This window comes from Haemaphysalis longicornis, unplaced genomic scaffold (assembly GCF_048455015.1).
Source record: "Haemaphysalis longicornis isolate Haplotype H1 unplaced genomic scaffold, Haemaphysalis longicornis Haplotype H1 scaffold_6, whole genome shotgun sequence".
In the NCBI taxonomy this organism is placed as follows: Eukaryota; Metazoa; Arthropoda; class Arachnida; order Ixodida; family Ixodidae; genus Haemaphysalis; species Haemaphysalis longicornis.
The window spans coordinates 44,491,432-44,547,528 of NW_027526407.1; the positions used below are offsets into that span (position 1 = coordinate 44,491,432).

Below are 56,097 nucleotides of genomic sequence, written 5' to 3' on the forward strand. Positions count from 1 at the left end.
CCAATTTTTACGTGCACAACTTCAACAGTTTGTTCTGAAACCTTCAGTATTGTCGAAGGTATGGGGGTTTTTGGATGATTTCACGAAGGATAATAATTAGGAAACTCCGAAGGTATGGTACTCAGGACTAATACGGTACAGACGACCATTCGGTTTTGTGTAATCGTCCGTTCTGAGTCCTCTTTGCAGTAGTTTAGTTTAATTGCATGTCTGAAGCATGTGAGAAAGAAGACGACTTTCAAAACTGTATGTAATGACGCACACATATCACCCGAAATCCTGCGTAAACGAATGTTTTCGATATGTGCGGTTTTTCTTACTGAACTCTCGCACAAAATTGAGGTTTTTAACAATTGCTCTGTGCGTCTCTTTTATGCAAGATTAGTTCCCTGGCGAGAAACGAGTAGTACCTTACCAAGAAATTTCACAATGAAACGCGAACCGCAGAAAACCTCTTCGTATTTTCCTAATCCATCAATTAATTAACGTCTTCGTCCTTTCTAGCACCTCTGAGAGCACCTCAAGTGAGACCATCAGCACGAAATTATGGAGGCGGATATTGGTGGGCACAGCCATGGTGGAGAGGTAAATAAAATTCACATTCTCAATTGTAGTACGTGTTATATATAAAAGCCTAATTTTAAAGAGTTGCCTTTTTTCTCAAAAATAAAAATACCACCAATTTTATTTTTTGCCCCCGCAAACGTCTCGAGGTTTTCTTTAAAATCCGAGGCATTGTAAAGCTTTCCTTGTAAAAAAGTCATGAAATATTCCAGATATCTGTGGTGCTTACTCTAGTAGTTTTTATTACCGTCTACTCTGAAAGGAAGACTTTGCTCCCCGAAAGCAGTCATTTTCAAGAGCAACCACTTTATATCTTATTGGCCATTTAAAACAGGCAGAACTTTGTTTCTTCTTTTAGCTACCACAACTGCCCGGCCAAATGTTCAAGAATTCGTGGTTGAAGTTCACGTTGTGTCTTGCAAGGAACACCAGGCGAAATTCCCTACAAACGCGGAACTCATTGCTTATATGGCAGTAATGGTTAATGCAGTAAGTATTGCCTTTTATGTATGATAAAGCAAACCGCTTGCGGTGAGTGGTAACACCGTGTCTCTTAGTCTACACAAGAGGGAATAATGATGGTTTAAAATAGAGATCCCAAATTTCGCCGACGAATAAAAGTCGAAAGAGGGCTTTTGTCTCTTTGATTTCCTTATACGTTTTCGTGTATTAAGTTGTAAATTTTTATACATTGTTTCAGGTGAATATGAGGTACCTGGATATGAGCAATCCTCGAATAAGGTATAAACTTGTGGGAGTAACTCGAAGCAAGGTAAGCATCACTGCGAAGTAAAAAAATGGTTTACACGAAATGCACCCGTAATATGAAGTGGGGCAAGCCAATTTAAAAAAAAATCGGAGGCGTTACTTGTTCGTCTTGCTTCTTTAGCACCGTTAAGACGTAGCACCGTTAAAATATACACGCCATGTAAATGTTGAGGCGTCTCGACTAACTCATATGGGGTCACAAAATCTTTGAAGCAGCTTTTCTATCAAGCAAAAGCGGCCTTGTATAGGGTTGACAGTTTTACCGAAGGGCAAGCACTGTTCTCAGTATTGGTTATTCTTAGACTATGACCCGAGTTTTAAAGAATCCGTTCTCGCAGAATGGAGACAATAGGTAAAAAGGGACAAGTTAAAGCCTATCTGGCAGAAATCGAAAAGTGCGACATTTTAAATGCAAACATACACAGCTTGAGGGCGTCCACTTAAAAACTGCGTTCAAAGTTTCTAGCTAGAATACATTTATTTCTAACCGCCTTTTTTTGGAGAGAGCGCTTGGTGATGCTCGCTCATTTCTTTCTTGTTAATTTCTTTCTCGTAAATTTTTTTTGCTGTGAAGCCTTGAATTCTACTTATTGTTTTCTGAAATCTGAGAGCTAATGGTCTTTTTTTGTGAATTTTTTATTGTAATTATTGTTTTGTTCTGAAAACTGGAAGCTCATTTTCTATGTGTATAATTGCATGCATTCTTCTGTTATTTTGTATAGTCCCAAAGTACGTGCCATTTCCCGCAGAGTCGTGCCGAAACGGGAGGGGAGGGGGACGTCACCTTGTCAGGCTTTTTTTGTAGCCTTTTTGAGCGTTCTTTAGACAACTGTATAGTCACTTCTGTTCATATTGTCGCAATAAACTTTCAACTTCAACTTCAAAAAAATATAATCAGTTACCGCAATATGACATTATGCCTGATGTCAATCCAACATGGCTTGCTGGTATTCAGAGAGCACAGCCTGACTTTGGTGAAGCGCTACTTCTGCAGTAGATACGATGCAGCCTGCGACCCAGTTGACACGCTCACGCGTGGCATCCCGACGTCACGTAACAGAAAATGCTGGCATCTATCGGTGAACACCACGGATTTATCAAACAGACTGGCAGCCATTGGCACCGTGTGATTGTAGCACCGTCAAAATTCCTCGCGCTGCATCACGAGGGGGCGGGCCCAGATGCGTGACAGTCGGTCCCTGGCGAGTGGGAGTCTGTCCAAACGCTCAGTCAGGGCAATGCAACTCGAACATGCAATGCATTTACTACAAGCCGGCCAACTTTTGTACTAACTTGTAATGAAATTGCGGTCAAGGACCCCGGCTGCCATTGCAATGAACGTGCACTGATGGCGCTACAAGGAAACACAAAATCCTGTGAAAAAAATTTAGACGAGTGCAATTAGGCAAAGTCAGCTTTAGAAATTAGGCTGCATGAATTCGGCATGAATGTATATAAACGTACACGAAAGAAAACTTCCCTAATGGAATCTGTGCCGAGAAATTTGTCTGGTGTTCTATGCTAACACAAACCTTAATTCGCAATTACTCCACCTGAGTGTAGCTGGATGTAATGTCAAAGTGTTCGATTGACTCCTTATAAATAGTATGAATTGTTGAAATAACGAATGTTATGGGCAGGGAACACCTGTCTGTCATAACCAGGGGTCAGAATAAGAGGACTTTTACTTAATCATTGTGGCCCCTCAATAAATAGGGTGTCTGCCCCAAAAGGCCATTAAATATAGGTCGCATAAATACAGCAATAGTACATGTAGTGAATGTTTATGTGGGTAAATACTTGTTTTAGGGCGTATTGCTTATGTAAAACGCGAGGCAGCAAATAATAAATAAAAATTCCCCCGCATTTCCCCGAGGGGGAGAATGTGAAAGTGCGAATGCACGGTTGTCGGCCCGCTTGCGGCGCTTGCGCTCGGCCCCCGCAGCCCACCGCCTCGCCGCCTTCTCTTCCATCTCTTCCATCGGGTTTGTAGTATCACGTGTACACCACGCAGTTATCAAGCCGCTATAACGCCGCTGAGTCGCCAACGCACGCCGCTGACGACGTAGTTTGAATGCGTTAAAGATATAAGGCGCGTTACTCACACTGATATCAGCATGGCGTCCGTGGCTTAGTCGGTAGCGCGTCGCGCTGCGGCCGCAGGGTCCTCGGATCGAAACCTGGCGCCGGATGCTGTTTCTTTTTTAAATATAGAGGAGCACTGCGGACGCCGACGCCGCCGCCGCCGGCGGTGGATGGTTTGGGGTCGCTTATAAAGTGCATTCGCACTTAAAATGCCTTTATTTGAAGAATTCCGATTCGACAAGAAGCCATTCCGTGAAATCTGTCCATGAGCTATGTTAGCTTTCCACGTCCTTTTACTGGCGTGGTTTAACTGTTGACAAGGAACGCAAATGAGTTAAAGGGGAAGTTTTGAAAAAGGAAGGTTTGAAGTATTTATAATCTTCAGGTATCTAGTATTGCTTAATATCTCTACATTTTCGGAATACAAATGTGCGGGCTTAACTAAATATTTAGGGTTCAGAAACTTCAATGACACCTGTAATAGTTGCTACTAAGTTGACACTTCCTTGTTGCTTGTAGTACCGGACTGGAGATGCAAAAAACGCTATGAGAGAGAGAGAGAGAGAGAGAGAGAGAGAGAGAGAGAGAGAGAGAGAGAGAGAGAGAGAGAGAGAGAGAGAGAGAGAGAGAGAGACGTGCACAAATACATGCCCAACCGTTTATCGAGAGCAATGTCGGTAGCGCACAGCTGCAGGCCTCTTGGAGCCAATGCACGACGAGACCGCGTGGCTTATAGCTCTTCACCAGTGAATGTCAATTAGCTAGAAAAACTTGACATTCGTATTTTTAACCAGCACCAGGAAACTGCTGTATAAAAGATTTTCCGTCAATACCAACTGAAACAATTTGTGTAGAGAGACAACACAGCCAATATATAGTAATGAAATTATTATTATACTTTTAGATCCCTGCAATCAAAACAGAAAACAAAATATTGCTTGTAGTAAGCAAGAACTTACTGGCAATGTGTAGACACTGCATTATTTTGTGCTCGAGAAACTATTTTGTTTGTTTTAATGTACTGGACTGACGTACTTGTACTTCCCAGGACGATGTTTTTGCGACGGGGTTGTCCGGACATCTTGATGCAGAAAAAACATTGAGAGGACTATCGACATACTACAGCCAGGGTTACGTTCCAGGAAATCCCGACGTTGTGTATTTTATCACAAAGTAAGGAACTCAATCTTTATATTGGATTGCAGTTTGTCCAACTCAAAAATATTCGTTGAAAAATTGTGGAAAGTGGAAAATATTCAGGTAAAAATGCATTCTGACGACTACTAAGAATTTTATATTTCCCCGTTTTGCAGCCAGGACCTTGCAAAAATTGAGTATGGAACGATTACAGAGAAGAATGTTGCAGGTGAGACAATGGTGATTTATGCGTTGCTTATAGTATATAATTGTAATTTTGACTGCACTGTTATAGTTTCGTTTAACGCAGTATTCAGAAACATGAGTGCCGGGGACTGACGAAAAATATTTTTTGCAAAAGAAGAAACGGTCAGTAAACTGACCAAGAATGACATTTGCTTGTTTGAACGCTGTCCACTGAACTGAAGATGAAAAGGGTTGTTTTACGTAGGTCTGTGTAGCTGTATGTTGTTAAAGCGCGCTTTTATGAAAAAATGGCAACATTCCAAAAGCAAGCAACTGCACTTACAAGATTTATAGTCCACCATCGCCAAGAATTAGGAACACAAAATCTTTCCAATATGACAAGTGCTGCTTACGAAGATGGTTGTATTGCTACTGGCTTCTGGTCGAGAATTCCCCAACCGTGTTATATGTCTCTCGCATAAGTGTGAAGATCAATTTTCATTTCATGCGGAATGAATTGTTTTATACTAGTGCAAGTAGAAAAATCATCAATTCAAATATTCGCATTTTTGCCCAGGGCTGGCCTTCGTCGGCACAGTCTGCACTAAAAAAGGCGTTGCCGAAGGCGAAGACATCGCCAAGTCCTACATGGGGGTGTACTGCATGGCCCATGAACTGGCACACTCGTAAGTAGTCGCGAAACGAGAGGAGTAAATCACTCTTGAAAAAGGTGGTGTATTCACTAGCAAAACAATAGCCAGTTACTTGTCACAGCATCCACTAGGTACTTAATGCTTTTACTGAGTGGCCATGCATAACCAAGTAAAAAGCTTCGCGTGACAATGGGGATCGGCTCAGCGCGAAGCACGACATAGCACATTCAACACGCACATATCGCACTTAGACAGCAAATTGAGCAAGAAAACCAACGGGGTGCACATCTGCTCTTCTTGCTTTTCTAGCCAACAGCTGAAAGTCCGCTGATGGAGTCGGTGGGCTTGACGCAAAAATCAAATATTTTAGCGAAATTTTTTGAATTATTCATTTTAATGTGAGGATATACAAAACAGCGTGTGAATTTCCAAAAGCTTTTTGATCATGAGGTTAAGTGGGAAAAGTGCTGCAGCTATTATGTTAAATAACTCATATAATTTTGTTGCTATTGTTACGTGGCGACAGGACAATGATGAGGCGAACCATGGGCGACGATGAAGTGATGTATTTACAAGATGTTGCCGCAAAGCGATGCGATCTATTTACAAACGGCCATGATCGCTCGGGCCAGCCGCATCCTCTTCGTCGTCTTCGGTGACGGGTTATGGCACTATGGGGCATTGATAGGTGTTCCGTGACGCTATCAATGAATGTTGGTATCAAACGAGCAGCAGTTACTAAGTGCACTGTCTAGACTGGTAAAAATGGAATCTAGGGTACATATTTAGTGGAGGACCTACGTACCGTCCTACAGGGTAGCAAAGTTCGTACGGGGTTTGTAAATCAACCCGTTACTGTCATTTCACTAGCCTTTTTGTAAAGAGTGTTGATTAAAATTTCAAATCGAGCTGGAAGTAACTATTGTGGTTTTATGCAGATTGGGAGCGGAGCATGACACCACGCCGGAGTGCCCATGGTCGCATGGTTATCTAATGAGCTACGTGGACGGTGGGACTAACAAATACAAGCTCTCTCGTTGCAGTGAAAGGCAGATAAGACATTTGATACCGTAAGTAATGTCTTTTGAACAAGCGAGAATTCAAATGGACCGTTATTTCGCCACTCTTGTGGACTACTTGCCACTTTGTAGAACTACTCCTAGGAAAGAAAAGCTAGAAGAACTAGAAGTCGAGTGTCGGTCGGGGAAATTGGATTTATGAAGTGCCGGTTTATCTGTAAAGTTGTTTTCGGCATGGCAACTTGAGATAACATGTAGCCTAAGGGGTAGTGGGCGAGTGAGGTGGGCTTAAATATCTACGGAATGGGGTGTAACAGCCGCAGCTTAGCGGGAACAACTGGTGAAATAAATAAACTTTGGGCTGAGGAGGCTCAAGGTATTGATTCGCGTCCTATTTTTGCCTTTTCGCCCTTGTCAACTGGAAAAATTGTTTTTCCCAGTGTATCTACAGTTTGTATTTGCTGCCAGCAAATCTTGATACAGCTGAACGTGTGCTAAGGGCTGCACCCAAAGCAACTGCTCACCATTTTCATAAAAAAAGGCAAATTTATTTCCACCAGACAGGGGAAGAAGTGAAGTAAACTCCTTTCAACATCGAAGCAAGGCTGACGCGGTTGGTTGTTCCAAATTAGTGCCTATTTAGGCTAAGCGAAAAGGAAATGTGTCGTGAAAATAAGAAAAGCGTGATATTTGTTGAACGCGTGATTTTAGCAATTTATGTGGTCACCGTTGGGAATTTTGAATAGTGGCTATAACGTATTTCTTATACTGCATACTTTCAGAACACTTCCACACAACTGTATAAAGGAGACCTACAACAAACAGTACATGAATGATCACCGAAGGGTACCCGGACAATTGTTAAAAGAAGTTGAATACTGCAGAATGATGCTAAAGAAATACGGCCATTATAATCCAATAACTGCAGACAAGGTGAGGTGGCGAAACTTCTAAAGTTCGAATAGGCGGCATTCCTAAGTCACTATGTTGGTATTGTATTTAAAGTATTAGTATTTAATCCTCTTTTAGCAGCATAGCTGGTTAGCAAATCGTTATTTTTTGTGTCGGCAGTAAAAAAAAAACAAGAAAATTTCGAGCGCTCATGCGTGTGTGCCTCGCAGCTAACACCCGGCAGGTAAAAAAACCGAAAAAATTCCGAGCCCTCGTGTGTGTGTCTCGCGGCTACCGCTCGGCAGTAAAAACAAACCGAAAAAAATTACGAGCGCTCATGTGTGTGTGCCTCGCGGCTACCGCCCGGCAGTTAAAAAAAAAGAAAAAAGTCCTAGCGCTCATGTGTGTGTGCCTCGCGGCTAGCACCCGGCAGTTAAAAAGACCAAAAAATTCCGAGCGCTCAGGTGTGTATGTGCCTCACTGCGACTGCCCAGCTTCCCGGTGGACGTTTGTCAAGCCAAGCATAGCCACTTATTAAGATTGGCCAATATTCGCAAAAAAAAACAAACAAAAAAACACAGCAGCGTTTACCGTAATCGGGGCAACACTTGCTTCGAACGAGAAAGACACGTCATAGCGTACGCCCCTCCAACGTAATGTTCAGTGATTATCACTTACAAAAAATGAAGGAAGCTCAAATTTATAGCAACAGTGATGGAATAAAGGTCGTTACGGCAGCGAAGAAGGATCAAATCTGCTGCAATCAGGGATTTAAACCGTTGTAATGGTCGATGCTTGCGTGAAGCTTCACTTCCTTGAGGTATTACGCGTTAGTGTCAGCTTCCTTCATTTTTGGTGTATTCGTGCTGCTCGCGGGCCTTGATCTGCCGACAAGATTGGACAGGGGAACAGAGGCAGGGTTTGCAAAACAACAACCACACAAACCAAGCAAAACTGCTAACTGGAGAGCAATGATCAACCCTAAACTCTTTAAAATTCTGTGCTCCTCTCTCCCAGTATAAAAAAAAAAATGAAAAAAAAAAAATGTGGGGGACAAAACCCACTCTAGAAAAGCCATGACAGGCTTGAAGGCAATCAAACATAAACAAATGGGTATAAAAGAAAAGAAAAAAAAAACATTTTTGAAGAAAAGGCAATTTGCAGACAAAAAATCCCTTGTCCTGGAGAGCACCAGGAGGAGGAAATAAACTAATGGAAGTAGAGGTAGCATAAATGAGCAGGAAATGAACAAAGCAGGTAAGCGTTTATGAGTCTGTTGGACACCAAAGTTCGCCACAAAGCAGCAGTTCCACTTCGGGAAACTCTTAACTGAAGAGTGACGATCAACCCCAAGACAACCGGAAGGATCTTCAACTAAAGTTATTAGCACTAAGCCCCATAGTAAGAGTCCATAACAAATGAAACCCGATGTCGTAGGTCCTGTCATAGAGTAGTTGCGGCGTGGTAGTCACGTGGTCTGTTCCGCAAATTTTGTCCGCAGGCGTAGTTGTTGAAGTCGCGGAAGTCAGCCCTGGATATCTATACGCTCCTGGCAGCAGGGAAGCGGAGGACCACAAGCACTGTCATGGGGGCCGTCAAAGCGTATGTCGATGCGTGAATTCGCCCGTCGCCTCTGGGGTCGCCACAGAGTGTGTTGACGGTGCCTGAAAACGACTGGGCCCGACAAGCCGTCGGCCAGCCCGTGCTGGCTCGAGTCGCGATGTTTACGTCCTGGCGGGGGCATCTTTGGATTGTTTCTTCTCGACGTTTTCGTGTATGAGCACGGAGCATAGGTGATCTTTCCCGTCCTTTAGCGGCATTTTTCCATTGTTTTTTTTTTCAATCAGCACCACTTGTGTTTTTTATGGACTGCAGCTCCTGATTATTTTGTGTCGCGTTGGGCAAATATTTATCCAATTGGTGTGAAGTTTAGTTTTCCACGATCTTCTTTGGCGTCCTTTTCTTTGTGTAGGGGTTGTATTATTTGTTGTCGTCCGGGGCGCCTGCCCTTGACTAACGAAAATTGTACTGTTTCGCATTTGTTCTGCTTTTTTGAGGCGAGAAAGCTCCGATTGTAATAAAAATACTAAAAGCGGGATGAAGAGGCCCAGTTCGAATGGTCGGGGCGACGTACTTTGCAATCATGCCCCCGAGCGTACGGATGAATCTCTGTCAGTTCATTAGTTTGTGGATGGTATGCGGATCTGGCGCGATGCAAAATTTTGCATTCAGCGAGGAGCGCTTGAACAGCATCAGAGAAGAATGTGCGCCCCCTATCACTGAGTAGTGGCTGTGGTGCACATCAAACATATTTAAGCTACAAAAAAAGAGTACTATGGTAATGTTGAACTTGTTCAGAATAACGCCGCCTGTTTCATCCTTTGAAACTACAACAGAATTGCTAGCGCAGCACAAATGAAGTTAACTCTGAAACTACCGTTGTTATCATAACGAAGAAAAGTTTTCCGTCTATGCTTATTCAATTAAGTTTATCACCACCAGTTTTTAGCCAGTGAAATGATTGCTGGGCCATCTTTTCGCTCTTCACGTGTCGACCACGCCTACAAAGTCGCCAACATTTTTTGCCACAAAAACTCAATTTTTTCATTTTTTCTTGCCGCAAACCTCGACAGAAAAGAACCCACCTTCCTGGTGATATGGCACCAATAGTCGATTCAAATCTTTTTCGCCGATCGTTGTTCGCCTTTTTCGGGCGTAGTGATTCCACGTGAATTTCTTTCTGTTCGTGTTGTTGCTCTCGTTTGTTGCTTATGTTCATTTCTATTGAATAACTGTCGTTGAGCGCATGTTTTGCACATTTCTTGTGTAGTACTGTGTAAAATTCGTGTAGTTTGCTTTGTAGTTGCAAACGCTTTCCGCTTGTTGTTTCGAACGCGAATATTGCTACAGATGGCTAGCGTATTTTCCTATGTACTTTTGTTGCCTGTACTACTAGCATATCTGTCTATGTTACATTCTTGCCGCGTTGTTACTTGTTACCACTCCCCTCTTCAATGCTTGGGCGATTACGAGTACTTGAAATAAATAAATAAATAAATAAATAAATAAATAAATAAATAAATAAATAAATAAATTACACCGAAACGACCGGTTTAGTTGGCTCACCTCTAGCAGAGTAAAAGCCCAAAAATGAAACAAGAAATTCAATATAAGAATTCCACCGAAGCAATGTCATATCTGTACTTCCTCTTTGTTGGTTATTTATATCAGCTAAATAAGGTTACCACCATAAATTACATGCGTATACAAACAGAATCGTTCAAAATGTTTTTTTTTGCTCATTGAATATTCAATAGATTTATATAGGCCTTTACGGCTGGCAGTAAACCAAAATATCTGAAGGGTTTGCGGGTAGCATGTTTACTCAAATCATTTGCGGTTGGTATGCTCTCCATAACTGGTGAATCGACGAGACGTTAGTTTTTGAGTTAACTTTTGTCTTATATCCTTGGTGATTGTTTGATTTCAGCCATTCAATCTGATCAATAAATGCAAAATGAATTGTTGCTTTCGAGCTGGCTACAGAAAATACTGCCAACAAACTGACGTTCTTGAAGGCATGTCATGCCTCTACGGGAAGGTGAGTTCCGTTGCGTTTTTTGTGTGGTAAAAAAACTATTTTTCCAACGGTCATTCTCCCAATTACTGTTACCATATCGATACCTCTAATATCGTTTGTGTGCGTAGTAAAGGCTGAATTGCATGTTTAGAAATAGACGCCAGAAAAGTTCCTAAAGGTTAGTATGCACTTGAAATTTATAATTTTTCTCCCCGAACGAGCGAGTTGGGAATACAGAATCGTATTCGTATTCCATTGCCAAGCAATGGGAATATTAAAATCGTGGTTAAATGGGGAAAGAACATCACTGGCGGTTCGTCTTACATGTCCAAGCATTATACACAAGAAAAACAGGAGGCCTGTTATCCTAATCTTACAGGCCCCATACTTCAATTATCTACGGGCAGTTAAAACTTTTATAATCTCAAAGTTTTACCACACCTGGGAAGCTCAAAAAGCTGCAGAGGCATTATTTATTTTCTCCTTGTAATGACTTTGTTTTGTATTCAGAAGTTCGTTCTTTGGATTACCGATTACCGGTATAATACATTATGCGGATGCGAAATTTACGCTGGTGTTTTCAAGCACTTCGGAAAATCAGTAATAACAGACATTTATGCTCATACGTTTAAATTATGTTGTGGGACACGTTACAAAAAAAAGGTGCCAGCTTACCGCATCTGCCCGATTATAAGGCGCCCGATAGTAATGCGCAGGTACGTTTAGGGCGGAGAATACGAAAAAAAAACTGGTTGATTCCTCTGTCATAGGAGTCAGTAAAACAGGAAAGTGAAATGTGTAGCGAAATCTGCAGCTGAGCATGATTTGCAGGTCGGCGGTTGTATTGTGGGTGTGCTTGGCGAGCGACGTCCTGCTGGCGGGTAGCTCCGGCAAAGGTGTACTGGCGTCATTTCCGCGACGGATATGACGTTAGCGAAACCTTGGTTGATCCCGGCATAAAACTCTTTCGTGTTAAAATATAAAACCCGAAAACGAACAACCCTAAGTATAACATACTCCTTAGTACTAAGGGTTGCTTCCCCGCAAGAAGACCCTGCGTGCAGGGGTGTTTCCTTTACAGGCCGCTTGCTTCGTTGTACTTTCGTCACTTCCGTGACGGATATGACGTAAGTGAAGTCTTCGTGAATCCCGGAATAAAACACGTTCGTGTTAACATAATTTGACGCCGATTCTACCGCGCATACGTAAAAAACGTGCTGCGGCTCAGCTCAGCTAACCCTAGATATGGAAAGCGAAAGCCTGGCTTAGCCTGGTTACATGTGGGTTTCACTTGGTTAAGCTTTGATTTAGATGCAATTATTGTATCATTCATCCAAACACTGCCTTTGTCTACGGATGTGGTCCCACTTCCGGTATAATTTGAGCCGGAGGGCTCGCTCTTCTCAGCCTCCGGCGCTAGCTTCGCGCGTGTGGCATACCGGGCCTTCTCCAGTGAAGCAGCTCGCTGGGCGACATTCGCCGGGTGGTCAGACGCCACCTGCCGACGACGGCGCAAAGCCTCCAGCTCCCGCGCAACGCTCAGAGAAGACGGCCATGGCTCGCTCTCATTCATAGCCAAGTTCTCATGCGGGTGGCAAGTTGCGTAGTCAAGAAGTGACCAGGCGCAGGAGAGCGCACGCGCAAGACGACAGCGGCGGTAGAGGCGGCTAGCGAACGCGACCGCTGATGGAGCTCGACCCCGGCGAGTCACGTGATGCTTTTTGCAAGGGTACGGCGCACCTGAGGTCAAATGAAGGTCCATTTCCCGTGGCAGCGAACCGCTCGACGAGAATAATGCAGCTTCGCTTTAAAACATGGCACCAGTTACAAGGCAGGCAATATTTAATTTGACGCATGCAACTGTGGCAGCGAAAATTGCTTGTGCTTTGTAGACTTGCTTGTCTAGCTCCTACTGGAATTAAAACTGGAGTAGGGAACATTGAAAGTGTTTGCTATTTCAAGCGCCTTGACCTTCGTAATTTTACACGCGATAGTTTAATCGCTGTTATTTTGCAAATTTGGCCAGGGCATCGCCAAGTTCTCGAAAACGTTCGTACTACGGCCGGAGAAGCCTCACGGCGAGCTCACGTCTCGGATGAGTAGCCACCAGGACGACGCCGAGGCCCGCGTCGCGGCGCGTAAAAACGTCGTTCTGCCGGCCTAAATAAAGTTTAATCAATCCACTCAATCTCATTACAATATGGCTAGGCTTCGTTTGCGCCAGTTGCGAACTCTTTCTTGTCTACGGGACACCCAGCATGCGGGGTACCATTCGGTTCCTCTAGCTGTCGCGAGTAAAATTTAGCTGCCCTTCAAGGGCGCTTAATAGTGTGATTAGAGCAGCAGCAATATGGGCAAGAGCTAGCTAAGGTACATTGAGCTTCTAGAGCACTGTCGCTAAGGTATGCTAATTGAGGAATGGGTATGCCCAAATTTATTCTCGTGATGCTGGCTGTTTTCTTTCGATTGGATTGAGTTGGATTTCGGGAGGAGTTAGCGTTCATAGCGGTGCTTCTGGCTACTTTGAAGCAGATTTCGGTTTTGAGCTCGATTGCAGCGCGCACGCAATTCTGAAGGGTATTTTTAGCAAAAGAAATGAAAGGAGCTCGCACTAACGCGTAAGATTTGAAGGTAGCGAAGCTGTACGCAATCTTTATAATAGACACGATGGTTCAAGTCCACGGTTGCAGACAATTTGATTCTTCTTCTCTGCCGCAACGGCCTTTACTCCATCATTGTTGCTATAACGACGGAGAAGAAGCAAATCGAAGAGAAGGGCGAACGAACGGAATGAGCCCACTTAAACTAGGTGCCCGCAGGTGGTACGTGTACTCTATTAGGTGTTCTGTGTCGAGCAGGTGACGTGATTCTTTTCCCCACAGCCACAGCCGAGTGAGTCAGCCATTGGACTACCGGGTGGTAATTCATCATCATTATCAACCAGACACTGTTTGTGGGGGTTTATGTACTAAGTGTACACTTCTATACGGTTTTTATCGGTTCGTGTTTCCGCAGAATATATGTTCACTGTGTCTCCTGTACTCTCAAAAAGTACCTAATTTGCATGTTTTTCGCAGTACTACTGTATAGAAGTGTTTATTCTAACTTGTCTGGACAGGATGTGCTCTTACGTGTCCGTAAAATGCCACTTGCTCCATCTACCAAAACGTTCTTCAAACTTCCCAGCGTAACTTTGCCTGTTAAGACGTGGCTGCTCGAACGGAAGATTTCTCTGTGTTCTGTGAACTGTCGCCTGTGCGATGTAGCGGAAACTATTGAGCACTCCTTCATAAACTGTAAGGATACCATACTATTTTAGCATGTCCTCCAAAAACCTCTTAGGAAGGACTTTGCATTGACTCCACATGGTCTACGGTATCTCGTATAACCGGCAGACGGTGATGTACCTAATAATTTTTTTTTTCGAATCGCACCGCATAGTTTTTGAAAGACGCCAATGCTGGACAGGCACGCTGAGCATGTGGTTTTCGACCAGATCAGACTTCTGCCATGATTATGAATCTTAAAGACGTTTATGACCTGAATGATTTCTCGCCCTGACTGGCACCCCTTCCTTATTAGTTGTTCACTGTTGCCTCCGTTTTAAACCAAGTGTGCATAATTGTTCATTGTGTTTAGTTTTGTTTTCTTCTTGTAATCAACTCATTTGTATGTGCACATAGTTGTAAGTATCATTTACTACATTGACATTTAGTGCAATAAACACCATGCATAAAAAAACAGTCGTGAACGAGTGGGTAAGACGACTGACTTCAACTCCATTGATCTACCAGGCACATGTTCGAATTCTGCCGGTGCCGTTATTTCTTTTCTTTATACTGTTATACTGAGTTTTGTGAAGCTCGGGAATCAAGAAATTGCTAAACAGCTTCGATGTTAAAAGGCGCGCGTTAGAGTCGTACAAATATGGTATACCAGTTACACAAAGTGCAAGAAAAACGCATGGTATTAAAATAAAAATCTCTTAAGATGAAGCAGACAACTAGGCTTTTTTGGCTCAACAGCATTATAATTATCTTACCGCATTTCGCAAATTGGTTTTTGCTTTAGACGTTCCTTTCAACGACATCCCGTTTTAACTAAACTTACTGCATGCTGTTTATTTGGGTGCGATTATTGAGCAAGCTTGTTTAGCAGGAATTGTAAAAACTTTGATAGAAAACACGCCAATTGCAAAGCACCAGTTTCAGTAGATTAGCCATAGCTTCTGCTGATTTTGAGTGTCCCGTGACGAAGACGGTAAAATGGGGCTCGAATATAAATGGTGGCTTTGTACAGTCGTATTATAACGATGCTTTTGCGGATAACAATATCCAAAAAATTTAAGAAATCGTTCAAGATGTTCGATGCGAAATTTTTATTGGGTTGGTCATCAGGGAAGAACGAGGGTCTTTAAACTTCATTAGCTGATGTATTCACGAATTTCTCGTTTCTCAGTTTAAGGGAAAAGTATTAAGCTGAATCTGAGAACAAAACAGTTTGAAGCCAGTTCCGCCAATTAGTCGTTTCGCTCATCTCCTCGCTTTTTTTCAGAGTTGTCGACGAGGACTTTGCGGAAATCATCGGTGGCAAAACAAATGATGCGGGTAAAAAGGACAGGCATTGATTTGAAAACACGACGGATCTAAACCCAATACAATATGCACAAAATAAAATCTTGTGGCCGAAATATTCTCGCTTAGTTCACTTTTTCCACAATACTGTTTGTTTTCCAAGAAACCGCTAGTTCTCAACGACACCAATATTTTAGTGGGTACGCTTAGCTGAATGAATTACCCCCCTTAAGGACACAGTGGCCCGTGTACCATTCTCAATATATTTATGCACATTACCCTGCATTTATGTACATTATTTGAACATATTTTAAGCACAAAAATTACATTTCATTTGGTTAGCAAGCGTGTATTCTATGTGGAAATACCTGGAGTGACCGAATGATGGCTTGATGGCTTACTGATTGGAATGATGGCTTACTGATCCGACACCGACTTACAGAAAGAAATGTTGCAAGGAATTTCTTGCCCTTTAAGGTGTTATTATTGCGTATTTATTATGTCGGTAATATGGGAACAGCGAAACTCGTATGTGTTTGTAGAAAACGTATAAACATGACGTACTAAAAAATTTGAGGGCTAAACGTGCAACGTCATAGGTTGTCGCACTGAGGTATCAGAGAAACTTTGCTGTGTGCCTGGCATGGAAATGCGGTACGCATCCATGACACGTGTGTGAGGAGCTAGGACGCACTACAGTGCGTAAAAGTTTCCTCCTGATCGCACGTCTTGTGTGTGAGCAGCAGTTTACAATCCCGGAGTTTTTGTGAGAAGAGATATAAACGAGTTCAAAGATTCGGGTGAAATAATCTTAGTTGGATAATTGAATGTCCACATAGAAGGTTTGGATGGATACACAGACCTTAACGGTGCTCAAGTGATAGATTTATGTCAGGAAAACCAGCTTCTAATAGTAAACACGGAAAACAAGTGTGACGGAAAAATAACGCGGGAACACGTTATTTGTAACAGACAGTCCAACGTAGACTATAATCTAGTCTCCGAGACAGTATACGAAAGGTTGCGGGAAATGAAAATAGATGAAAACGGATTGGATTGGATTGGGAAAACTTCTTTGGGGCCTGCGAATGAAGTCCTATTGCTAGGTCTTCATGACTTGGCCAGAGTCGTCACCGCAGATGTAGCCAACCCGGCTAGGGGTCCTCCGCTCCCCGTCACCGGGTAGCCGGGGTTCTCCTGCCTGGCCAGCGCCACGATGACTCGCTGGACAGCCTGGAGTTGAAGATTTTGGTCTTCAGTCCGCACCGCCTCCTCGAAGGCAGGTGGCATCGTTCTTGTGTTTGATTCGTCCGGGTACGCGAGGCAATCCCAGACGATGTGCTCGAGCCTTGCTGGAGCTTTGCGGCACACCCGACAGGTTGCATCAGGGTATGTCTCCGGGTACATCTTGTGCTTTAGGTAGGGGCTCGGGACCGTCTTTGTTTGGAGTTGCCTATAGATGACCGCCTGCTCCCTGCTCAATCCTTTGCAAGGCGGCGGGAGCTTGCGTCTGGCAAGTCGATAGGCCTGAGTAATTTCTTTGTAGGTAGTCATTCGGTCTCGTGTGCTGTGCCACAAATGCTCTCCGCCACTTTGCTCGGCGCGGTTAGTGAGTTCGCGCGCACGAGCGTGTGCGGTTTCATTGTGGTTCTGAGCACGTGCCGACACCGTACCTGCGTGTACCGGGAACCACTTGATTCTCGTCTTCCCCGTGAGGCTTGGTTGTCTTCGCAGTAGTTTCTCCGTTACGGGGGAAACCCTGCCTTTGGAGAAGTTTTTGACAGCTTGCCTGGAATCACTCAGGACCGTTGTGCAGCCTGGATCTTTGAGGGACGGAACAGACAGCTTAGGGAGCGACCACAAGCGGCTTACCTTGCACTTTGGAGGCGCAACCCGGACTAATTTAGAAATAGGTACGACCGGAGGAACCATGAGCAGTTAAAGATCATCGCTGATAGGATGAAATATGAAATCAATAAATACCCCGACAAAAATTGGGATTACAACGAAATGATTGCGTTCATAAAGGGTAGGATGAATGAAGCGAAGCAGCGAAACCAATGGAAAGGGAACAGAAAACCGAGAATCTCGTGGAATAAGGAAATAAAGGAGGCTATTGACCAGCGAAAAAAGGCACCGATAGAACATAGAGAGGCAAAACGAACTGGTATGGAACTGGAGGTAGTGAAGGAAAAATGGGATATCTACCGGGGAAAAACTAGAAGTGCAGAAAATGGCGCAAGCAAAGATCAAGCAGAAAAGCGAACAATGGATGGCAGAAATACGGAAGAAGGACAAAAGCGCATCCAAGAAGTTTTAGGACAACGTAAAATTAGTAATCTCAAAAAACGACATCCATCAAATATTCTTGATTGATGTGGAGGGGAAACATTTAGAAGGAGAGCACGCGTTGGCGCATATTCATCGAGTGATTAGTGAGAAGTTTAGGGCAATAGTGGTAGGAGGGAAACCTGCACCGATAACATCAGCGCCACAGAAGACTGCGTAAAGGGAAATAAGTTTGACGAACCTTGATTGAAAAAAAGCAGAGCAAAAGGTTTCTCCACAGACAGCAGTGGGCCCGACAGACTACCAATGCAACTGATCAACCTGCTTGGACCTAAAAGTAAGGAATCGTTTATGAGGGCAATAGATAAGGTGATACAAACCAAAGAACTACCAGAGAACTGGGTAGAAAGTAGGATGAATTTAATAAAAGGCAGAGGCAACAAAGCCAGCATTGATTCATAAAGACCACTTATAGTAAAGTCTGTGGTGTATAGATTCGTAATGCAGGCAATGAAATCAGAAATTCAAGCTTGTATGGAAGAAAATTAAATCCTCGGGGAACTGCAGAATAGATTTACAAGACAGGCGATTGGTTCACAATTTGTTCGTGATAACGCAATGCATTGAAATTGCTTGATTGATTGATTGTAGGGTTTAACGCGCCGACGCAACGTAGGCGATGAGGCGCGCCGTAGTGGAGGGCTCCGGATTAATTTTGACCACCTGGGGATCTTTAACGTGCGCCGAAATCTCGTACGCACGGGCGTTTTTGCTTTTCGCCTCCATCAGAAAAGCGACCGCCGCGGCCGGGAATCGAACCCGCGACCTCGTGCTCAGCAGCGCAACGCCTTAGCCACTGAGCCACCGCGGCGGGTAATGCAATGAAATTGCGAAAGCGCAGAACAGACCTTTATGGATTACGTTCTTGGATATTAAAGGGTCATATGACAACGCAAACAGAGAAGTGCTGTGGAGAATGCGGAAACTCCAGGGATTAGATGACGAGGTAATACATTCCTTATAGCAATCTGTAAAGACAAAAGAGTGCACCTTACATGGGAAGGACAGTGATGCGCCCAGCAGGTCAACACCCAAAGGCGACTGAAACAGGGATGCCCTTTGATCCCAATACTGTTTATGTTTTACATGGTAGGGTTAGAAAAGAAACTGGAAGAAAGTCAAGTAGGGTTCAACCTAACGTATATACTGCAAGGTAAAGTGGTACAACCGCGTATTCCAGCAACGTTATACGCAGACGACATTGTTCTTTTAGCTAATAATCACACCTATACGCCACGGCTATTAAATAGTAGCGGCGAGAAAACCACCAACCTCGGTTTAAATTTTAGCGCAGAAAAATCGGTAATAATGATTTTCAATGACACTACCACTGACGCAGTGTCTATCCAGAAGGGCGAATTACCCAGAGTGAAGGAATATAAATATTTGAGAATGTGGATAAACGACGGAGATAACAACTTAATAAGAACTCACGAGGAGCGACTTAAGGGTAAGGGAAAGCGAAACGCAGCTATAATGAAGCATAGAGCTCGGTGGGGGTATAACAACTATGAAGTAGTGAGAGGAATGTGGAAATGAGTAATGGTTCCGGGTCTCGCATTTGAAAATGCAGTGCTCTATATAAAGTCAGACGTTCTAGCAGGCCTTGAAGTGAACCAGAGAACGGTAGGCCGTTTGGCCTTAGGCACGCCTGGAAAAAACAACTAACGAAGCAGTGCAGGGACATATGGGCTGGGCGTCGTTTGAAGTTCGAGAAGTGCAGAGTAAAATATCCTTTGAGGGGAGGTCGAAAGAAATGAATCAACGTAGGTGGGAAGCTAAGGTGTTTAGGTATCTATACTTGAAAAGCGTGGAAACGCAGTGGTTAAGTAAGACTAGCAGGCTAACGATGAAATACGGAAACAACAGTTTAGAATCCAAAACAACCAAGGTAAGTAAAAATGAGGCAAGGCAGACTGAAACTGGTAAATGGAGCGAAAAAATGAAATATAAAACGTCGTTAGAATTCTACAGGGTGGAGAAATTGGGCATCAGGAAGGAAAATTTTTACGATAATTCCAAGGGCAGTGCTTTGCTTTTTGAAGCTAGAGCAGGTTGCCTGCGAACTAAGAGCTTTGTGGGGAAGTATTCACAACATTGTGGGGTATGCGTAGTCTGTGGAAAAGAAACAGAAACTACGCGGCACATAGTGTTACAATGCGAGGGTATCCATCCAAATCTACATGAGGGAAATATTCGGCTTCCAGAAGCCCTAAGATTTAAGGGTAGCGCAGAGGAAGTTAACTTGAAGGCTGTCGAGGTGACGAAAAGAAGATTAGAATGCTGGTGGACGAAGAGCAGAGAGGGGAATATTGCCCAGGACAGTTACCACCTGTAACAGGGGAAAAAGTATTTTGTGCCGAATAAGTTTTTTGTGCCTGCCCTAAGCAGAGCTCTTATTAAACGGAGAGTACAAAACATAGGTATATTAGCCTTTTTTGTTAAGATGACACGTCATCACCCCGCTACAAAGGGGAAACCAATAGCAATCATCATCATCAGTAAGTTATAATTCGGTTTTTCGTTTTCGGGTTTTATATTTTAACATGAAAGTGTTTTACGCAGGGATACACCACGATTAAATTGAGAACGACTCAGAGGGCAATGGAGCGGAAAATGATAGAGAGAGGAATTTTATTGAAATGAAATAAACACAGAAAGGTCGGCCTGACGGTAGTATATCTGGCCAGCTATTCTGTGTGTGGGAAGGGAAAGTGGAGGAAAGATTGTGGATAGAGGACGAGAGAGATGAAGATGGCGGAGAAATAAATGAAGGGCTATGTATAGAAGATGCCTATACCGATACGGTGTATGTGTTAAAGTTAAGTCGGACGGGCCTCAACTACAATATCTCTGAGAGGCCGCTGCTGCGCAGAAATGTCAGCACAGCTTTAAATGCACTGTAGGAACGCTTCGCGTCTGGCCAAGGTCCCAGCAGCACTTCCTCCGACACCACACGACAGTCCAAACGGGCCAATGTTCTCACTAATTGTTCTCGAGGTTGCGCATAGCGTGGACAGTGGCAGAGAACATGCGAAATAGTCTCTGGTACATGGCATGTCTCACAGTCGGGGTCACTCGTAAAGCCAATGAAGTGCTTGTAGCGACGGGTAAAGGCTACGCCAAGCCGTAGTCGGTGAAACAGCGTGGCGTAGTTTCGCTGAATACCAGGAGGTAACCGAAACTTGCAGTCGGGGTCCAGGTGGTGTAATCTTCTATGACGATTGTCAGGATGGGACCAGTGATTCGCCGAGGCGTGGCGGAGAATGGTAAACAGAAGGGCGGTCGTGTCCGTCCTTGCGAAGGGCAGACGTACAACATCTGCATTTGCAGAAACCTTCTTCGCCTCCTGGTCAGCCCAGTCGTTACCAGCTAGCCCGCAGTGGCCTGGTACCCACTGAATGGTGAGGACATGTCCTTGTTGCAGTGCCAATGAGCATAATTCGAGTACTTCCGCAGCAAGGGCATAATAAGGTCCTTGCCTCATAACTCCGTTGAGGACCTGGAGTGCTGGCTTGGAATCACAAAACAGGGTCCAAGCTTGAGGTGATTCACGTGAGACTAAACGAATCGCCTCCCGTATGGCAACCAACTCAGTGGCAGTAGAAGTTGTCTTGTGGTCTAGTGTGAATCCTCGGGTAACGCATAAGCTTGGAATTACCACAGCCGCGGTGGACCGGGATGCAGTCACAGAGCCATCAGTATATACATGTACAGTTCCGGCGTACTTGTCTGTCAAGAACGCTAGAGTCAACTGTTTGAGGGCTATTGATGGCAAAGAGGACTTCTTCCCAATTCCCGGGATGGAAAGGTAAATTGATGGTTTTGATAGTACCCACAGAGGATTCTGGGAAACCACCATTGGGGCGAAACCTGATGGGATCTTATGTTGGTGTTGCAAAATGGCTGCCGCAAAACTACTTCTCGAACACGTAGTAGGAAGAGCCGATAATGGATGGTGTTCATGCCTTGTGAAGCATCTAAGGTAGACTCGAAGGGGTTCGCCCAAAAGAAGTGCATCCATTGGAAAAACACGTGCCTCGGCAATTGTGCCCACAGTAGAGGTACATCGTGGTAGCCCCAAGCATATTCTGAGGGCTTGTGCTTGCAAACCCTCCAATGTGCGCCGGGAAGAAGTTCGCAGGTTTGAAATGGCTGGCAGGCTGTAACGAAGATGCCCCAAAAACAGGCTCCGGTACAACTGGAGAAGAGCGCTCTCAGATGGACCCCATCTCATCCCCGCCACGAAGCGAAGAACATGTACTAGGCTTGCAAGTTTAGTCTTCAACGAGGCTATGTGTTTCGTCCACGACAGACCGCGGTCTACAGTCACTCCCAAAAATCTGTGGTGCGTGACGTGAGGTATCAGTGTCCCCTCAATAATGATAGGATACCGGAGCATCGACTTTCTGGTGAATGCAAGAACGGCGCATTTTTCTGGCGCTAAACTCAGGCCTTGACGGCACAAGTACCGAGACGTCGTTGTTGCGGCTCGCTGTAAACGGGCTCGCAGCTGCGGTCGAGTTACACCAGAAGTCCAGATGCAGATATCGTCAGCGTACATAGTGACTCTGACGACTTCAGGCATTTCGTCCACGAGACCGATTAGGGCAATATTAAAGAGGGTGGGGCTCAGTACTCCTCCTTGTGGAACACCACGATTAACCTGGTGGAGTCCTGTGTCGCCGGCAGACGTGGACATGAAGATTGTCCGACCAGTAAGGTAACTGGAAATCCACTCATAGAGTCGGCCGCCTACTCCCACAATCTCTAGAGCATCCATAATCGCACTGTGGAGCACGTTGTCATAGGCGCCTTTGATGTCGAAAAACAATGCGCCCGCGATTCGGCGACGGTTTCTTTCTTGCTCCACTGAAGACACCAGATCGATGACACTGTCTATAGAGGATCGTCCTCTTCGGAATCCTGTCATGATATCCGGGTAAATGTTGTTTTTCTCAAGAAACCATTCGAGCCGGGCCAGCACCATTCTCTCCATAACCTTTCCGATGCAGCTTGCCAATGCGGTGGGTCTGTATGAGGACAGCTCCAAGGGGGATTTTCCTGGCTTCAGTAGAGCAACCACACGACTGCATTTCCAGTGGTTGGGGACAGAGCTGGAGATCCACGTTGCATTGAACCATGATAAGAGAGCTTTCCGACCTTCGCTGCCAAGGTTTCGCAGTACGCAGTACCGTACACCATCAGGTCCTGGAGCAGATGAACGGCAGGAGGCTGAAAGAGCTGCATCCAGCTCTTGCATCGAGAACGGAACGTTGAGGCGGTCGTCTGTGGTCTGCGGTGTACGCCTTTGTGTACGGGGAAGCAGGGCGTGGGATCCATCAACAAGCATTTTGCAATATGCTTCAGCTACCTCTACTTCGCTTTTTCCTGTGCTTAGAGCCAAAGCACGAAAAGGGTACAGTTGCTTCGGGTGGTACTGGAGACTTCGCACCACTTGCCAAATTCTTGAAAGGGGCTTGCGCGGATCTAATGAAGAGCAAAATCGCCTCCACTGCTCTCTTCCAAGCTTCTCTAAATGGCGTCGTATTTTCCGTTGCACGCGGCGACATTCTGTTAGATCTGCTGCAGCCTGGGTTCTTCTATACCTCCTCTCTGCGCGGCGTCTTATGGCACGGAGTTCTTCGTACACGGCATCTATGGGTGTTCGATGTTTGGGAGTGCTAACGTACTTCGTGGTGCACTCCATAGCAGACAGTATGGCGCTTTCTACATCGGACTCCGACGTAATAGTTGCGCATGACTCCTCAACCATCAACGTAAACTTTCGCCAATCAGTACAACGGATCCTAGGGATGTCAGACGTGTGGAACCAGCGCAGTTGTACGTAGGTCGGAATGTGATCACTCCCATGTGACTCAACATCACAACACCAAGTTGCAGATGTTGACAGAGTCTTTGATACGATTGCAAGGTCCAAGCAACTACTGTACGAGAGCCCACGAAGAAAGGTAGGGGAACCGTCGTTAATAACCACAAAGCTTTCGTCGTGAATAAAGTCTGCAAGGTCATTTCCTTTCTTGTTAGTAGCCGCACTGCCCCACAGGGGGTGGTGGGCATTAAAATCACCGACGATGATGTGTGGACCGGAACAAGCGTGCACCACAGAGCTCAGGTACGTGAAGTCAAGGTCCGCGCGTGGAGGTATGTAAGCCCCGATGACCGAAATGACTCGACGCTTGTGCGTTAACGTCACGCAAATATATTCATTTGAAGCATGAGCAGAAATCGCATGTCTGACGTAAGGTATGTCCTTTCGTACGCATAATAATACCTTGCTGGGTATTCCTTCCTTCTGTGACAACAGGAGAACGTAACCGGAGAGACGAAACGGGGCAGATATGTTTGGCTCACATATAACCACGACTGGGAACTTGTATTTAAACATGCGCTGCCGGAAATCTGACATCCGCCCTCGCAGTCTTCTTGCGTTCCATTGCATCACGAAAGAATTGTGAAGTCTCTCTTCCAGTAAAGTTATGCCGGTTTTTTGCGCCATAATAAATCACTGGAGTGCCTCAATGAGCGGCTCCAACGCATCCAGAACCTGCACCACAGTTTTCGCAGATTGACTTTTCAGACCTGCGATGAGTTTTCGCATAGTGTTTAGCAGCTGTTTAAGCATGCGTAACACCTTCTCATCGGCGATCCTCTCTTCATTGCTGTGCTTTTCATGTGGGCCTTTCACTACAATGGCTGACTTGTTTGCAGCAGAAACCGTTTGCGACAAGAGAGGCCAGTCGTCGGCGGATACAGTTCCAGACGCAATATTTGCTCGACGAGGAGGAACCGGAGGAGGTCGTGGTTCTTCCTGTGTCAACACCTGTGGGAGTGGCGCCAACGGTGGCGCCGCTGTGGTTTGCAAATCCCTTGGGCGAGATATACTGCGTGACTGTCGACGTCTGCGACGGGAGCTTCGACGACGTCTCCGAACGGACGCTGCAGCCTCTCTGTGCGTAGAGTTATCTCTGACCATCGTGCGCAGAACTCGACGCTCATGCATCATTTTTGGGCATTCATTAGAGGTTGCCTCGTGAGGACCCGAACAATTTGCACATTTCAGCGTGCCTTTGCAGTTAACATGGTCATGAGCATCACCACACCGCTTGCATGCTACGGCATTCTTACAAGCAGCAGTGACATGACCTAGCTTCTGACATTTATAGCATTGAAGGGGCCGTGGCACATACGGACGCACACGATGTCGCACGTAGCCTACTTTCACAGACGCTGGAAGCGAATCGCACTGAAATACTACCTTCACGCACCGCGAGCGACCGATGCGATGAATGTCCAGGATGCGGACCGTTGACGAAAGGAGCTGCACTAGGTCACTGTCGTTGATCTCCGGGTCTACATCAGAGATGACACCAGTCGTTGTTTCCTTTCCGTGAGCCAAGAACGAACGCACCTGGATGTTTCCTAACCCTGTGATGGCCTTCAAAGTGTCTATGATGCCGTCGGTGGTCACATCAACCATTAGCACGTTCAATCGGGCATTGATCCGGATTTCCTTGACCTGGTTAACCGCAACCCGGCGAAAGTACTCTGTCAGTTTCTGACGGTTCAACGTATTTAGGTTATCGGTCTTCTTGACGGGCACATAACCAACCGTGAAGACCTTCGGACCAGTGGGCATTCCGGCCATCGTCTCACTTGTCGTTGAGGTGCGGCGGAGTTTCCTCTTCAAACGACGCCCTGTGACGACGGTGAATTCGCTGTCCGAGTCCATTTCCTCAGTCATGGAGCCTTCCGAGGATTCGTGGCAGCCAGGGGAATCCAAGTTGTCGGCTCCCGGCAGCGGAGACGACGCCGACCGCTGTGCAGGGTCGTGGGGAGGAGGGGGTTCATTATCCCCCATCCTTGAAGATATCGTGTCGAGAAAGCAGTTTTTAGAGAGGAAAACTTGCGAAAAAACAAGATAGCTCAAGGAACAGAACCTTCCTTCTGCTTCTTCTTCTTCTTTTCTCCGGAAAATGATAGGTGTAACATTAAGGGACAGGAAGAGAGCGGAGTGGGTCAGGGAACAAACGCGTGTTAAGGACATACTGGTGGAAATTAAGAAGAAGAAATGGACGTGAGCAGGGCATGTAATGCGCAGGCAAGATAACCGTTGGTCATTAAGGGTAACAGAGTGGATCCCTGGAGAAGGCAAGCGTAGCAGGGGGTGGCAGAAAGTTAGATGGGCGGATGAGATCAAGAAGTTTTCAGGAACAAATTCGTCACAGTTGGCACAGGACCGGGGTAATTGGAGAATAATGGGAGAGGCCTTTGCCCTGCAGTGGGCGTAGATAGGCTGGTGATGATGATGACACCACGATTTTACTGCCGTCATATCCGTCACCGAAATGACGCCGTACACCTTTGCCGGAGCTACCCGCCCGCAGGACGTCGCTCGGCAAGCACACCCACTAGACAACCGCCGACCCGCAAATCATGCTCAGCTGCAGATTTTGCTGCACATTTCACTTTTGTGTTTTGCCTTTTCCTTTGACAGAGGAATCAACCCCAGTTTTTTGTCCTAACTGGCTGCAGACGTTATTGTTCCTCTCCGCTGCTGACGTCATGCTCCTGGGGCCTTTGCGGTTGCCCAGTTGTTCGGTGACCGGTTTTACGGGGTAAAATTCTAATGTTCGATTTCCGGGACCTCCATAACCACGTTTGTTTCTTGAGGCGCGCACTCCCAACGCTTGCTCATGGGCTCCGTGCCTCACCTCCAGTGTCGCTCACACTTGTTAATCTTGCATGTTACTCCTCTCCACTTCGATGCTGATGATAAGGTTTTAGTTAAGGACACTTAAGACAAAATCGAAGTTGGTCTTAATAAATAGATTAACATCCCTAGACAACGAACATACCCGTCTCGAGGGAGTACCTCGAAAATAATCTCGTAAATAATAAAAAAATTGGGTGGCGATTACGATACTCCCAAATACGATATTTGGGCGCAGCAGCAGTGCGCTGAGGCAGCACTCACTCGTGGGTGGCCTCAACGCAGCGATGATGCTTCTGTGCGTCGGCGGCGCGAAGTAAGCAGGTCCGAGCAATCCGGTTTCCGGCGCGGCGCGTAGCAGGCTGGACGAGCGCGAGAGGGCGACGCTGCGGGTCATCCGGAAGCCAAAGCGGTTCTCGGCGCGTGCTTTTCCGCCCAAAACTTTTTCCTCCTGCTCCATCGCCATCTGTTCGAAGCAGCGCCTCAATTCCGGGGCTTTCAGTGGACACTGTAAAGTCATGCTCAACAATTTTTCGCTCAGGGCGATTTTATAGCGAAGCTTTCTCTTCTTCACTGACGGCGTTCGATGTCACGCGAGAACGCAGTGCAGGAAAGGAAGCTTTACACAATAGTCTTCACAAAGCGCGATGATGACGATGACGACGACGACGATCACGAAGGAGATGAAGAAGAAGAAGAAGAAGAAGAAGAAGAATAAGAAGAAGAAGAAGAAGAAGAAGAAGAAGAAGAAGAAGAAGAAGAAGAAGAAGATAATCAAAGACACATCAAGTGCCCAAAAAAACGCTTCCCGCGGTTGGAATGAAACCTGGTACTCTCGCGTTATGAAGCCGAGGACTATCCGACTGCGCCATACCGACACAGTGGAAGCAGTTTAGATTTTAGTCTTTCACTTTGACTCAGGTTGCATGGAAGAAAGCTTCGAGTTTTAATCGGTTGTAGTTCTTTTTAGAAAGGTGCTTTGATTTTTAGCTGACACTGAACGCCAGTGATGACGGTGGCTTTTCTGCGACCCCGATCTCGTAACTCTACGCGCTGATATAAAACAGGTTAAGGTGGGTTAATGCCAAATTGTCATGGCCGAACATGTTAATGGGAGTAAAGCGCGAGACACATGGACGACTGGTACATGCGATTCGCATGCGACTGCTCGTTTAGACGGTCACCACGAAGTACGCGTTAATTTGAGACACATAATCCAAAGTGTGCGTGCGGTGCGTCGTCGGCGTCGCTCCGCCCACTGTTTTCGCTCCTTGGTGGCCTGCCTGTTTAGGCGCACTCAGGCCGATTTGGATATGTGCAAGAGAAATCTGAGTAGGAAAAGAAAACATTAACTTGAAGGGAAAATGAATAGTGCTAATATGTTATACATTGCATTTTAATATGTTCAGTACAGCGGTGTGGGAACATTTAGCCCTCATGATTCCGCTCTTCCGTGCTGTCGGTAGCGCTGGCAACGTGTGTCTACCAGGCGGGTAGCGCACGGGTTGGCGACGGTGGCGGCGGTGAGCTGCTCCCCACAAAATACCCGACATTGCAACTGGCGCCTCCTCGGGGCTTTGAAAGAAACTTTCTCAGCGACAAAACCTTTGGGCTCTCAGCCCTACGACCATCGCAACGATGGCACGACTGCATCTGGCTTGCCAGTAGCACGTCGTGAGCTTCCTCCGACCAGCAAACGACAACAAAACTGGTCCTAACGATCAATCGTAACGATCAGTCGCATGCTAATCGTGTGCACCAGTCGTTCATGTGTCTCGCGCTTAAGGCACATATTTATATGCTAATAAATGCAGTGCTTTATAAACTTTGGCATGAAAGGTGCCAACATAATAAATAGCAAGTGAAAACGTGACTAAATGATGACAAGACACCGAACGAGTGCTCGTTCTATGTGTTGCCTTCTTTTATTCTCGTCTTTTATGCGATATTATCACATATATTTTATACCTACGTGTTTATATTTGCAATAACCAAGTGCCTACGTTAATGCAATGACGGGCATGGAAGGTCGATTTCTCTAAGCACTTTCCCTGAGCGTTATAATAGTTCGTCGGAGAGCATAGGTCGCGCGTGAAATTTTAATCACGATAGGGTCTCACTTCGGTTGGCGTTGCTGAAAAACCATCAGCGAGAGGGTAGTCACGTGCCCTCCCGTTAGGGTAGAATCACAGGAGCAACAAACTGACGTAATGTTATAGTCCTACGAGCTATGTGGCCGTAACGGTTCTTTGCCTCCTTCGGGACATTACCCGTTTCAACGTACGTGTGGTAGGTAGCGGCCTAACAGCTAAAAATTAAAGCTTGTTCTTTAATTTTTGGCTAAACTAATCACTTTTGCAAGAGCTTCAAAACCTTGAATTGAGAGTCACCGAGACTAGCCTAATAAAGATGTGTAAACTCGGAAACTACTCTCACAATATTTCTGTTATCAATTTATTGCTTAAAGCTTAAAATTTAACTAGTGAACATTGTCGTGTAACCATCTTCTGAAATTGTAAAAAAAAATGGCACAGCTTCCACTACTGGTGTAAGGCTCGGGAATCAGCAGAGCTGGCGGCCTCTCTGCATTTGTCGGAGACCCGGATGTTGCACCTCACATTTTTTTTGGGAACTTGCCGCTGAAAGTACTCCATGACTGGCAGGCCTGGATCGTTTTGTTCGCGCGCTTTCACTTCTCTTTCAAAGTGGACCACGTTAGCACGCGCAAGAATAAGTGGCCACGTCCAAGGCCAACGCCCGCGCTGTAAACACAAAAGAAGAGCTGTGCGCCCGCAATGCGTGATTGCTCAATGCGATAGACGCCTGTTTCAGAACGCGAGGGACTCCATGTTCGGGAAGCGTTTTTTTTGCTTTCGAATTGGCTGAACATGTTATTGTTCGCCTGCGCTGCTTATTCTGTGCCCCCCCGTGTTTATGGCTCAGTAGTTAGGTTGGCGTTTTCACGACGTAAAGGTCCCAGGTTGGTTTCCAGGAGCGTCCCTAATCCCTTTTTTTTTTCTTAAGGCTGCGAGATTTTTTGGTGCTACGGACGGACAAACCTCGGTCTAAATAGCTGAGGTGTTGAAGAATAGATGTTACAAATCGTAATTCTGATATTTCGGTACGCTAAATGTATTCAAGAAATGTTATTTCAGGTTTTTTTTAGTGTCGGCTGAAGGGAACATGCGATGTTCTTCTACTTGATATCTGATTTCACGACGCGTAGACTTCGGCTTGTCGAATGTTTTTCTTGCTTGATATAATGTGTTTTTCCTGCATTAGGTAAATTAGAAACATACGGTAGGAAATTATAACAAACTACGTTTCCAAACAGAGGAAACATGAATGTGAAAATAGCTATCATATTTTTTTTGTCGTCTTTACAAGGTCATTTTTGCTTCTTCGAGTAACATTAGGGCAGAAGTCATTTCAGCCGGGAGGTGGTCTTTGAGCAACATTAGGACAGAAGTCATTTAAGTCGGGAGGTGGTCTTATTGCTGTGCTAATAGAACCCGTTGGGCTATCAAAATAACGTGTTTTTAAATGGCGTAACTTTATGTTGGCGTCTTAAGATGTAATTATCTGTATGTTTTGTGCACTTCACCTTGTCCGGGGCCGTCTGCTTGCTCGCGGTATCAGACAGGGTGGCCTCAGATAACGCTCCTACATGTCATCAAAAGTGACCTGCCAAGCCAGCACTTTCTGAACGCTTACTTTTTTTAAAAACGACTCGCCGCTGAACTGCGAGAAATATACTCGCTCTAGCTGCACCTAAAGGGTATAAAAAGGTGATTCTGCCTATAGCTCTTTCCAGGCATGGCTAGGAGAAGGCCGTGGTTGAGAAGCAGCTGCTTCTCGCTTACTCTCTAATAATACCAGCTATAAATTTTTGAGGCCAGCCTGCGAAAACAGTACTCGAGAACAGGCTGTGCCGAGCCATGGCAGAAGCCGCCAGAAAGGGCAGAAAAGATAATATTCCCTGTACTTGCAGGAATATAGCTGGTGATATGGCCTGCTTTATTTAGTCGTTAACTCACGCCGGTGGCGTTTTTAAAACCTATTGTAAAACCGCTTAGTGCAAAGGATGGAGTATGCTGTTCGCAGCGCATTTTCAAGCGGTTTCAAAGCGGGATCCTTGATATTTACCACAACTGACGTTTTCAAGACCTTTTAACGTGTATGTAGACGTTTGTAGCTGTCCGGAGCAGTTTCAAGATGTCTAAAGGAAGAAACTGTGCAACGGTTTTTGTTTAAAATGATTTTGCCGTTACTTGTGACCTGAAAATGTGTGTGTATTTGTTTATATATTCATACGTTTTGTGTGTGTGAACAAAGCATGGTAATTGATATGTATTCACCGCTACCATGCGATACATGTAACTTTCCATTCTGCCCTCCTGCTTGGTCCTTAGAGGACTGCAATATGTACTAAATAAAAAAGTAGCCATGTACTAAATAAAAAAGTGTACTAAATAAACAAGTAGTCACTGCTAACAAGTATTTGCGCTGATTTTAAATAACTAAGCAACGGTCTCTAACGTAATGCAATGTGCAAAAAAGGCTGGCGGGAGCAGTGACCCTTTCTTTCGACCTGAGGCTCCCAGAGTCAAAGTATGCAAGGATGCAGTTTGCAAAAAAGGCTGGCAGGTGTAGCGATCCTTTCTTTCAACACGAGGCTCCCAGAGTTAAAGTATGCAAGGCTGATAATAACCTGCTTTGTTTTGAATGCAGACAGCCGAGTGCAGCTGCAGGAAGACTCTAGCTCTGTCGGCATTGGAACGGCAATGTGCGGAATGAAAGCGGCCGTGAAAGGGGGTGAGGCTTGGGGCATAGTTTGTTGGCCGTGACATGTTTTTGGGTTGAACAGCAAAGCTCTCCTGTGAAAACATTGTGCAGATTTCTATGGTGCCACCTGGACAAAAAGACAAGAGTCTGTAGCCAGATGTGCCATTTGTGACTGTCGCTAGGCTAATGTTTAAGGAAGTGCTTTTTCAGCGTGGGCTGACAGCAAGAGCGACGCAGCTGGGAAAGTTTTAGCTGCTGTCCTGGCGTGAAATGTCCTGCCAGGACTGTAAGACTGCGGAAAAGCCTGGAGTTGAGATTGCCTTAGAGAAGTCAAGAAGGAGCTCATGGCTCTCCAAGAACCCGGTAAGGAGATGAGCTTTACCAAGGAACCAAGTATTGCGCTTTGAACAGACGTAGCAAGAACAAACTTTTCTATGCTACATGTATATGCTGTTTCCTGGGCCAGGTTCGCAATATGTCAAAAATGTGTTTCACGGCAATTGTTTACAATGTGCTTAAGTTTAACATTAGATGTAATAAAAGGTGTAATAATAAGCGTATAATAGGTGTAATACGACGTGAAATAATAAATTTATTGTACGTTATATGTTGCTTTTAAAGATTGTCACCTTCAAAATCGAACTCTGAGGAGACCAGAAGGCATCCAGAAGGCTTCACTGAAGGCAGAGGAGAAGGGACCAGAAAAAAGAGAGCTACCAAACCAATCCGGCCAATCCAACAACGCTCCCAGTGGCACCCTCAAAAGAGAACTGGGATTTTTCAGCGCCATTGCTGTAGTCATCGGCAATGTTGTTGGTAATTTCGTTTCTCTTGTCTTTTTGCAACTAATATTTACGTTGTAAATTCATTTAATTGTTTTGCCCCATTTCACAAAACTACGAATAGAACTTCAGCAAAACTTGATATCGGGATAGTTGGTGCAACATGCTTTTGAAGGTTAGTTACGCTTGTTATGATCGTAGATACAAATACAGGAAAAAACGTTCACTTTGACGAAAAGACGGCGCACGAGCAGCTTATCAGTTGTTAGTACGCCGTCTTCACGTGAAAGTGTAAGAAAAAAAAGGTGTGAATATGAAGGGGAATTCAGAACTTCAGGCCACAGACAAAATACGGCTGCCCACCAGCAAATTATTTGACCCTGAGGTTTTTGCTGTCATGACGAACTATTCTGCTTGGCAGATAAAAGTGAAAAAAGAATACTCCATAAAGAAGTTATTTTACGTAACTCAGTTGGGTGACTAGAAGGCAAAAAATTGCGTCCATGCACTTCACACCAGCGAAGCTGTGACGGGTGGCCGGTTTTTTACGTAAGATGCGTGGCTTACGCTTTTCGAAGCAACGTGCGGCCGGCATTTATCGTTGCTACGTTGACGCTGCTCCACCTGAATCGTTGGCCATCCTGTACGCCATTGTCGCTTGAGCTGTGTTTTACGCAGTAGCGCGCAGCGTGCACGCGGGACACGCTTTTAGCAGCACGCTTTTCTTCCACAGCTACTCTTTTTTTCTTCCTCCGGTGTGCGGTTCCCTATTACCTGTGTTGATAGATACTAGAGTGTAGCTACGTCGCCTCTCATCGGAGCTAATCTCTTTCCGCTTACTGTTTAACTCCTATCCAACTTGGTTCATTCGCGCATGCGCATGTGGTTAGGCAGGAGGAGTATTCTGCGTACATGGGGCGCCAGATTTTTCTGTCCCTTAGCCGTGTACAGGCTCGCTTCAAAAGAAAACTGTTTCTAAATTCTTCAAATATTTGTTGCCCACACGCACCATTGTAGTGACCGTCTGCCCGCCTTCTGTTCTAAACTAAGTAATGAAGCTTTCAATTTTAGCGAGTCAACGCAATAAAGGGGGATGACTGAAAACAATGCCAGTATGGTTTTGATTGGATATACAGTTCAACCTGGATATTACAAAGTTGACAAAGGTTGGCTTTTTTTTTCGTTACACCCAGGTTGCGAGTTAAATGTCGCGTGAATGAAGCAGAAACGAAACCAAAAGGCTACACATGAGTGACGCAGAACTGCCCCCGTATTCGCGAACGTAACTTGAGTATCACGTTTGCATTTTGGCACTTTTCGGTGCATTAACGCGTTTCAAGAACCAAACCTGTGCTCAAACGATGCCTTTTCGCGAACTTGATGGTCTTTCCCGCACTCAAAACTGTTGAGGAAATGCTATTGGGGACACTGCACCGGGTGGTGACGTTCTTCTTTCTAGACGGTGGACACAGCATTTAAAATAGCGAGCTTGTCTTGAAATATCAAAACTTCTCGTTTTCTGCCAGGAGTACCCATCACCGATGAACCGAGAGCATAGATAGCAGTACGGACGCGCGACTAAACGCCGACAAGAAGGCCAAGCACCTACACCGAAAGCGCACTCACTCGTGGAACCGCCGGGCAGTTTGCGGTGCGAGGTAAATTTGCTAAATTAGTGCAATTCTTAAGCAGATATTTTACAAAATATGCTAAGAACATTAACCCATCAGCAGCGCAATTTCTTTATATCAAGAATAACCGTCGCAACGCCTTCATTACGTAGAGGTCGCTAACACATGGACCGCAATCCAGGTGGCAATGGGGAATACAAAAACTTCTTACAATCCAGGAATTCGTACATAGAGGTTCGTTACATCCAGGTTTAACTATAAATGCTTTTCTACGACCGATGCAATAGCATTTAGATTATGCGACAATATTCGCATGTAACATGGGTGATTTCTGCTATATTTGCACTTGGCTTCGCACACTAAAACTAGTAGATTCCAAGAACAGTTTAGTGAGGTACTTGGCATAAACAATTGTTGTGGGATTGATTGGTGGAATACTAGGAATGCGTGAGCTCCTCATCCATCTCACTTGAAAAGCTAAGGCCCGGCTCGATGGGAACGCCTAGCATTGGCTTAGGAAGCTCGCCACGCGGCGTAACGACTCTCGCACAACGTTCCAACAGGGGCTTCCGTCCCAGCCGTCTTCGTGGACACGTTCTGGCTTTAGCAGCAGGACTGGCTTCCGGTTGCTCCTTTTTATGTGCACCAGTGTCATCATAATTTTGCAGCACTCCCGCCAATTCCATCCTCCTCCTCCTCCTCATCATCATCATCATCATCAGCCTATCTACGCCCACTGTAGCTAGGGCAAAGGCCTCTCCCATAGATATCAAATTATCCCGGTTTTGTGCTAACTTCGACCAAGTTATCCACACAAATTTCTTCATCTCATCTGCCCATCTGACTTTCTGCCACCCCCTGCCACGCTTGCCTTCTCTAGGGATCCACTCTGTTGCTCTTAATGAGCAACGGTAATCTTGCCTTGGCATTACATGCCCTGCCCACGTCCATTTCTTCTTCCTAATTTCTGCTAACACGCGTTTGTTCCCTGACCCACTCCGCTGTCTTCTTGTCCCGTAATGTTACGCCTATCATCTTTCGTTCCATTGCTCGCTGAGTCGTCCTCAATTTAAGTTAAATTCTTATTCCATCCTATTTGTTGACTATTCGGCCCCGCACTGTCTAAACACTCCGTTTCACAGTGTGCATGAGCGACGACTGTATGAATCAAGCCACGGAGTGATGGGTACAGCAGGAAGAGCCAATGTGCGAGGTATTTGGGTTGACGTAGGCTCCAGAGCGAACTCAGCAGAAATGCAGGCAATGTCACCGTCGGCTCGACTGACGTCATGCCTCTCCGCATGGGCTCTGTTATTCTTTGCTCTTCTGCTACTCCTTGTACAGGGATCGAAGGCGAGAAATTTAGCCCAGATTGCCTATTGCTCACGCAGCAATAATGAAGCGATGCGATCTCAGTTTAGGAAGAACGTGGGCTTGTATCTTTTTCCTAGGTACTGGAATATTTGTGACACCAAGTTTGGTGTTCTCACAATCCGGGTCAACTGGAGCTGATCTTCTCATCTGGTTTGCGGCTGGAGCCGTAGCGCTCATTCGTGAGTACACTTGGCCTGCTCACTGACTTACAAAAATGGGTTGTTTTACTGTTAATCAAGTTTCAGTAACAGAAAGCATTAAATGGCGTTTGTAAATCGCAGCAATATAAGCTGATTTTTTGGGCTTTAGATACCGTCATGGCGATGTTAGACGTACCGACGACCGTGGTAAAAGAAGAATCACCTGGTAGCGTGGTAACAAAAAATGCACCTACAAGATAGAAAAAAAAGTGGCTTACAGCAGGTTTTACGTACTGAAGGGACCTTGCGAACAAGAATGTGAAATATACTCAAGAAATGTCATTGCAGGAACGTAAAAAAAACACATAACACGAAGTTATTAACACACCAAAGTTGAAAAATAGAAATAAGAGCAAAATAGCACCTCAGCATTTACGCAGTGAAGGGTCCTTCAAAGAACAACATAAGACATATCCTAAGAATACGACATTGCAAGAACGTGAAAGAACACTTTATTCTCTCCCAATACTCTAACGATATTAGCGTTACTGCACTGAAAGAATCATTGAACCTGCCGTCACTTGAATCTCGTCGTATCATTTCTCGATTGTGTCTTGTGCATGCTTTCTATTATCATTCTAAATCACGGCACGTTTTACTTCAACCATCACACAGAACTTCATCCCGCATAAACCACAGCCATAATATCGGCCCTTTAAATGGACACACATCTGCAATGATTACCTCCTTCTTTCCCAATGGGATTACACTGTGGAACAAACTACCCGATAATATAGTAACATTCATTAACCACCATACCTTCAGCAATAAACTAAAAAGTCACATGCCACAATATAACTTAATTTACTGTTCCCCTGCCAGTTTTTACGATAATTTTGAAGTACTGTTTAAACTGTTTTATCGTTCTGTGAATGTTTACCTCTGAATGTTTACCCTTGTACCTTTACTTTTACTTTGCGCTTGCTAATGTTTACTGTATACTTTTCATTTTTTACCCTTTGTATTATTATTGTTGTCTGAATGTTTACCCTTGGTCATACTTCTTTCTCCGTGCCCTTGGTACCCTTTGAGATTTATTGCGTTGTTTATTATACCTTGTACGTCACCTCCTCCCCCCCTTATGTAATGCCTTCGGGCCTGTAAGGTGGAATACATGGAATGAAACGGTGGAAAAAAAAAATGCGATTCCTCAGCTTATTCAACGGGGGGTTCTTTACAAAAACAATGTAAATATTCGAAATGTATAAAAAAAAACAATTTATTTACCCCAGAATAGCAAGGACACAAAAAATTCGCTGGCGATGACGATACTCCCTAATGCGATATTTGTGCGCAGCAGTAGTGTGCTGAGGCAGCACTCACTCGTGGGTTCTCAAGACGGCAGCGATTATGAGCCTCTGAGTCGGCGGCGCGAAGTGCGTCTCAGGAAGGGACCGCGAACTGCGTCCTTTGCGAATACACATCATAGTCACGCGCACGCCCCCCTCACGTTTTCGCCAAGTGCCGCGCCGTCGAGCGCCTCGTGTGGGCACAGCATCCCGCCCCCTTCGCTTCCCCCTCCCCGCACACTTTCGGAGAACGCTGGCTCGCGCCTCCACTGCAAACCGCCCTCCTATCCTGATTTCGCGGCACTCTCCTCCTTGCTTTCTTTCATTCTTCGCTGTTTCTTTCACTTGTCGGTCCAGCCATCGTTCGCTCGGTCACAACGATGGCGACGCGGCTGAGCCCACGAACGGGCAACAAAGGACTGCGCCCTAAAAAAGAGATATTACTTCAATTTTAGTGCGGTGAAGGGTACACAACTTTTTTACACCCTTTTTGGCCACAAAGGGGTAGCATATGCAAGACAAAAAGGTGTTGGGAGGTCTTTGCACCCTTTTTCTTGAATCTCAATATCCTTATTCCTGGGTCTACACCCTTTTTGTGTGGCAAAAAGGGTGTTGACATTGACCAACTTGAACACCTAGGTTTTTAGAAGGGTACTGAAAGGGTGTGAAAAAAAATTCACGCATCTCAATGAAGTGAATCATGACGAGTGGGCGAAGCACTGGGGATCGTTCTTACCGTAAATCACCCGTGACATTGCCACATTGCCTACTCCCGCATGTAAATGAGTGACAACGCGTGTGTACAGTATATACAATTACAATCCAATCCACCCGCCGCGGTGGCTCAGTGGCTAAGGCGTTGCGCTGCTGAGCACGAGGTCGCGGGCTCGATTCCCGGCCGTGGCGGCCGCTTTTCTGATGGAGGCGAAAAGCAAAAACGCCCGTGTGTTCGAGATTTCGGCGCACGATAAAGATCCCAGGTGGTCAAAATTAATCCGGAGCCCTCCACTACGGCGCGCCTCATCGCCTGCGTTGCGTCGGCGCGTTAAACCCCACAATCAGTCAATCACAATCCAATCCAATCCAATCCAATCCAACACAATTCAATCCAATCCAATCCGATCCAATCCAACTCATTTAAATGCAATCCAATCCATTTCAATCCAACCCTATCCAATCCAGTGAAATCTAAATATAATCCAACTCAATCCATTCCATTCCAATCCATTCCAATCCAATCCAATCCAATGCTCCTCGGGCGTGCGCAGCACGGCTCCAGAAGGCATGCAAAACTGCTCAACTGCTCCCTCTAACATTTTGTAAATTTCTCTCTCTCTCTAACATTTTGTGAAGATTTTATCTTGTTCTTGTTAACCTCTTGTTAACATTTCACAGATGTTTCGATTTACACGGTGCTGTGCCGTGAGCCCGGACACCGGACGCCGGACAAACCTCAGCCTTAATGTGCTTCGCCCCTAAACGCGTTCAGCCGTTGATTGATTACAGGGGCCATAAGGACAAAATACAAGTTTGTTTTATTCGAAAGATTTCGTGTTCTATAGTGCCCTCAGCGCTTCTCCGGAAGTAAACGACGCTTTATTCACTGCGAAATTATTGAGTTTAAGCTAAAATTTGGATTCTCGCGCCAAAACGCGTGTTTGATCGACGTTTGCAATGACATCATAACAACAGGTCTTCCAGCTTAACTTTGTGTGGAGCGGATAGTTGCTTACTGTTAGTCAACATGGCGCGAGCACACCACGGGAAGCCGTTTTCTGCCTTTGGTTTGTTTGTGACCGCTTTTAAACCTGGCTCATTTAAAAAAAATTAAAGCCGTTCCACTCAACGTGAAAGCTGTCGTAAATGCAGAGCAGTGATTCGCCATAACGGCCTGTGGCACCCTTATCCGCTTACTGCTACTACCCATCACGCTCTTCGCCTCCCTGCCTCACTTCTCTCTTGATGAATTGAACGGAGGTTTGCCCAAAGCAGTTCAAATTTCCCGCCTTCGCAGTGCTCGCGCGCCCCCTGCCTGGAACGAACAGCGCGAGCGGTTCTCGCACGTGCCGGCACCTTACTGCGCAGTCCACAATGCGTTGTTTTTGGCGGTCCCATCTCCCCGCGAGGGGGACTCGAGTAAATGCGTCGCATAGGGGGTGGGTGTATTGCGTTAACGTTTAGTGTTTGGGGAGTTGGTGGTAGTGAATGCGTTGTATCAGCAGCTTCTTGACGTAGTTTGAATGAGTCAAGGATATAAGGCGCGTTCGTAGCCTCCCATTCTGTGTCGGCTTTGTGGCGCAGTGGGTACATTGCGTTTCGCCCGCAGGGTCGAGGGATCGAAACCAGGCGCCGGATAGTATTTTTTTATATAGTGTAGGGGGAGGGGTACGGACAACGACGGTACGGACTACGACGGACGTCAACGCGGGTGACATCGTGAGTTACTGAAATGCTCTGCATTTAAAACAATCATACAAGATCATTTCCGGTCTCTTTGGTGACCACAACATCGACCTTGTGTTACCAAAGGAATGAAGAGGAGAGAGGCAACCTTACTGTTCCGCATACGGACCAACTCAGCGCGGACACCGGCGTGGCTTCATAAGCTGAACATTATCTCTTCACCTCTGTGCGGAACGTGTGGTGCTAGAGGCGACAGCGGTCATTTTATTATGGACTGCCGAGAGCATGCGGATGAGTGGTTAGGTTTGTTTAAAGAACTGCGAAAGAAAGTCGCTCCGCATGCCTCTTTGAACGATTTCATTTTCCCGGATGGCCATTGGGTCAGGCGGAAGGACATCTCTCGTTTGATCCTGCAATTTTTAAGGGTCACAAGCCTCAGCGAATCGTGGTGAATTCCCGGGCATAGCGGTAAAAGGTGCTTATCGGGTGAGCAATTGCCCGCATACCACGCAAGGCTAGGTCCACCCGTCGATAAACATCACCACCACCACCCCCACCATACCTCTGGCTTGTTTTTGTAAATGAAGAAAGTAATCGTTTCGTGAAACGCGGTGCTCACTCGACAAATACGGTGCCGTAAGACACCGTCGCTTGCCTGAATCGGCGAGTGTCGTTTGAGACAACCCCAAATTCCCGCAGTGTTGGGCATCTAAATGAAGCATAGTGCGCGCAGTTCTAACAGCAGTACGCATTGGTACTTCTATGTTTACGAGTGCTTTCGTAAATTCCACTGTTTGTCCTACCATTTTTACTGATATAGAAAGAATGTGCCCTAAATGTGAGCGCAAATAGCTCACTCGGCAAGCTTATAAGCTCTGCCTAATTTGCGTTTGCTTTTTCCGGCCTCCACCAATCGCAGAACTGGCTGGTATGACATCATAGGTGCTGCTGCGGGAAATCAGCTAGAGGGTCGCATGGCCATTTCTTTTTTTGCTAATTATACAGGTTATTTGAGCACAATTTACGTAAAAAGTGGTGCCAGCATGATCCTAACGAGGCAATCTGCTAAGTGAACCAAACTTGCATTTTGTCTTTATGACCCCTTTAAGGCCATGCATGCATGTATAATTGCCCTGTGAAGTACAAGACATCCCTTCATACCGCCCTCCCCACCTCGTAATGAATGCTCAAACGCGAAAAAATATTATTCGTCTGCAATGATGTTTTCATACAGAGTGCGCCTGATTCTCGAAGTTTAGCCTTTGCACGTGAAACGTCAATTAGAACAGTTAAGATTAGAAGGGACTATATGTATGCACTAAACTTGTTTGCGCCATTATTGCCTAAAAAAGGTGTAATATAAGTAGAAGTAGAGCATTGGATTGAATTGGATAAAATTGGATTGGATTAAATTGAACTTGGATTGGATTGGATTAAATTGTATTGTATTGTATTTTATTGTATTGTATTGGAAATTCAATCGAATTGGAGTACGGGTGTGCAGAGAATTGGGTCTGAACATTCGCCGGTCTGCGCATTCCAGAGGAGTGACGTCATAGCCGCGGCAGTCACCATAACGTCCTAAACCTCAAAATGAATGCACTGGCGCGCCGGCGCGAGGGCGTCCATTTTGAGGTTTAGGACGTTAGGCAAAATATCCATTTTGAGGTTTAGGACGTTAGGCATAACATCACATCTTAGGGTTTAACACCTCAAACCGGCACACACTGAAAAAAATTGCTTACTTAACGCCAAGCAGCAGGTACCGATTCACGACGTAGACCCCAAACTTAAACATTAGGCCTACCGAGTGCACCCCCGAGAGTCTGTGGGTATTCTAGAAAAGTGGTCAGTACCTCTAGAGAAGGCATACTCGCCGCGCCGGATCGACAACCAAAGAATCCATCACAAGAAAGTTTTGCGTTCAACCATCGTCGTTGTTAGATAGTGGGGTGCATGATTTATATTAATAATTTACTCCGATTGGTCCAAAAATTATGCACTGTAAAAACTGCTTCGTGAATGCTTGTGGACAACCACTATTAAAGGCAACATGCCTGATGTATAAGTGTTCCTGAAAACGGGGTTCCAAAATGGCGCTATTAAAATAATATGGATAAAAGTTATATTCGTTAGGCTTTTATTAGTAGCATTTTTACAAAAATCCAGACAATTTTTTAAGGCTGAATTAGAAAATACTTCACAGATAATATAGTTCGGAACGCTGCGAGTCGGCGTCGTAAGAAAGAGATGGCAGACGAAAAATTCAACGGCAGCTGAGGCTAAAAAAATACGATACTCTCGTTGAGAAAACAATCGGGTAAATTTGGCTCTTGATGGAAATCAAACCCAGTGTCCTTGGAATGCAACTGAAGAGGCCTTCCTAATGCCACCAAAGCTCGACTACTACACATGAGTAAAGGCGCACTGGCATCAAGGCCAAATGAAGTTGTTTCGACTGGGAAACGGGTGTTGACGACACATGTACTGATGGGTACATGAAGAATTTCAGCGTGTTAATTACAGCAGGAGTGATTCGGTGAGTAGCAAACTAGCTCACCCTAAACCTTCTTATTCTTAGTGACGACGTGGGTAAATGTCGTCCTGACGTTCGTCCTAACGTAACGCTTTGAGCTCTGTCGTCAGCTCCGAAACCCATATTAATTTACAAGGATCTTGACGTTACTTCGCGCATTGTAGAGCCGTATCAGAGAAAAGAAAATACGCAAAGAAAAAACAGAACAGTGGGCATGAGGCGAAACGTGATCATGGACACGCAGTTTGGCGTTTGTGCTGCTACCTCACCTGGAGGCGCAATGGTCACCGTGCATACAGGGCGCCATGGTGGCGCCCAGGATACCACTTGTTCGTACTGGAATTGCGCAATGATGTTTTCACCTACAGGCAAACACCAGAAATAATTACGAGTTCGTAATATTCAGGCTTGCTCCTTCAGCTGGAGTGGCTGAGGGCCCTGGAAAAGACGCAGTTTGGAGAGGTTTGTGGTTTTTGAGTCGGGGCCTACATCTTCCCGTGGCTTGTAGCTTTTTGCTTTACGGCACTTAAACGTGTTATGTGCTAATGCCAGCAAGGTACACGTGTAGTTTAAAACTGCCATTGAAGTGCAATGTCCAATACCCCTGAATAAAAAAAATAGTTGTGCAGTCGCTGGCAATTCATTTAAAAAACTGCGTGACAGGAGTACCCCAAAAAATAACATGAGAAGAACAGTTGCGTTGCTCGTACTGCGCACGCTTTTAGTTATTCGAAACTTGATGCGGTTTGGCAGTTTTACAGGCTGCGTTGTGAGTATGGAGAACAAAACGAAGGCGTAAGAAGAAAGAATAGATACTAATTGGTTTCATGTGGGCTCCACTTCTATGTTTACGTTTTTAAAATGTTTTATATTGAGGACAATATGGCTGGAAACGCCCGTAAATTGTTAAACTGTCGGCATTCGAAGAAGGCACGCTGAGACCCTGACTTAAATAAAAGGCTTGGTTTTGCTATTTATAATTTGAAAGTTTCATATTGTAGCGGTTTTTTTGCTTTGAGTTTGCCATAGGAGGTGTAGCAAGCATCCTTTAAAGTTGCTTCACTAATACGCCAGGATTAGCGTAGCACCATTCTTTAAACTTTTGCGTTCTCCATCTCAAAATAGTCTGCTCGAATAATAGTTCTAAACGCTTTGTAAACTTTTGTGTGTAGCTGGATGTCGCATTAAAGTGCTTTATCATGAATTTTTTCGTTTTCACCTGAAAAAGATATTTCATAACAACGGCTTTTGGGGAAGTGAGCTGAGCTGATCAATAGACGCGGCTCATATGAACCCAGCTTGACCCCTAAAACAGTACCCTTGAACATACTCTGAGGCTTAAAAGTGGGCTATAATGACAAAACGCGATTATCGTTGATGTTTTTTGTCAACAGTCCTTGCAACTGTTCTCGTACATCCGAGGTTGGCATTGACAGTAGACTCGTCATGACTAAGATGAGTGCTCTGAAAGCATTTGACTTTTCTGTCCTTCTGCCAGCAGACAAATAAACGATGGCTTGAGTGTTTTTTTTTGGTGATAAGATAAGGAGAAAAATGAAGACAGTCGATGTAGCTTAGCTGCAAAAGGCTTACACATTGTGATGCAAGTTTCCAAAAGTGGTTACGGTGGTGGAAGTTCCCTTTGTGTGCGTGTTCGTGTTATATATGCTTTTTTGCGAGCACCAAACTTGTCTAGATAAATTTGTGTTACATAATGACAAAAAACACCAGGAAATGAAAACATGAATGTAAAAATTCATCAAAAGCATCAGTCAGTCCACAACATTTTAAACACCCTTCTACAAAAGCATTTCGTGCGAGCAAGCGGTGAAAGGATTTACCCCTGAAACCACAAAATGTAGTCTATTATAATAACCGCACACGAAGTGGAATTCAGAAGGCTTTGTTTGCGAATGTTGTTCTCAGTAGGTCTCACCGCAGCCTTATCGGAGCGGGCCTCACCGCTGTGTCGCCGCAGGAATGTGTCAGGTTGACGCAGGAAATAAAAGTTTCGTTTTTGCGGTCGGCGACTTTTTTAAACGAATAACGCATGCCGAGTTTACAACCTTCATGACTAATTCCTCAAATAGTTATCTTAAGTGCCTAAACCTTGGCCTCAAAATTTATGCTAAAATATGGCATTGAGGCCAACATCTTTTTTGGTTTCGTCAGAAATTTTTAGGGACGGCATTTTAGGTTTGTGACTAATTGAATTTGGACAAATGAAATTTCAACAGCTCATTCTGGAAATACACCGTTTTTTTCAAGGTTGCATTGCTGAGTTTGCATTGAAGCAATAAATGGTTTATTACGCAATAAATAGTTTATTATCCAATAAATGAAAGCAATACAAGCAATAAATGACTTATTACGTTATAGTGAACAGCTTCTATCATCAGAAAAAGATACGCCTTCTGCATGAACTCCTGAATGGTCTTCTACGTTGCACCATTCTTTAAACTTTTGCGTTCTCCATCTCAAAATAGTCTGCTCGAATAATAGTTCTAAACGCTTTGTAAACTTTTGTGTGTAGCTGGATGTCGTATTAAAGTGCTTTATCATGAATTTTTTCGTTTTCACCTGAAAAAGATATTTCATAACAACGGCTTTTGGGGAAGTGAGCTGAGCTGATCAATAGACGCGGCTCATATGAACCCAGCTTGACCCCTAAAACAGTACCCTTGAACATACTCTGAGGCTCAAAAGTGGGCTATAATGACAAAACGCGATTATCGTTGATGTTTTTTGTCAACAGTCCTTGCAACTGTTCTCGTACATCCGAGGTTGGCATTGACAGTAGACTCGTCATGACTAAGATGAGTGCTCTGAAAGCATTTGACTTTTCTGTCCTTCTGCCAGCAGACAAATAAACGATGGCTTGTGTGTTTTTTTGGTGATAAGATAAGGAGAAAAATGAAGACAGTCGATGTAGCTTAGCTGCAAAAGGCTTACAAATTGTGATGCAAGTTTCCAAAAGTGGTTACGGTGGTGGAAACAAAGCAGTGATATATCGTAGTTCCCTTTGTGTGCGTGTTCGTGTTATATGTGCTTTTTTGCGAGCAGCAAACTTCTCTAGATAAATTTGTGTTACACAATGACAAAAAACACCAGGAAATCAAAACATGAATGTAAAAATTCATCAAAAGCATCAGTCAGTCCACAACATTTTAAACACCCTTCTACAAAAGCATTTCGTGCGAGCAAGCGGTGAAAGGATTTACCCCTGAAACCACAAAATGTAGTCTATTATAATAACCGCACATGAAGTGGGATTCAGAATGCTTTGTTTGCGAATGTCGTCCACAGTAGGTCTCACCGCAGCCTTATCGGAGCGGGCCTCACCGCTGTGTCGCCGCAGCAATGTGTCAGGTTGACGCAGGAAATAAAAGTTTCGTTTTTGCGGTCGGCGACTTTTTTAAACGAATAACGCATGCCGATTTTACAACCTTCATGACTAATTCCTCAAATAGTTATCTTAAGTACCTAAACCTTGGCCTCAAAATTTATGCTAAAATATGGCATTGAGGCCAACATCTTTTTTGGTTAAAATTTTTAGGGACGGCATTTTAGGTTTGTGACTAATTGAATTTGGACAAATGAAATTTCAACAGCTCATTCTGGAAATACACCGTTTTTTTTCAAGGTTGCATTGCTGAGTTTGCATTGAAGCAATAAATGGTTTATTACGCAATAAATAGTTTATTATCCAATAAATGAAAGCAATACAAGCAATAAATGACTTATTACGTTATAGTGAACAGCTTCTATCATCAGAAAAAGATACGGCTTCTGCATGAACTCCTGAATGGTCTTCTACAAAACCATGCAAGTGAGCAGCTCGTAGCGAGAACAGTGGGGAACTCCTCAATAACAGCTATCCCTTTGTTATAACACTTTTTTGTCGTTCAGGCATATGGTCATAGCCAGAAAGACTACGGCAGTTCAAGGAGTTTGTGGTAATCGTCTTATAATTGCTTTCTGCAGAGGTATTCTGCCTGGCCGAACTGGGTGCTTTAATTCCGGCGTCTGGTGGCAACTATGCATTCCTGTGCGCTGCGGGGGACACCCTAGGACGGCTTGGAGATTTTATACCCTTCATGTACGCCTGGTGCCGAATCTTGGTAACGGACCCAATGACTGGAACCTTTCAAGGCCTGGCGTTTGCGAGCTACGCTCTGCAAGTGGTCTATTCATCATGCGCTCCACCGTACTCAGTGACTGTGCTTGTCGCATTCACCTTCTGCAGTGAGTACTTACTTTGAACACCGATGTTCTCGGAGGACAGCGAAAGTGGTAGTTAAAGCAGTAAATAGTTATGTATGCGGCCATCTTGTATCTAGTTACTGCGACTGTTTTTACGAGTTGTCAAAGCTAACAAGCACGGCGAAAGAAAATCTGACATCCACCTCTATGCAGCCTAACCGCTTCAAAGGAAAGCGGCACAGCTTTTTCATAAACGTCGTAGGTGAAGAAAAATTCCTCCTGGTCCGGGATTCAAACCGGGGCCACCGAATCTCTAGGGCAGTCGCTTTATCAACTGCGCCAACTCTACCAACTCTACCAACGCTCTTCAACTGGGACGTTTCTGAGAAATCTGTACAGCGTTCCTTTGTAGCCGTACGGCTACATGGAGGCGGATGTCAAATTTTCCTTCGCGGAAACTTACACCACCTTGAGGACTTTCCCTAAATCTGGTCGGCTAACAAGCACTATTCATTAAAGCTGTGTCGTTACCAGAGAGATTTAATAAGCGACTCAACAGCCGAAGAAAGTACGCAACGAGGCGTGTAGCAACACTTTTTCTACAGTGTTTTTTTATTGGCAACAAAACCAGAAAGAGCTCTCGTTCACGTTTGTGTCGCTTTGACTGACTTTTTAAACAACTAGACGACTCTAATAAAAGGGGCGAACCGACACTTGATGAGATTGTAAAAGGTGGGCGTTATTCACATTGAAAGATCGATCTAGGGCGGGACCAGATCTTGGCGTTAGATACCTGCATTTGTTTTTTATTACAAAAATTATTCCCAAAAACCGACATAATCGTATATGATCCCACTTTTTAACTGCTAAATATCTTGTCTTATATATTCGTATTTGATCCCGCTTTTTAACTGCTAAATATCTTGTCTTATGTTTTAGGTTTATCCATTCGTTTCCTCAAAGTACTTTGGGAAATTTCTTATTCTTGCTGCTACCAAATAATTAGTGCATTCAGGGACATGCCTATTCTCATATTACTCTAAAGTGATCATCATAGCTTAATGCACGGCATTGTAGCGATGTCATTGTCTGCATCAATCTTGGTTTGGTCCTTTTATTGTTAGGCACGGAGGACTCCTACAGCTTTCAAAGCGTTCTCCTGTACACGCGAGGGCAATGAGTGTAAATCAATTTCTAAGGTAACTACCTCGAAAAATAAAGCGTGTATGGCAGCTACCCAGACTCTACAAACGTTCTGAGATTCCCTTGCTTTTTATGACACGTTATTCAACGCTGGAGCTCCGAATGCTTCGTAGGTTTGAATACACGGCCTTCTACAAGAGGAGTGGGGTGCCAGAAAATTGTTGCTGCTGTGGTTTACAACCGTCCATAAAACACGTTTTCGTGTTTGGACTGCTGGGATTACCCCCAACTATTAAGAGCTTTATCTTGGCTGGAGCTGTGCCTAATAACAATGTATTGTGTATTTGAGAAAAATAGGACGATGCCACTTCTCAAGCTTTACCAGCGGGCTCCTCAGTGCTTATAGAACCTTTTTTAAAGAAGTTCGGCAGTTCTATCCTGTTCATTTGTATAAATGCAAAATTAAGATCTCATTTGGAAATTATATCTGTAAGCCTGCTGAATCCAAAATAGAAAATGATCCTAATCGGCAATCTCGCACTCGTTTGACGATGTCACAACAACACAGCGCCCGAGCGTTCCACCACTAAAAAATAATAAAAATCACTGTGCCTGCACATCATCCTAATAGAAACAAAATGTCCAGAATTCACAATTTCGCCAAGCATTTTGTTTCGTTCCAGGAAAACAGTCTTTTGTAACACCAATGTTAAACACTATGAATCCCTGGAAGATGTCCGAGATTAGCACGTGCAGCGTTTAGAAAAGATTACTAAACGTGTCTGGTGTTATTGTAAATGGGCTAGCATTCTTTGCTGGCAACAAGTAAAAGCCGAGCTTTGCTGTGTTTACAAACGCTTGCCTGTTTTCAGCTTTGGCGACTGCCCTGAATGGAGTCTCGCTTGGTGTGTCATCCAAGATACAAAACATTCTTGTTGTGGCTAAAATAGCTCTACTTCTTTCAATCGTCGGCACAGCCGTAGTGACCGCCTTCACAGGTATGCATCTATACAGATCATATTGAAAAACCCTTTTCAAAGACCACTATGTGTTTAAAACTGACCGATGTCAAATGAGTCGACATAAGAATATTATTGGCAATATCTAAGATACCTAGCTCAGAAATTTAGTGCGAATAAATAAAACAGCGGAAAAGCTCAGCTATCTCCTGTAATAGGTGAAGTCTAATACTCCAATTTTTGCATAAGCTTGAAATCTCAAACCCAAATTTAAATGGAGCAATTCCCCTAGCCAAGATACCTACTAAGCAGCATCAGTTTTTAAAGGTTTTTGAATTTTTTATTGCGTTTTTTTTGCACTTTTAAAGGCGGGATAGCTGAGAAAAAAAACAAAATCTGAACGATTCTTTGTAGGCTGTTGAGTTTATCGGTAGTGTATGATAAATTCAAGTTCGGGAACACATTTATAAGTGACCGCTTGTCTTATGTAGGTAACGAGGCTGTAGGATCTGATCAGAGTGAGTCTATTTCTAGGAGCTTGAATTTACGGTGAGGCTCCCTTGGGTCTATCGTCTGAAGCACCGTGGCAAGTACAATACAGCTGCATTTCAAGAGCAAATGTTAGATTTTAAAGCCGCTCAGCTGTGTGCGCAAGCCACTAGCAACAGCTGCTTCGATCTCGCAGCCAGGGCAAGGTTAGCAGTGCCGTTACAGCGGCAAGCAGCCGCAGAAACGTAAGGCATGTCTCCTTTTGTTTGCTTTGGTCGACCTTGCGTGTATAGTGTACCACAGATAGAGCTGCGATTTATCATGGCATGTGGCGATGGAAATGTTGCAGCCGCCAGTGGGGCGGTTCACTCTAGAAGTTCCCCAACAGGTATGGTGTGGGCTGCGGTGCCGTGCTTGTTGGCCAGTTTCTTGGCCGTTGAGTGCAGTTGAATACCTAGGATTTCACGAAGAAGGCGCCGATTTTGAACTGCTTGAACGGGGGTTTGTTTCGACTGTATTCAATGCAGCGACAACCACTGCTCCCGTGCTCTCATATCTACACCTGCTCGTTCGGAAAATGGCATGCGAGTGCAGTTGAATACCTAGGATTTCACGAAGAAGGCGCCGATTTTGAACTGCTTGAACGGGGGCTTTGTTTCGACTGTATTTCAATGCAGCGACAACCACTGCCCCCGTGCTCTGAAATCTGCCCCTGCTCGTTGGGAAAAGGGCATGCGTGCTTTACTTTGGATTGGTGCGAGTCTTCGGTGACTGAACTAAATACCTACAGGGTGGTGATTGCGCCCTCTGTCGCGCGTTTTATGAACTATTCGTTCCTGTTTCAGACGAAAAGCAATATACTGTCACGATGTGCAAAAATCCGGGACCATCTCCACTAACGCGAAACCTGGGGAGGGGCGAAGTATGCAGTGGATCAGTGTATTCGTGGTGCCTTGTCGTTTTTTCCACGGAGATGAAACCGTTAGGTGGTAGAGGTCATGAACGAGTTGTATGCGTTGATGTGTAGCAAAGCTATATAGCTTCGCTGTAAGTCTAGTGTCTTTGAAGCACGAAGCGTTTTAGCGCGAGGCGTTGGAAAACAAGTGTCCCGGTGGCGTATTTCCAAACGCTTCGCTGGACAGAGCTCCCACGTGACATGTCTGTTCGAGCGATGGAAAAAGGGAATTAAATGACGTCGTTGGCGGCACCCCAAACCTAAAGCGACCTAAAACATACCTAAAACATTAACAAAAGCAACAAGTAGATTTGTTTTAAGAAAAAAAAATGAGAAAAAAAAGGAAGGAAATGAAACAAAAATCTCAGAAATGTGCTTACTGGGGCTCGAACCCAAGCCTTCAGCACCAGTAATCAGTAACCTACATCGAGGCCACAGAGCCCGAACGGTGGGCTCCCTTCAGCAGGCGCTCAAAAGAATAGCACGCGCAGTGACATCACACATGGCGCGTGGGTGCTCTGTGCAGAAATGCGTTTGGAAACACGCGTCCCCCTGTGTTATTTTAGTTCGCGTTGTTCCAACGGAGATGAAGCGATCTAGTGTGAGGCGTTGGAAAATGAGTGTCTCGGTGTTTTATACACGACTTCATGATACTACGACGACATAAGACGACGACGACGACATGAGACGCCGACAGCCTGAGCCCCTAAGGGGCTTCGGCCCTAAAATGCAAATGTATTTATGCACAAAAGGGCAACAAAATGTACGTACAACGCACACATACTGACAACAGACAGAGCACACGTTCTCATTTGTTAACATGTCCAAAAGTAATGGCGGACACTTGTACTTCAGGCGACGCAAACTTTCCTACTCCTCCCTAACGCGACAAATGATGTCGCAAGCTCAGATGTAGGTCGTGTTGGCTACTTAAGAATCCACACGAAAATTTAAGAATTGTGCAAGAGTTCATTGTGAGGTGCGGGATGCAAAACACCAGACGAGACTTGTGTCGTGCCCTAGGTTTTCTCGTTGAGTTTAAGAATTACAATAAAAAATGTGGTTTATCCTTCTTAGGAATCGGTAAAACACGAAAGTGAACTGTGCCTTCACAGGAGGATTAGAATGTTTATTATGCATGGGTATGAATTTGCACAACGCAATTTATATTTAGTTGGTATGATCCGGTTGGACGCATTAACATAGACACTGGATTACGCACGCCGGAGCTTGGCGTAAATCCGATTGAAACCCCAGGCGCTCGCAAACCGTGCGAATGAAACCGAACGGGTTGTCAGCGAATCGTTTGGTGATGTCACAGTACGCTACAGCGAAAGGAGAATGATTTGTGGGTCGGCAGCAGTCTTGTGGGTGTGCTTGGCGAGTGACGTCCTGCTGGCGGGTCGCTTAGGCAAACGTGTGACCACATTGGTCCTGCTGTGTGGCGTGTACGCCAGCCGCTTGCGTTGCGACGAGCTCAGCTTGTGGCACGCGGCTGCGGCGTTCCACAAGCGCAGCGGCATTCCGCATAGGCGGCGGACAGGTAAACACCGCGGCTCCCGCTGCTACACGCCACTAGAGTTCCTGTATCTAGCTCCCCTACACGCCACCGTATTGAGGCGCCAACTATCGGCGCTCATTAGCGTCATGACGCAGTACTTCGCTTCACCTCTCCTAGACGGCAGCACCATCTGAATGGACAAGTTAGAGGGAAGGTCATAAGGCGCGTTTGTTCAGCAACCCGGGCATGATTTCATGGCTCATTCTGTAGAGTTTCACACTTCCTGTTGCGGCCAGAGTGATCGTGGTTTGAAACCTAGTGCCGCCGCGCCAATTGAACTTTTTCTGTGATTTCCGTAACGGATATGGCGTCGTTCAGATCTTGGTGTACCCGGGCATAGAACACTCCTGTTAAAAACAAATCGAATAACTCAGGGTTTTCTTACCCCGTCTATGAACATAAAAAATGACATTCCGGTGCTTGATACAAGGTACTTCTAACGATTATAAATTTGCTTTCAGGCACAAATAACTTCCACGCTCCCTACTTCACGAGCCAGCCTACGGTTGGTGGTCTGGTCAACGCCTACTTTGCTGCTCATATATCTATGCAAGGAGGGTCAGTAAAGCCTACTGATTGTAAGGTAACCAGTGTACCGTAAAGTAAATTACCAATAAGAAAATCGCATTCAGTCTTTAGAACAAGACATGAATTAAAGTTGCCTTTATTTAAACAGCACCACACGCCTTCAGGCAGCACGGTAAACATTATAGCATAAAAATGCCTTGAGAGGTTTTGGTGGATCGGAGGCCCAGGAGAAGTTGCACTGGATACCTTGTTTATTTCCTCAAAAGCCACGCTTCAGAGCTAAGCGGTGGTGAACTTCGCGATTTTGTAGGTTTCAAGTACAGTGAAATAGAGATTGCAGTAGCGATGATTTTAGTAGCCACACAAACATTTTCTGTAAACGAAAGAAATGCCAATCACATGAAGCTTAGGGTCTGTATTTATGGCTATCAGTAGTTCTACTTGCCGCAACTATCGTCTGTGACAGTGGTTGGTCGCGCCATATGATAACCGCTTAACCTAGCTTGACTTGCCCCTCTTGGCGACAGTCGTGCTTGAAGTATTATTTTATTTTGGCCGCGGATAGACCGATTCGCATTGAAAAAAAAAAGAAACACTGCTACTTAAGGTTGACGAACACAAACAGTAATATGAAGAAGGCAACGTTGTACTCGTTTTATAGGAGGAAAAAAAAATTGCGTTTCCAGAAAAACGTAAAAAAGAAATATAATTCGTGCCTAGTGAAAAGGTTGTTTTGATGGTACATTAGCTTAGAACAAAGGTCGCATTTTCAAAAGCACTTTCAAGAAATAGTCAAATTTTTGCCTGACTTTACTGCATGTCTAACAAGAACTTGCCTAGAGCTGTAACTATTTTTCTTTTTTCTCCATACACAGGGAAAGTTTGTGCTACATTGGGGAAGAAATCAAGAATCCGACCCGGATTCTTCCCTGGGCTCTTTTTCTCGGCATGCTCACTGTAGTCTCTCTTTATATATTAACAAACGTCGCCTACTTCATCGTTTTGGAAGCCGACGCCATTCTCGCCAGTGAAGCAGTCGCTCTAACCTTCGGTGTCGAGAGCTGGGGCACGGCTGGAGCCGTCATCATGCCCATCGTGGTGTCCTTCAGCGCGTTCGGAACACTATCGGCCGGATTCTTTAGCAACAGCAGACTCGCTTTTGCTGCCGCAAGGAGGGGTCACATTCCTTCGTTCCTGTCATTGGTGCGTGTTGAGACGTCCGTTCCAACCGTATCTCTGTTCCTACGGGGGGCCATGGCATCCACCCTAACCCTAATTGGCTCTTTAGGTGCCATTGTCAACAGCACGATGTTGATCGGAGCCATTTTTAACATGTTCACCATGCTAGCACTCGTCAGACTTCGGTTTACAATGAGCGATTGTCCGAGGACAGTAAGGGTCCCCTACATCTTCGTGGCCCTATCTTTCTGCGCTAACTTGGCTACTCTTGTGGTGAACTTAATGCAAAGCACAGATTATATCGCTCTTGTTCTTCTAGGAAGCCTGGGGCTGAGTGGCGTCGTAGTCTATGTCGTATTTCACGTTTGCAAGTGCGCCGTGCCCGGGTCTTCTTGTGTGTCCTTGTTTCTACAAAAATTGTGTTTGTGCGAGCCCGGAAAGAAGCAAGGTACTTAGAACCTTTACCCTGGGGACTTAGCGGCCAAGGGTTGTTGCTACACCTAATTGCTGCGCAATAAGGGCAGGGAATGCGCTGTCATGCCCAGGCCACTGCCTTATCCATCATGTGTGGTGTTTCGTTCTCTGTAATTTGGGCTGCCTTCAATTAGCGCGGTTAGAAAATGACGGGCTCAAACTAAAATGGTATCATTTTTTCCAAATGTCCCCCGTTTTAAGGTGAGGAGAATGTCACTTTTGTAAGAGCAGGACGCTGAGATTTGATATCCGTCGATGTATTTGACCCGTCCACTCTCTGAATATATGTAAAGACGGTAAAGCATATATACAAGCCACGTCAGCCGGTACCTTGCCATAATTACGCTAATTTCCTCCCCATTATGCCATTCTTCGTGCATTTTGTGCAGGTACTGTCGTCTTCAACGTTACATAGAGCAGCCGCTGTGCCTATAATATTCAGTGATCCAGCCACTTCTAGATCTGAAGTGGTGGCAGAACTGTGGGAAAGTCACTTATTACCACCGGAAGGCAGGTGGCCATTGCTTAGCGGCGCTATTTCTTCTCGTTCGCACGGCATTCTTTCCCTATGCGGCCTTGGTATATAGGCTTGACACAGACAAACGGGATTTTGCACAACGAGGTGACAGTGGTACTCCGGCAATAAGACTTCCAGCCGACGGTGTCTCTTTGCCGAAATAAGGTTAGCACGAGGGGAACTGAGTAGCTTATCTGGAGGGAACAGCTGATCAGGTGCTGCATTTTCTCGTTGTGTCATGCCATATCCATAATATTAAAGGGGCACTGACACAAAAATTTTGTATCTTGTTTTCTTTTTGCTGCGATAAGTAGCTAGTGACCTACTTATCATCTGTAAAAACATCATTTGCTTCAGCATGCGATGGTTGTTTAATTAGAGGCATTTTCAATGCGGCCAGTTGCAGTTTTACTTTCACCGGGCGCCGTGAACCGATGGATTTTGTGTGAACAAAGCTGACCCCGTGGCCGTCGGAGGAATGTCACAGAGCAGAGTTGTCGTAGCACGGTCGAATCCGCATCGCCGGCAGTTTCTGCGAATGCCCCCACGTACTTATCTCGTGAGCCGCTTAATTAAAAAGCGACCATGGACGTGACGCAGGTGCTGCAAGTGCAAATGCTACCGCGGCTAAAGAACGACGCGCGACGCTCGAGACAGTGGGTGGCAAGACGCGCGCTGGGAGCAGCCGGCCGGTCTGCCTACAGGTCCGCCTACAGATGTGTTCGGCTTAGCCCTGCGGCGGATATTCAATTGCCGCTCTCGTAAGCGGTGCAGAAGAAAGTTTTTAATGCAACCCGCCATCGCATCATTAACTCCTTTCTCATATAAGCTGCCATAGTTGGGACTTTGGTGCAATTTCGTGCAGCGGTAACAAGCAATCACTCGAGCTACCTGCGCCGGCCTGGGCCACTTCGCGGCCGTGGCCGCCGCCTGCACAGCGACCGTGCGGCTCGCTCGGTGGCTTTTCGTGTCTTCGGCGCGTTTTCGCACCCAATGTAATTAAAAAGTAATAGAAGCAGAGTGCCTGGAATCGCTGTAGAACATTGGTCGCGGCCAGCTGCCCGACGAGCTGATGAAATCACGGCGCCTCCACCGCCAACGATCGGGTCGTTCGTTCTCGAGTGCAGAAGCTCCGCCCTCCGGCCCTCCGATTTTAGCGGCGAGCCGGGCGAGCCGCAAAAAACGCCGGCAGTGCCGAAGCGGCAAACACAAACTCGTGACGTGTTTGGATGTTGTTTATTTACAAAATATCCGCAGGAGGTCGATTGCGCGTGGTGCTCTGCTAGCTGCTCGGTTGCGTTTCGCACACTTTAAAATTGATTTTAAATATCTTCTAGGCTGTATTCGCTACTGATATTTTTCAGATGATGTCTATGTCTTCACACCAATCTATCTCCGAAGTTATCTCGCCTTCAAAGTTTTGTGTCAGTACCCGTTTAAGGTTACGCAAAGTGTACGCTTTATGTCTTAATAGCTGTTATATGTTTTAATAACTATTCTATTACGCCTTAAGTTTACTTTTATAATATTGCGTAGGAAGTCCTTGGTTTATCTTTTAGGTTACAAAAAAAACCGAAGACACCAATTGTGGTTTTTGTACGACATACATTTGTACTTTTTTTAACGCGCCCAATAAATACCTAGGCTTATGATGTGCTACGGCGTGTAAGTCTTCATTAAAAGCACACGCATCAAATGTGGATATCTACAAAAAAGCAGCCCTGAGCGGGGTGTATTACATCAGAACCACCAGCGATCAAGCTCTTCATTTGTGCTTGTTAGAGAAGTATCAAGCTTCGAAACACCATCACCGCATGTGTACCGAATCGACGGTATATGAAGCCTCCCAGCGAGCTCAAAAGCATTACCTTGACGTTAAATACTGTTCCGCGCAGCGTCCTTCAGCGTACCTGTGTCAGGACACGAGTGAAGTCGTCGGCATAGGTCAGCTGGTTGTCAGTCGCCGTGTTTTGGTATCGGCCACTGATTGCTCTCGTGTCGGCGAGCGCTGGCTGATTCGGCCGCTTGCCCCCAGATAAAAATGCGCACACTACCGCTAGCGCGCACTGCTACGCTGCCATCGTATCTCATCCGACGAGCGGGTGAGCATTCACAATTTCTTCGGAAGCATTATTCGGCTTTTGTTCTGAACGAGTCTGCCATGGGCAAAGTGCCGGCGCACATGTGTTGATATCCATTTTCTCAGGCGACCGCTGTGCGGCGTAGGCCTTTCGTGCGTCATGCTTCTTCCTTTTGCGATCGCGGCTCCATTCTTCAGTTGTGGTGCGAGTTCTCTAGGGCAAGTAGAAGATCACCACACAATGTCTCTGCTATTGTTCATATCTGTTGACTTTGATGCTACGGCCGAGAATCGGATGGTAACGGTGCAGACTACGGACACCGGGGGCTGTTTTTGTAGCGAAAGCTACACTACACTACATCGGGCACTCTGGGAGGGATGGCCAGTTTTGCCCTTGAGAGCTAGAGATAAAAAAACATCACCGCCTTCCGGAAGCGCCCGGCACGGAGCAGTGGCCCGATAGGCGAGG

At 45.3% G+C, this 56,097-nt stretch overlaps 2 protein-coding genes across 2 annotated transcripts in view; both read left to right on the forward strand.

The window, feature by feature from the left end:
- Positions 1-15,573, forward strand: part of LOC144141518 (venom metalloproteinase antarease TserMP_A-like) — a 22,978-nt gene extending 7,405 nt beyond the window's left edge. The window contains exons 5-14 of the mRNA XM_077673066.1: positions 505-585; positions 923-1,053; positions 1,265-1,336; positions 4,466-4,590; positions 4,731-4,783; positions 5,318-5,426; positions 6,332-6,463; positions 7,195-7,345; positions 10,794-10,904; positions 15,438-15,573. Coding sequence (XP_077529192.1) covers positions 505-585; positions 923-1,053; positions 1,265-1,336; positions 4,466-4,590; positions 4,731-4,783; positions 5,318-5,426; positions 6,332-6,463; positions 7,195-7,345; positions 10,794-10,904; positions 15,438-15,485 — 1,013 coding nt within the window. The 3' untranslated portion in view covers positions 15,486-15,573. The remainder of the gene's footprint in view (positions 1-504; positions 586-922; positions 1,054-1,264; positions 1,337-4,465; positions 4,591-4,730; positions 4,784-5,317; positions 5,427-6,331; positions 6,464-7,194; positions 7,346-10,793; positions 10,905-15,437) is intronic.
- Positions 15,574-31,518: 15,945 nt separating this feature from the next.
- On the forward strand, positions 31,519-55,091 carry LOC144141519 (Y+L amino acid transporter 2-like). The gene is made up of 7 exons (XM_077673068.1): positions 31,519-31,688; positions 31,947-32,141; positions 35,190-35,291; positions 45,525-45,785; positions 47,759-47,884; positions 51,312-51,408; positions 52,254-55,091. The coding sequence occupies exons 1-7, from the start codon at positions 31,670-31,672 to the stop codon at positions 53,011-53,013; spliced, it is 1,560 nt and encodes a 519-aa protein (XP_077529194.1). The 5' UTR covers positions 31,519-31,669; the 3' UTR covers positions 53,014-55,091.
- Positions 55,092-56,097: the final 1,006 nt, after the last annotated feature.

Coding starts and splice junctions, on each gene's coding strand:
- LOC144141519 (XM_077673068.1), top strand. Junction 32,142..35,189: donor AGTCATCGGCAATGTTGTTG/GTAATTTCGTTT, acceptor TCTTTTTCCTAG/GTACTGGAATATTTGTGACA. Junction 51,409..52,253: donor CATATATCTATGCAAGGAGG/GTCAGTAAAGCC, acceptor CTCCATACACAG/GGAAAGTTTGTGCTACATTG.